This window comes from Desmodus rotundus, chromosome 11, assembly GCF_022682495.2.
Source record: "Desmodus rotundus isolate HL8 chromosome 11, HLdesRot8A.1, whole genome shotgun sequence".
NCBI classification, from domain to species: Eukaryota; Metazoa; Chordata; class Mammalia; order Chiroptera; family Phyllostomidae; genus Desmodus; species Desmodus rotundus.
This window is the reverse complement of record NC_071397.1, coordinates 18002167-18074255: the sequence shown is the minus strand read 5'-3', so window position 1 is coordinate 18074255 and position 72089 is coordinate 18002167. Positions and strand designations below refer to the sequence as shown.

Here is a 72089-nt window from a genome sequence, read left to right as displayed (position 1 = left end):
ATCGCATCTCAAGCTGACATTTTTATAAGGAGAAGAAAGGGAAGGCAAGGGGTTTGGAAAAAAGGTTAATTGGGTAAGAGTTACAGTTTGAGGGCAATTTTCATAGTACTTCTTTATCAGTTGATCAATAACTCAGATACCATCTCCATCACTTGCAGACCCCCTGGGACACAAGGTTGAACCGCTTGTTGATCTTCTAGAGTCACGTAGGCCATGCATTTTAGTTCCTGGAATAACAGCTTTCCACATGCATTAAGCCTATCAATACGGCTAAAATATTTAACTCTTGAATTCCCCTATCAGGATGAGGGACAAGAGAGAAAAAGGAGGAGAGAAATCCCAGGAAATGATAGGAGTAAGAAAGAAACAGTTAATGACACATTTTCATGGTGACCAAGACCAATGGGCATGCCAAATTAAATAAAAACATCTTGATAATACATTAATGCTGAAGGTTTGAATGGAAGTGGAACAGCAATTGTGTGAGTTCCTCTGGATGATGGGTGGAGAATGAGGATATGGCTGTGGTCCTCAATCTTAAGGGCACCATAGAATCTCCTGAAGAGTTTTGTAAAATACCTATATCCAGACCCCATTCCTAATCAATTAAAATCATTGCAATGTCAGTGCAAGAAATGCCCAAACTTGTAAGAATTTTTATAAGTTTATTTGAGTGAGAGTGATAATTGCCAGGAAGCAAAATATCAACAGATTGAGAAAATGCTTCAGAGAATGGCAATTTTGCACCTTACCTTACACATTATAATCAATGAAGGAGGCCTAAGGGGATTACATGAAATTCGTTGGTAATAGATTAGGGAGGTGGGAGTAAGCAAAGTGGGGAGGAGGAGAAATCTCTAGGATTGGATAAAACGTAAAACAAATAGACACAAACTTCTTTTACATAGGTGGGTATAGGATAGTTAACAGTTAACAATTAACATGATAATAATAACAATGAGGGGGATTTGTGGTCTTCCCTCTGGTGTGGTGGTTGTGCTTTCAGGAATCTAGAAAAAAGAAAATTACTTTGATATTCCAAAGTTACTGTTATCAGGTACGTTATTGTAGATGGGGGAAAAAAGACGACAGGCTCAGTCAAGGTAAAGATTGACCTTTGTTAGGTAAATTTACCAACCTAGGACATCACTACCCACCATGAACTTCTTTTAGTTAGGAAGTTTTAATTTCCGTTCACCCTATGTGGTTACTTTCGGTCTCTTGAGTTTGTAAGTCCACTAGGCCTGCCTCCCCTGAACTTGTCAGGTTTACCATGTGGCCCTTCTGCTAGTTTTTAGCAATGGTATTCTTTTTAAGGTACATCCAGGATTGAGAACCATTGGTATATGGCAGCAGTTCTTAAAGTTTGTCCTGGACTATCAGTGTCACTTGGGAACTTACTAGAAATGCAAATTCTCAGGCATTTCCCCCAGACTTACTGGGTCAGAAATCTGGGGGGATGTGGCCCAGCGATCCACGTTTTAACAAACCCCTGTGTGACTCTGATGCCTGCTGAAGCTTTAGGACCACCTGTGTATGGGATGTGCCAGGGGTGGGGCTCATCTGCTACACAGAGGCTGCTAGAGCTGTGCCTATAAGTCTCCATGGTCAGCAGAGTTATGTTTCCATCAGTATTTTAAGAGAATCCTTACTGCCAAACTCTTTTTACGTGTAATTTTTGGCAGCTTGATAAGCAAGAAAAAAAATTGTTTGTCTTAAGACTGAACGTTCTTCATATGTTTATAACTAACATAAATCTAGCATGTTACAGTTCAAACTAATTTTTTTATTTTAGTCTAAAATAAAAATAGACCCCAACCAGTCACTATTGAGTGGAGGGACAAACAGTTGCAAGGGGCTCAAAAACACTCCATCTAGTCTGCTTTATGGAGAGTCGTCGGATAAAGCTGGTGGTTTAGTTACCAACTAAATTATGAATATACAATAACATTCACTCATGGTCTTTATTTTTACAAAAAGAAAAAGGGAACCACTCTCAAAAAAATTGAGAGAATTCCTCAAACAAAACAAGAGTAAATATCCGTGGTATATGGAATAAAACACACATAGAAATGTGACATGTATTTCCTGAAAATATTAGCTGTAAATGGAAGGGATCGTGTTTCTCTATTTTCTTAAATAGCACTTGGAGTATTCAGGGTGGTCCGTAAGTTTTAAATAATAGCAATTTGCTCTCCAATTTGGCCTCATTCAGCTTCCTTTTTCACATCTCTACCTTCTGCCAGTGCTGAGTTTGTAATTCGCTCAAAAAAAAAATTAAGAGTAAATATATAGAAAAAAATAGAAAGTAAAACAGCAGCTTCTTCAAGGTTGGGCTCAACTAACAAATCATTGATACAGAAATAAAAATCTTCCCACTTCAACATACAAACTATTACTTCAGATCTTCATTACTGCCCGCCTAGACTAGTAAGTGTGTTTCCTCCCTCCTTTTATCGTACTCTGCTGCAAAATTAATTCTCACAGCATAACCCAAAGGCTCTCGGTAACCTATCCGCCCCTGCTACCCCATGCAGTACAGACAAGATGTTTACCAGGCCCAGGCCCCAGGGAATCAGCTCTGAGGAAACTAGAAGGAGGAATGCATTTATCTTAACAACTGAGCAATTCCTGAAAAGACTGAAGGTCATCATAAACTCTGGGTGGAGAGACATGCAGAGGTGGAATAACAGGTAAAGAGAGCGTTGTTAGGTTCTGCTCTGCTTCTCATTCAGATTTCCTTTGGATCATTGCCTGCTCCATAACCACTGTGAGTCAGAAGGCAGCAACGACAGCCCACAGAATGTGGGGGAGGTTGACCAGTTGCCCTGACCACTCACCTCCTCGATCTTTCTCACCAACCCTAGAGAGAGGATGGTGCATCACATGTGAGATGACTATCTTCACCTTCTAAAATTTTAGAGGAGAGCCCTTATCAGAGAAATGTCTAGTGGAGGGGCAACAGATGGGTTGACTGAGTTCTGTTGTATAGGACTGTCTGCGCCGGGTTCATCTTCTAACCTCTTCTTAAAATTACAAGGAAGCCATAAACTAGGGCCTGAGCCTTGGTATCTCATCCTGGTATCTAAGGGGTATCTCTAAGGGAACATTAGTTTACAGCTTAAAGTACCCGAGGTTTGAACTGCTATAGAAGGAAAACCACAAACTGAACAACGTACAACACATCAAGCAGAAATGCTAGAACAAACAGATTAAGAATTTAAAATAAACACAATTTACCATGGCAAAAGATACTGGTAATAGGAAGCAGGTAAAAAATTTAAAAAGACAAATGGAAGATTAAGTATTAAAAAATGCCACTTGAAAGAAAGCAGATAGAATAAACAGCAAGCTGAATATAGCCGAGGAATAAACTGCAGAACTAAAAGGGCAGACTGAGAAAATCCCCCAGAAGCAGAAAAAAAAGGTTAAAGAGATAAATATAGAAATAAAAAGTTAAGTGGCTTGGAGGATAAAAGTGGACATGCTAACATATCAAAAATGGAATCCAAAAGGAAGGAAAATATTTAAGGAAATAATAAAAATAAGTATTCCGGGATTAAAGAAAGATGAAAGAACTTGGGCGGAAAGAATCGTGTCCCAAATAAGAGAAGTGAACTGCTCAGACGGAGCGTCGGGGAGTTTAAGAACATCAAAGAAAAAGAGAAAATCAGAAGAGCGTCCTACAAAAGGACAAGAATTTGACTGGCATCAGATTTCTTAACAGCAGCGCTGCCAAGTATTTGGGGAATGTCCAGATATTATCTTGTTATTGACTTCTGATTTAATTCCATGTGGCCTAAAAATATACTGTGTGACTTGAATCCTTTAAAATTTATTGAGACTTCTCTTATAGCCCAAAATACGGTCTTTCTCGAGCAGATATTTCACCAGAGAAGATACGTGGATGGCAAATAAGCACATGAGAAGATGCTCAACACAATTAGTCATTAGAGAAATGCAAATTAAACCATAACGAAACACCAACCTCCACACACCAACCGTACCCAGCATTGCCAAGGCTGTGGAGGAACTGGAACTCGCATTACTGCTGGTTGGAACGTGAGTGGCTCAATGACTTTGAAAAATAGTTTGGCAGTTTCTTAAAAAGTTAAACATACACTACTATATGTTTAACTTGGTATTCCACTCTAATGCATTATTTAAGGAAAAAGAAAGTATATGGTCATACAAAGGCTTATACAGGAATGTTTATAGCAAATTTATCGGTAATGGCCCCAAATGGCAGCAATCCAAATGTCCATTAACAGAAGACCAGATAAACAAATTGCAGTACATCGTATAATGGAATACTCAAGAGGTCTCAGTGCAGCTCTATTGGACTCCTCTTCCAAATTTATGGATTAATAATTTCAGTCTCTTCTAATATTCTGCAAAACTATTTGGGAAATAGGAACAATACTTACTTAAGAAATAATCAAGAAATTGTCACTACTTTTTAAGCAGTAGCCTTAATGTTATGTTTCCCTTAAAAAGTTCTTATCTTTAAGATTTATACTGAAATATTTACAGAAGAAATAATATGATGTCTGTGATTTGTTTCAAAATACCCTCAGAGGAGGGACCGCGAAGTAGGTGGGGTTATAGATAACGCAAGGTTAGACATAAATTTACAATTATTACAAATGGGTGATGCATACACATTTCATATATAAAGGGTATATTCGAAAGCATGCACATAGTGGTATTTATATGATACCAAAAGGATAAACACCGAGTGCATTAGAAAGGTTGCGATTGGTGAGAGTGGGGATGGAATCAGAAGTGGGAATCCAAGGAAATTAAATTGAATGAATGAATAAATGAATGAAAGACAAGGGTCTATCCAGCACAGGCCAATGGCCAAACTATGCTATGACCTCTGCAAAATTTTCAGGGACGACTGCAGCTAAGAGAACATGGCTGAGAGGCAGGAGATGACTAGATGTAACTAGACCGACAGCTGCTCTCCACGGTGATGCCAACACCAGGAGAGGCGAGGAGCACCAACGCTCCCCGGAAATGCTACAGGAAATAAGGAAGGGGTAGGGAAAGAGGGGTCACTGACCCCGAAGTCCCCAGAGCCAACAGCTGACTTTGCAAGAGAGCCAGTGCCTTTGGACCCAGTGCCTTCGTTCTGCTATGGAGCTGGGGAGGAGCAGATGGCAGAGGGATACTTGGAAAACCAAGGAAGTGAACACCTGCTTTTGAATTGGGATTCTGCCTTTTATTAGATATAACTTCTAAAAATATGCTTAAATCCTCCAAAGGTTGCTTTTTTCCAGCTTCTAAATGGAAATATTATTCCACCTGATATGGCGTTGGGGGAATTGGAAGAGGGATCCCTAAGAGTTTCCGCCCAATGACAGACACACACTCTGGCCTCCGCCAATGGAGCTCAGTCTTCGTAAGTATTTGATCCTGGCCTTGAATGAGATGAACCAGCCTCCTTGATCTTTCCTGTCTTGTGGAATGAATCATTTACCCCATTTCTTCCCAAACAATGAGATAGCATATTTTAAGTATGCAAAAGTATAACTTTTTAAAATTTTACCAGAAGCACTAATCAAAGAGATGCTGTTCTGCTCCTGCTGTGCCCTCACACACTCAGCTGAGTACTGAGACACTCTGCGAGCTTTCTCACAGGGTAAGCGCTGCTCACCCTCACTCTCTGTGCCACGGGCCCTGGGCCCCACTTGGCGGCCCCTTGAAATACCTCGGGTATGGTTTAGAAATAAAATGGTAAATGGGCCTGTGCCTTTTATTAATAGTATCTATAGAGAATTTTCTTCTGTAAAGAATTTTTTCAAAGCACTTTCATATATGTTCTGTTGTTCAACCCTCACAATCACTGTGAGACAGGGCTGGTATTATTATCATTTCCAGGTTTTTTTTCTTACTTTTTTTCTTAATCTATTCCCCAACCCCAGAACTCAGGCTAAGAGATTAATTTGTTGGCCCAAAGTCCTCTCGGTAGCACACTAATATCTGAAGGAATGAATGAGTTAATTTATGAGCTAGTAAGTGGGGAATCGAAGACACTAATCCACGCTATCACCGTTTTCTTTCCTTCCTTTCCCTTTTCTCCCTTCCTTCTGTTATTTGTCTCTCTGTTCTTTCTTTCTCTCTGCCTCCTTCTGGTAATTTCCCATAATTTACACTGGTTTTTATGTGCTTCCTCTGGGACTCTGGAATGCAATAGTAATGCGATTACTAAACTACAAGCCTCAGAGAAAACAAAACATAACAGCCATTGTTTTTTATTATTGCAACAGTGTTCTTTCTAAGTGCAGTTAAAAGAAACCCAGCTTTCATTAATCATGCAACAACATGTTACCTGAATTGAGCTGTAAATGTTGAAGTAAATATTTTCAGGCTTACGTTGGCATTGCTTTTGCCTTTTAAATAAACTACCACATAATGAGTGATGTGACTATAAAACAGGCCTAAAACTGTATAAACTAGACAAAACTTGAAACTGAAACTTGGAAACCTCTAAGCATATTACTTTAGTTAAAGTGTGATGACCCTGAATCTCCTTTCACAGCTAGAAAACACAAAAACGGGTAAAAGAGATAAAAGTCTTGTTGAGAATTCCATCTTCAAGCAGAATTTGTTGCTTTCTTTTAAAGGGAAGGAAATGGGCTTTATAAGCACCCTTGGGTGTAATATAATTAAAATGGGTTAAGTTATTTATTTATGTCAAAGTTGACATTATCAAATGCACCAAATTTCTGAAAAACAAAACTATTTGTACTTCTTCTCTCTTGTTTTACATTCTAGATGCCTTCCACCACCTTATGCTAAGAACTTTATAACAATATTGTCTGCCACCTGAATATTCTGGTGTAATATTCATAAAGGCATGCCATTAATCATTGTTTTCATCCCAAGTAAATTGTGAAAAAAATAAAAATCTTAACCATGTAACAACATAAGTCAATTTCATCAACAAATTTAAAATGTGAAATCAAATATTTGACTTTTTGACACAGTTTGGCTCTCTGAATAAACCCTACTCTAAATCTCTCATAAAATCTTCAGGCTTTAGAAATTGTTTAAATATTATGTTTCTAAAGATCTATAGATTTATAACAGAAACTAGGGGTGCTCAAAGGTAACTAAAACATCTGTTTTTCAATAACTTTCATAATAATTATCTCATTTTGAAGGAACTGAAGAAGGAAGCTATGTGCCCTACCTGAAGAAAAAGGGGGGCAATTTTTTCTCTCTACTTTAACAGACAGGTTATACCCCCAGCTGGAGCACAGGAAAGTTTTCTGGAGCTGGCAGCGTGTTCAGCCTGCAAAACCCCAGCCCTGGCAGCTAAGTCATTAGCAAAACTAACCAGAAGACCCTCTGGCACACGTAAATCACCACGATAACAATACTTTCTTCAAAATGACATCTAAAATGGTGGAGTTTATTTCCTTGTTTATTGTCTGCCTTCTCGCTCTAGAAGGAAAGCTCCATGGGAACGGCAGTGTTGCCCTTCCTACTTAGCATCCCCAGCACCGAGAACTAGTCCTGCAGAGACTGGGTACCTAGTACGTGTTTGTTCAATAATCAGAAATGTAATCCAACTGGCAGAGAATCACCTTAGTTACGTAATCATGGACACTTCTATAGTGTCCAAACTTGCAGTTATTTTGTAGCCCAGATCAACATTGATACTAATTTCGTAACTAACTTATTGACATATTTAATCTATGTTATTAAATGTTAAAAGTCATCTGTAAAAGATCTCTTAGTTATTTGTTTTGCACAGTGAAAACAAAAAGATAGTTCCTAAATCTAACCTCAAAATAATCTTACTTCCAAGGACAATTCTCATATTCAAGGTTTTAGCATTTGCCCTTATTATTGCAATCTAATCAGAAAACCTACTGACTTTCCCCAGAACACTTGCCAGCAACCACAGGACTGTGCCCCTGACCCGAATGAGGGCTGTGTGAACAGTGGTTGGGTCCCTGTATGTGAAAATGATTGTATTTGGTTTTGTGACCAACTTTTGGTCACAAAAGTTGTATTTGGTTTTGCTGAGCAGGAAAAAGGGTTTTGCTGTGTACTCAAGAGACATCTCTGGACAGAGAATTCTCTCTCTCTCTTTTTTCTTTTAGTGAATGATATTAATGATATTACTAAATGTCAGCAGCTGCCTTTTTCAGTAAAAAAGGAGTGGCTTGTTTTAATCCATGGATTTACTTTACGAATCATACTTAATGAAGGGTTTCCTTTAAAAAGAATCATCTCTTAAGGGTCTTCTACCTATACTAGGGCTCACAGTAAGTCCTCTCACCTCTCGAGCCTGTTCTTCATGTGGTTGATGATTTAACATCTGATCTGCCTTTCTTCTTTCTCTATATCTTCCTCTCTTGGCACATGACATAGGTATTATTCTAAAAATCCTGAAATTATGGGCGTAGAAATCAAAGGGTATAGAGAGAAAATTAGAAATGTATACAAATTTTAAACATCATCATGTTTAAGAGTTTCCTTTGTATAGTCTTTACCCGGTAAAGATGGCTATCATATTTTGAAAGTTTCTACTGAATGAAATTGCGCCATCACTGACGGGGCAAGGAGGGTCCTGAATTGGAATTCAAAAGTCCTGGGTTTCAGCACAAGTTCTACCATTCAAATCATCTCTAACTCAGTTTTCTCACCCCTAAAATGAAATTGTTTTAAAATTCTATGAGATTACATAATCCAGTGTGAAAATAGAGCATTACAAAACAGGGCATACATGTGAGGTCTGTCCAGAAAAAGTTCAGCCATTGTTAATGTAAGGAGAACGGTTTGCGTGACATCGATGTACCTGGCAGCCAAGGAGAGTGGACGGAATGTGTGTGTGTGAACAATGTCAACCAGACTTCACAGTACTAGTCAGTGGGGGCAGTAGATGCCACTGAGTGAGCATGTGTACTGTACGGCCATTGCATTCAAAATGACCGAGCGAGTAGAGCAACGGATCTGCATCGAATTTTGCGTTAAGCTTGAACATTCCTCTGGAAACTATTCAGATGGTTCAGAAGGCTTTTGGAGATGATGCAATGAGTCCAGTGCAAATAAAGGCGCAGCACAAATGCTTCAAAGATGGTTGAGAATCTGTTGAAAGTGATCCATGTTCTGGAACGCCTGCAACAAGCAGAACACCTGAGAATGGTGAATGTGTATGGGCTGCAATCAACAAAGATCAGTGACCCAGGTGACTCAGCCTCCCTACAGCCCGGATTTGGTGCCCTGAGACTTCTGGCCTTTCCCAAAACTAAAATCACCTTTGAAAGGGGAGAGATTTCAATGAGATTCAGGAAAATAGGATGGGGCAGCTGATGGCGATTGGGAGAACTGTGTGAGATCCCAAGGTCCTACGTTGAGGGAGACTGAGGCATCGTTGTCCAATGTATAATGTTTCTTGGATCTTCTTCAATAACGATTTCTATTTTGCATAGTACATGGTGGGATACTTTCTGGACAGACCTTGTATTAAAGCTTAGAAAGGCTGAGGTATAGAGAGGAAATTATGAAAGGGCATATTAAATTTGTAAAACATATGAAAGCTATCTACTACAAAATTATACATAAGAAATTGAAACTGTTAGAAAATTAAATAAAACTGTTGATATAAAGCACAGCTATAGCATAGGTATTTGAAAAACGCTCATTCCCTCATTCTTTAATTCCCTCTTCTGTCAAAACCCTCATGGGTCAGAAAGGCCTATTCGAAACTTAGGTATCACTGTTTATATGGTTTTGTTTTGTTTTTAGCAACGTGAGGGAAGTGGAATGAACTTGGACTTTGAAGGCCAATAGACCTGGAATCAAATCCTAGTTCTGCTATTTACTTGCCTTTTATAAGTGTGGCTTTGAGTGCGCTTCCTCCTCTGTGAGCCTCAGCTTCCTCTTCCGTAAAATGGGTACACACCTCATTAGTAGTAATCTTTCCCAACCTTTTTCATAACACTGCACTCCTTGAAAATGAGGATGTTGCTGTCCACAGTGAGATGCGGCCAGACCAGAGGGCTCTGGTCACCAAATCAGGTCTGGCTTTGCCATCGCAAGGGCTGGGGGAACGAGCATTTTGGCACTCCGCGACTACTCCGGGCATGTTAGTATGTGGGCCTGCTCTTTGGGAAGTTTGGCAGTAGTTGGTTTGTGGAGAGGGAGAAATGTAAACCTTCCTGATCATAGTAGATGTTAAATGATTCCTTCGTTCCTTTCCTTCCCTAGATTAAGGACAAGCAGAGCAACTCGCTTAGCTCATGCCAGTCTCGTTGGCTGAACACTCCTCTGAAGGCTGAAGGTTGGACTGTGCTAGAGCAGAGATGCCCACGCCAAGTGATGCTTCATGGCGACTATCTCTCTGGTGAACTCACTGGCCCACCCTGCCATCTGCCCACCTTGAAGCAAGGTGCTATCACACCCCTGCCAAGGCTGTGGAGGCAGCTGCTGAATAGCAACTTCTCTACTTTGTTCAGTGTGCTCCTTGGGGAGGAAGAAGATAGAGGAGCCAGGGAAGGTTTGCCTGAATGACATATGCAGAAAAAAATAGGCAATAGTCACAAAACCTCAAAACTTAAAGTGCCAGAGAGACAGCTTTTAGCGGTCAGCAGAGAGCTTAGAACCCTGCATTTCACAGGTGCTGGGCTTTTGAGTAACAGGAGAGTGTCTTTTCCAGGAAAGTCCGAACTTTTGCCATTGCAGCCGCAGAAGCAGCCAGGGCTGGAAGGTGTTCTCTGAGCTTACTGATACTAGAGCATAACAGCATTGCTCCTCCTGAAAGTCCTGCCTTGCCTTGACTGATGCAAAAGACGTACCGTTTGATGAGTTCCCAATATGTGCCAGTTGCTCTAATGTTATTTTCAATCTTTCCAACCACTCAGCAAAGTGTTACTCGCCTCCCCCACCCGCCACCCATTATACAGATGATAAAACTGAAGCAGAGTAGCTTGCCCAGGGTTACAGAGCTAGAAGTGGGCAGAGCTGGGATTCCAGCTCAGTTCTAACACTCAGGCTGAGGTTTTTTCCAGGGCCCATATTCCCTGGGTAGTAGTAACAGAGCTTCTAAGAGATCTAATGAGTTTTCACTCTTTCCAATTGAATTGTTAAGAATGTTCTTAAGGGGGACTAAGAACTCTGCAGTTGATATTAATATTGGTACAAGCATATAACTAGTCTCACATGGACAGAAAATAAGACACTATGGAGAACAGACAAGTAAGTGTCTACGAGGAAAAAAGAAACCGGATAAAGAAGGGGTGCTAACCCCTCCTAATGGGCTCCATCAGCACACTGGGGCCTGGTAGGATATTAGATAGCTGTATATATCTCTGCTCATAACTACACAGAAAGCGATTCTAACCACTGTATATATTCACTTCTCAACTAATCATTTTGATGACCTTAGAAACTCTTGCAAATATTTAAGGAAAGGGACTCATGTAATACTTAGAATTAAACCTGATGCACACAGACCACGGTGTCTCAACGTTGGTGCTGTTGACATTTTGAGATACAGGATTCTTTGTGTGGGGCTGTCCTGTACACTGTAGGACACCTTGTCTCTAGAGGAACTGATTCCTCCCCCCCACCCCGCCAAAGACACCGGCTACATTTTAGCCTAAGTACTGAAATAGGTGGCAGGGGGGATTGCGTGTGGAAAAATACAGTACTTTCAGAAAGTACAATTATTCTTTGTACAGTTATTATTTTTTTTAATCTGTGAGGAACTGGTCTTATTGAAGTGAAATTGCTCAATATCCAGTACAATTGCCTTTCTGCATAGATGTGATTATGGTTGGCCACTTTTCCACATTGCATCATCCGCAAATGATGGGTTTCTATGTGCCAAACATTAATTATTTGGTGTTATCTAACCTAGAATAAAATTTACATACTTTTATGTGAACCAAAGTGAGTGAAATAGGAGGAAAAGGGTGGTAACTAAGATTAGGAATCTTTAAAAGGGCAAATGCTGCCTTAAAGACTTCACTCACCTTTTGACAATGGGCCTACTTTGATCATAATAACCATGCATGCCAGCCATTGTGAAATAGTTTATGCTACATGTGACAAGCATGATTTTTTAGTTTTAAGTACAACATACCATAATTTAGAACCACAATAGCTAGACAAGTTGGAATAAAAACAAGTGGTTAACATCAATAGTCTCCAATTTCAGAATGAAGGAAATTGGTTTCCAGTAAGGGATTAGCCTATTGCTCATTCTTTTCCATCTTCCTGGATGGTTGTCCCTCATACCAGTTGCTCAAACTGTCTTTCATGTCCCTCTTTCTTTCTTCAGCCCTCACTTCAAGCTGACTACCTGAGATCATAACCCAGGGAGATTTGCTTTACACTAACAAAAGAGGGTGAATATCCAAAAAAGGATTAGCCGTGTGATAATTCTGAAGATGGGTAACAGGTACATTACACTGTTCTCTCTGTTCTTGTGCTTATTTGGAAAAGTCCATTATAAAAAGTTGTGTTTCTTTAGCCATACTCCAGTGAAAAGATTGATTCTACTGACCCAGCTATCACCTTTCCCATCCCAACACACTGTTCTTGGCATCCTTAATTTCTTCTCTAGCATTGTCAGGAAAACAATGATACTGTTACAGAACAAAGCTCACCACTTCATGCGTGTTCTGGGTCCCATCAAGTTATGTCTCCCGAGACACTTGCTCTAAACGTATTCTTTCTCACTCCTGCGTCTTTAATCTTACCCCTCCCCCACTCCTACCCATCTTCTCTATTCACTCAAGCTTCCCTATCTTAATGAAGGCCTTCATTTGACAGAGCAAACCTTTCGTTAACTCTACAAGAAAATGACCATATTTATATTTTTAAAAACCCACAGAAGCTAAAAATTGGCTTTAAAAAACAAATTAGCCCTGGCTAGTGTGGCTCAATGGATTGAGTGCTGACCTGTGAACCAAAAGGTCGCCGGTTCGATTCCCAGTCAGGGTACATGCCTGGTCCCCAGTTGGGGGCATGTGAGAGGTAACTGATCAATGTATCTCTCACACATTGATGTTTCTTTTCCTCTTTCTCCCTCCCTTACCCTCTCTTTAAAAGTAAATAAATAACATGTTTTTAAAAAATCAAAAGATGGTATTTATTTATTTACTTAAAATGGCAGTAGTGCATCTCGGAAGCATATGTCAAAAATAATACACAATACAAAAATATTTGTGCTTTCCCTGGCTAATTTAGTAGTATTGACATCAGGGAACGTTTAGATTGGATGGGAATAATCATTTCATCTAGACTCTCACTTGAAGAGGTGAAAAGGGAGGGGTCCCTGAGGATAAACAGAAGTTTGCTTAAATAGACCCAGCAGGTTATCCTGTGAGCTAGGGTGAAGACTCTGATGTCTTTTGGCTCCTGCCCTTCTATCATAAGCTCCTGGAGGCCTTGTTCAGTATAATTAAATCAAATTCCAAGAATAATGCAATTGTAGGGAGAAATCCTTTCCACATCTTTTGCACTTTGTACCATCTACACTGAAGTCAAGAAATAACTGTGTGTTTATTCCTACCAATTAATTAAATTCAAAGTAAGTCTTAAGCACCTCACTGGCAGACCAGAGGTCTTCTGGAGAACGGGTGTGTCAAAGGCAGAAGGACGGCTCTGTAGAAGTGGTATCAACACTCAGGAGGAGTCCCACGGACTCCTCAGCTTTACCCAGGCTGCCAGGTGTAGTAGAAAAGGCACAGGCTTTGAAATTAGTCCGGAGCTCAAATCCCTGCATAGCCACTACCTGTTATTTACAATGACAGTAGTTCCTCCCCGCCCCCCCCTTATTCAGGGTTTCGATTTTCCTTTTACAGTTTCAGTTACCAGTGCCCACTGCAGCCTGAAAATATTAAATGGAAAATTGCAAAACTAATTTATAGGTTTTAAATTGTGTGTGCCATTCTGAGTAGTATGGTGATCCACCATCCCCCCCTCCAGATGAGAATCATCCCTTTGTCTCAGGTATTCATTTACCTTGTGTATCTTACCTGCCCTAGCCATTTAGTCGCCATCTCGATTATTAGTTAACTATCTCGCTTGCTTATGTTCAAATAAACTTTAGTTAATAATGGCTCCAAACACAAGAGTAATTTAAACTTTACTGTAAATATGTATATATAGCAAAAAGTACTAAATATAGGGGCCGGTACTATCTGTGCTTTCAGGCATCCACTGTGGGTCTTGGAATGTACCCCCTCCGATAACTGGGGACTACTGTGCTGGATTCAGTTGCCTCATTTACAAAAAGCGGCGACGAGGACTGTTTTTTGGATACCAGACTAGAGTGCTTGGCATAAACCAGGTGCTCCATAAAGAGCAAGTTATTGAGACCTCCAGAGACCATCTAGGGGGATGCTCAGACCCAAGAGAGCAGTATGGCCTGGGGCGAGAGACAAGTGACTTGAACCTACAGGTTCCTCCCTCAAGTGTGCCTTGGCACACTCCCTGTGCTTTCCTTACTTAACCTCTGCTCAGCCAGCTCCACGCTCTCCACGGAAGCGCTGACTCAAGGGAAACTGGGAACGGCGTGACTACAGGGAAATGATGGGGTTTTTTCCTTCCTTGTCTGGAGTCCCGAAACAGAGGAGTCTGAAATGGCTGCTGCAACACCAGCATTCGCAGCAGCCCGGGGCAGGATTGACCAACTGTGACTTTGCCCCCAAGGAGCCCCCTGGGATTGACCTCTAGCACCGCGCCGGTACAAAGTGCTGAGTCACGGGGAGGCGGTGCCGCGCTGCTTCGGGAGGCGGGCCCGGTGCAGTCACATGGCAGGGGCTGTACCACAACAACAGCGCGGCGTGCAGCCCGCGCCTCTTCCTCCCGCGACAGACCAGCTCTCTGAGCATGCTCAGCTCGACTGCGCGGTTGCGCGGAGTACCCAGCCCCGGTACTCCAGGGTCCGGGTTTTCCCGGCAGCTGCCCTGGGTACTTGGAGCCCAGGAGGAGCTTTCTGAACTACCACTATCAGGGTGTGGTTCCGGCCGAAGGAGTCTAGGTTTTTTCTGCAGAAGAAATGACCGAGAACCTGCCTTTGGGCAAGCCTGGGGAAGAGCTAATTACACAAGATATAAGCTCCTTCTTTTCTCTTTAATGATCGTTAAAGTCCTGAATGATCAGTGCGAGGTTGTCTGCTGAAAACTCACTCCCGGTAGTCGAAACCCAGTTCTGGTTGCAATCTACAGAATGAAATCGAGAAGAAATAAACCTAAAGATCCAAAAGACTGTCAAATAGAGGGGTATTACCGTTGTTCAATATAACTTGCGTTGATCTGTAGTAAGTTTCTTTACCCCTTGTAACAGTAATTGGCAAAGGCATTGCAGAGGTCATGGTTTAAATGTGACATAACTGCCAGATGGTGCTACCACGCTGTAGCCAATTTGGGATTGTCCAGAGCCCAGGAGTACCTTCTTGAGATGCCGGTTTGGAATTTGGGCATAGGGTGGGAGAGGCATCCTTCTGTATCAACCGGAATCTGAGCCTGAGTCACTCAAATTACAGCTTTAACTCACTATATTAAGTATCACGTAGACCTTTGACTAGACTAGAATTGTCTCTTCCTGACTCCCCTGTCTCTGTTTCCTTATTAAAGCGAAACTGACATTTTCCCAGGAGACCAGCCTCACAGTATTATGAGGAAATGAAGCAGGTGTAGGGGGGAAGTTTGTGCTTTGCAAAGTGTAAACGTCTACACCTCCGCTGTTCTAATTAAGTGGACTGTCAGCCACATATGTAATCTAAAATTTTCCATTAGCCACCTTTAAACGCTAAAAAGAAACAGGTGAATTCATTTATCTTAACATTTAAAATACTAGTATAACAACCTAATCACTATAAAATTATTACTGAAATATTTATATTCTTCTTTTTGTACTAAGTCTTTGAATTGGGTGTATTGCACCCACAGCACATCTCCCAGGCCACTAGATTTCCATTGGAAATACTTGATCTGTGTTTAGATTGCATAAAATTAACAGATGAAAAAGTGGATTCACATTCCCAATCTTCCAAATTTAGTTATAAGTTTTCCAGCAACCAAATGGGATACCAATTTTGAAATTTATATTTAAGTGGATTTAAATAAAACTAAAATTCAGTTTTTCAGTCAAATTAGCCACGTTTCAAACACTCTGTAGTCACCTGTGTCGGGTGGCTATTGTGTTGAACAATGCAGGTCCATGCAAATATGTGGTGAGATTATGAGAATAACAAAATGATCCTTTGGATGACCCCCCTGTATTTCAAACAATGACCAACACTGTCCCCACCCCTGCCCCCACACTTACCCCCATTCATAGGAAGCAAACATTTATGCAAAGCACTTTTCTAGAGTTACAGATACAAAGGCATAAATCATGTCTATTCCAGAGGAAGTCACTCTCTAGTGTGGAGATATTTTTTAAATGATTCTATCATAATGTAGAAACAGAGGCATGTACAAATGTAACCAAAACACAGGAAGGAGTAACTGCAACTCAAATGATGAACAGGAATGTGTAAGGTAGAGAATTCCAAGCAGAAACAAACAACAGAAAGCCAGGACCATACAGGTCTGGAGAAGTTGGTGGGGAGGGTACAAGGAAGAGTAGGGGCAGTAGCTGAGGATGTTGAGTCAGCAGTGGGCAAATTAAGTGAGGCCTGGTTTTATCCTGGCTCTGCTCTGGGGAGTGAAACATCATCCCTGAGCTTCAAACACCACCACACTCAATCCCCCACACGTGCACACACCCTGCTGCGGAAATTGCAGCCAGACTTTGGGAACCCATGTCCCCAGGCCCTGAGATAGGCACATCCGATATGTGAAGGGTGTGGAAGAAGAGATTCCTACTATCGTATGTCCATTCAGCAGTTAATAAGTGCTAATTAAATTTTAACTTTGTAGTGTGAAGGAAGTGAGCACAAATTAGTACACATTCTCCGGCCTCAGTACATGTAATGCTCTAGTTCATGTCACATTGCTCTTTCCACACATATCTACTGAACAATTACTTTGGGGCAAGACGCCTCATATCTTCCCTTTCCTGCCAGGATGGGGCCAACCCCAGTTATTTCTTACATCTTCTACCCCCGTGGTTAAGCTCCCAGGAACATCATTTTAATTACTTCATGGATGACTCTTAAGCTTGGACTGAGTACATACTCTTGGAGGTGTTTCCTTCAAATGACCCATCTGGAGATATTAACAAAGCTCCTTTTGTTGTAATCAATCATGTCTGTGTCATCCAAAAAATGTATATCATTAGAGAAAACACAAATGCTTGTAATATATACACGTGTCCAAAAACTTGCAGACAAACTGACTCCTCTTAATAACCAGGTCATGTATTGACCATTCACTCTATGCACCTCTTTACCACGCAATTTTTACAACATATATAAAAGATAGAATGTAATTTTGTACAGGTGTGGAAATAACTTGTCCAATGTCTCATCGTCAGTAAATGGTGGAGACTAGAACTGAACGTGTTTCATCTGATCCCCAAGTTAGTATTTTTTCTTGCCATACCCTGCAGTTATCACTCTGCTTTTATAAGTGTGAAGGCCCTCTAACCTAAAAAAATCTAGAGTGCTCTCCATTAATTCAAGTAATCAACTTTCTTCCCCAAACCAGAGTTGATTTCTTTGGATAAGAGAAAACGGACTTTTACACATCGCGTTTGCCTCCAGCGAGGACTACCCGCACTCGCCCCGCTCGTAGAGCTCCTTCCCTTTGACTCCGCCCCAACCACTCCCGCGCACGCCTCCTCTGCAGTTCCCGCTGGTCGCTGGAGGAGCTCAGCCACGCCCTCCCTCTCGCACCGCCCCCTTTTCGCGGCCCCGTAGTTTATAAGATCCGGAGCAGCGGATCGCGCTCTGGAAGGGCGAGCGAGCGGACAGGACTGGGCATGCTCCGCGGCGGCGCAGGTTTTGGTCACAAGTAGGAAGAAGCCAGTGCACGACACCGGCAAAGAGAAGCGGGATCCGCAGCGGCGCCGCGGCTGTGGGGTCTGTCGCTGCCTCCTCAGAGCAAGAGCCGGGCGGGAGCTGGAGCAGGCGAGGGACGAGGCTGCCGGGCCGAGAGCCGCCCAGCCTGCCCTCCTGTCCTCTGCTTCTGAGCCCGCGAGTTGTGCCGGACCCCTGGGTCGGTCACCTGGGCGGTAAGGACCCCGCCGCCGGAGGGCCGGACCGGACCCTCCCGCTACCCACTGCGGCCCGAGGGCGCGCCCCCGGCGTGGAGCAGCTGCCACCGCCTCCGGTGGGCTGCTGAGTGTCCAGCTCGCGCCCCGCGCCCGGAGCGTGCGGCCCCTTCAGCCCGGAGAAGGAGGAGGGGGCGGCCATGGGGCTGCTGTCCCAAGGCTCGCCGCTGAGCTGGGAGGAGACCAAGCGCCACGCGGACCACGTGCGGCGGCACGGGATTCTCCAGTTCCTGCACATCTATCACGCCGTCAAGGACCGGCACAAGGACGTGCTTAAGTGGGGCGACGAGGTGAGCGCCCGCGACCCCGTCTCCACTGGGCTCCCCTGTCAGGCCACCCCACGCCGCCTTTGTTCGGCAAGGCCCCACCTGCCACCCTGGCCCTGGTTCCTGGGCCACACGGCTGTCTGTGTCCCACACTGCGCCCTGAGGGTCCCGGGGCGCCTCCGCGCCGTCTTCTGCTGGGCGTCCAAAACTGTCCAGGGCGTGGGGCCCGGCTCTGAGCCTTCGAGCCAGGCTTGTCTCTCCCATTCATTCAGGGCATCTGGAGGGCGCAGCCGAGAAAAAGTGTGACATTTGGTGCTTGGGGGAGTTTACAGTCTCTTTTCCGCTATCCACCGTCCCATCTCGAAATGCGCTTCTATTAATATGAAAGGAAAGTTGTCCTAGGAAGGCCCGTCGCTATTAGGAATTAGGTCCAAAGGATGTTGTTTACTGCCGCCCGCCACCCCCCTCTTTCCAGCTATCTTTTAAACGGCCAACTCCGCATCAGTCCCCCTCCCCAAACACTCACACGCTTATAGGGATAAATTGAAACAAACTACGAATCGGTTGTCCTAAAGGGGAGGAATCTTTCTGGCCCTGTTTAATTCTACCGGGAACTCTTAGCTCTTCATAATTGGGATTTGTTAGTACCTTTTTCCATGGCCTAAATCCAGCATCTCAACTTCACAAGTCAGTGCTTCATCGACATATGTTTTACCTAGAGGTGAAATGTGTCTAAATTCGCGATATGCTGAACCATTGTCTAACTGGAATGATCTGGAAAGCATCGCCTCCTGTTAGAGTTAAATTATTTTCTGCCAGAGCATTTTGTGCTCTCTCTTCTCATTTTTAAAAAATCGTGTGTATATACAGTTCAGATAATTGACTTTTTGAAAAGTCCACTTAAATCTTTTTGTCCTTTTATCATTTGCCTTTTGTAGCCTTGGTCAGGTGTTAATGATTCATCTTGTAGTCATTTTTGTCACTTTTGACCTAAGTGTGAATGAAGGTGCTGCTTCACCAATACAGAATCTACCCCTGCAAGAAGTTTTTCTGTTCCCCAAGACCGGAACATAATTCTGCCTCTGCAGTGGCAGGAATTGTGCGGCTGCAAGTTAGAAAAAATATAATGACCAGTAATTCACATTGCTCCTGTCAGTGGTGGTGTACGGTCCGTGTCTGGTGGTCAGTGTTCCGTTTTAGTCTAAAGTTCATTGTTTCTTTACAGCATCTGGCAATTTATACACTCGTTTGTGTATTGTGTGTATTTCATGATCTATCCTCTATCCTCCTAGGTTTTTGTCCTCTCTCCCACCTCCCTTTGCTTCCCCCCCCCCCCCATTAATAAACCAGTGTCCTTTGGAGTCTGGAGTTTACTGTTTAATAGAAACAATGAAGGAGGAGAGTTATCTTAGATTTAAAAAGTAGCCTGCTGCTTGTTTGTTAAGTTCTGGTTCCGTCGTGTCTGGGTAGAGTGTAGGATTTTCAGGAGGAATACAATTTCTGTTGGTGCATATTGACAGTCCAGTGGGAAACAGGCAGCCTGACCCAAGAGATAGAATTGAGAGAGTGAAGAATTCCCAGATAGTTAAGGGGGGGAAAAAAACCCACTTCCTACTCCAGAAACAGCACTGCAGTGACACCTCAGTCTCCCCCCAAGTTGGTTCTCTGCCATCCTTCACCTTCAGTGTGATTCTCATTCTCCATTGTAGTATCTCTGTCTCTGCATCCTTTGGGGCAGACACAAGGTGTGACATTTCCTAGGGATAAAGAGGGTCTCACACCTGAGTATTTGCTGATGCCTCTATTTCTCTAGCATCTGGTCAAAGTAATCACTTTTATGTTACAGAGCATTATTTTTCAAACTACATCATGATCCGTTAGTGGGTAGAGAAGTACATTTAAAAGATTTTAGAAGTCTAAAGTTCATTGTTTTACATTTGACATTTTATATAAATATTTGTGTATTTTGTGTATTTTATGATCTAGGTTCTCTATCCCCTAGGTTTTTTTCTATCCAGGACTTTAGGATGAAGAATATTGATTTATCATACATAGAATATCCCATCACACTTTCGAGTTATTTATTTGAGGTGTGTATTGGGTCTCATGTAAATTACTTCTTTCCATGGTTGCAGTTAAGAGTTTGAAAGTCAGAGTCTCGGGTTTATCACGGAAGGATTCCTTGATGAGTTGAGCCTCTGAAAAAAGAGCCATAGAGTAGTCGTAACTTCTCCAGTGTTAACACTAATCCTTACACACAGTAGGCATTGACTATCACAGCTGTCGAATAGTGGTGTTTCGGCAGAGAGCAAGCAAGCTTTGTTTTGACGCAGAAGCCTTGGGCAATAACTGAGGACCAGGCTGGGCAGATAAGAGTAGAGAAGGGTGTGGTGGGTGGTGTGGGCCCTGAGTTGAAGAATGGCCGTGCCTGACAGAAAGCAGTGTTTGGGATGCGATTATGTGGGATGTTGTCAGCGTGATACCAAAACACTGCTCCTCATGGGAAGTTTTGGTTGACTTTCAGGGGCATGGACGTGGATGTAAAAAAAAAAAGAAAGAAAGAAAAAGTGCCGTGAGACCGTGGAAGGACAGACTGCCACTTTAGAAATGCTCAGCCCTCGTTCCTAGGACAGTTATTTATCTGATAGTGTTTGTTCAGAAAGAACCCTGGATCTGGAGTTTCCCTGGGGTTGTATTCCAAGACCTGCCAAAAACTGCCGGTGTGATCCTGAGCCTTGGCTTCCTCATTTGGCAAGTGAGAGGGTTGGACCCTCTTTCCCTTCCAGCTTTTACAATTTTAGTAAGGACAGTTGGAATAAATTTGTAAATATATACAACTTTCAAACTAGAATGTTCCTCTTTCAAATTCACCTGGAGATAATCTTTAGGCTGCCGAGTAAAGAGACAGCTGTCATCGACTGCCGTGGTGAAAACGGGTCGTATGATGAAGGGGGGGCTGTGCTGGCCTATTGGAACTCCAAAGGTGAGAACCTTGTCAATAGGTAGATCCCCAGATCAGCTTAGAGATGCGTGTTCAACCTTTAGTGTGGCATGTCCTAAGCTTTGCCACCGTTTATGATGCTGTTTCTGTTTCTGTGGGGAACAGAAATTGTAATTCCTTGGTGCCAGGAACTCGTCTGTTCTTTTTGCCCCAGGATGGGGGATACGGTAAAGGGGAGAAGTAAGATGAATGTTCCTGGGTGCTCTGTTGCCTGCTAAGCATTGTGTGTATGTCAGAAGTAAGCACTTTTCTCTTCACAGCTCACGCACAACTGTTGAGTTACAGATTTTGTTTATAACTTGGAGTCGGCACATTAGAAGACAAACCTAGGAAATCTATGCTGCAAATGTGGCAGTAAATACAGCTCTTGAATTTTTCTTAATAATCACTCTACTGTTAGCTACCTGCCAGGCGGTCTCAGCTATTTAGTGGCAGAGGCATTATCAGAATTGAAATCTGTCTGACTCCAGGTCCATTTCTTAAACACATTATACCAGGTTTTGGATTATTTACAATGTATGAGATTTCATCAAATCTCCATTTACAGAGTTCAAACCCTGCAGGCTGCAGAGGTGCCAGAACACAGCATTTAAAAGCAAACATGATTTTTCTAATTTTTTTCAACCCAATGTACTGTGGCCCCTAAAGGCAAGAAGGTAAATTGTTCTCTACTAGAAAAGTACATGTGAACTTTGAGAGGAAAATATAATGTCTTTAATATTTATTGGTATGTTCTTAACATGCATAAAACTAATAAAACTGAGGTGGGATTTAAGGGCTGGGATATCTTCCATTGATTTTTGAACTACATATTTGCCTGTGTGGGTTAGGAGTGCTTGAGTGACTATTTAGAAAATGCATACCGTGGCTCAGTGGATTGAGTATTTACCTGTGAACCACAGGGTCGCTGGTTCGATTCCTAGTCAGGGCACAGGCCTGGGTTGCAGGCCAGGTCCTCAGTAGGGGGTGTATGAGAGGCAACCACACATTGATGTTTCTCTCCCTCTCTTTCTTCCCTTCTGTCTAAAAATAAATAAAATCTTTTTAAAAAGGAAAAAAATGTGTAGCTTGTCAGTGATTAAGGTTATGATCCTGTAACAAAAATACATAATCCTAAACTGTAAATCTAGAGTAGGCAAAAACATAGTCATTTTAGTCTAAGGGAAAGTTTTGTGTAGCTTTGGACCAATTACTTAATCCCTCTTAACCTTATTTTTGTCATCTATAAAATGGGGACATTAATAATACCTTCCTTATAGGGTTAAAATTGAATGAAATAATGTTGATGAAATAGTTTACAAAAGACTCAAATAGTAGCTTAAAATGTTTACTTGAAAAGTTTTTAATATCCGGTGTGTCTCATTTAAATAGAATGGTCATTGGGGAATGAGGAATGTCATGTATGTGGGTTTTCTAAACTAATTAACTGAAAGTTGCCTCCTTAGATACAATTTTAATCCATTGGTTTAGTAATTTTTGATGGTACTTCTAAGCTGCATTTCAAAATCTAAATTGTATTTTTAAAATGCATTATTTGACATTTACATCAATAATAAGATATTCAGCACAAATTAATTATTTTTTGATAGTCGTTACGGAGAGAGTTTGAGTTTGTGGCACAAAAACAAAATTGTTGAATCTCTTTCTTAGCTGTCACTGCGGGTATTAGTTTAACAGCATTTATTGACATGTGCCTAAAGCACAGTGGTGAATGGAAGGGAAGGAGTGAAAGGAGATCGGGCCTTCTGGTGATTTTTCGCCCTGTAATTACCGTTTGTACCAAGAGGTTCGTTTTTGAAGGTTAGGAAACCAGATAACTGACCCTATGTTTACTTTAGGTATTGAGGCATAGAATTTAAAGCTTAAATGTGAGCTTGACTGGGTAAATGTCAGATTTTTGCTGTTCATTTTGAGTTAGTTTTGCATGGGCTTGCTTTTTAAACCAATTTCATGGAATTATGATTTACATACAATAATATGCACTCATTTTAAATGTATAGTTCAGTGACTTTTAACAAGTATATATAACCAGATGTCTGCCAACACTGTCAAACTTAAAAATACAACATTTGTATCTGTAATGCTTCCATCACCGTCCAGAAGCTCCTGTGTTCCTTTGCGGATGTTTGTGAGAGAGGGACAAACAGAAACACCGCCCTCCAGGTGGTTCCGAGTCTTCAGACACCACCTTTGGGAAGCTGCCCTAAGAATGTGTGGCTCTTAATTAGATGAAGAAGGCCTTCTAGGCAAAAAAAAACCATGTGATAGAGGAAGAAAGGTGAGAAATGACACTGGCACGTGAGGGTTATGCGCACTTAGATACTGCACGTGCTGTGAACGGGTGTGATCAGTCTGTACAGGTCTTCATACAGTTCCGGATAAGCAGCGGTTTTGCTGGTTTTTAAAAGCATGAGGAAAGTTGAGTGGAAGAAAAGGTTTAATGCTTCTGTACATCTGGCTCCTCTAGAAAAATGTTTCAGGGCTTCTGAACCAGTTACTACATCCGACCATACCACTGTTGCACACCTCTGTGAAGAGGAATGTCTAAAATATTACTTCTGATACCACTTACAGCAATGTCGAGAAGCGGTGTTAGCAAATGTAATTGCTAGTATCCTGTGTGTAGCTTCATTTTGAGGTATGAACTTAGGTAAAGCTCATTAAGACCCCACAGCTTAATAAAAGATGTCAGAATATTAACTGAACCTTTAACTTCAGAATTTGTGTTTCTGAACATTTTTAGATACTCAAGTCGTCTCACTGTATTTTTAATTTAGAAAACTGTGTATGGGGCATTACTGATGTTGGCGTATTAGATGTATCATCCTAATGAGCTTGCTAATTAATACTCTGTGTTTATACAATCATGATTTAACCAAGTTTTTAAAATTTTTTTCATTTTGGGGAACGGGAGTGGGAGAAACATCAGTCTGTTGGTCCCCTCATTGATGCACTCATTGCTTGCTTCTTGTGTGTGCCCTGACCTGGTATCAAATCCACAACCTGGTGTGTGGGGATGACATTCCAACCAGCTGAGCCACCTGGCCAGGGACCAAGGTTTTCTTTTTGTTTTGTCTTTTTAACATTGTAACAGCTTTGTTTAGATATAACTGACTTAAAATAAACTGCACATATATAAAATGTACAGTTTGATAAGTTTTAATATATGTATCCACCTGTGAAACCATCACACAATTCAAATGATGAACATATCCGTCATCTCCAAACACGTCCTTGTGCCCCTTATACTCCCCTTCCCCCACTTCCCCAGGGGATTTTCTTTGTTTCACGGTAGCTCACTGTTTGGATTGTATCCAGTTTTTAGGTATTGCAAACAAAACGTTCATGAACAGAAACATACAAGTTTTTGTTTGGACTTACGCTTTCAATCCTGATTATTATCTAGGAGTGATGTGTTTTATCTTAAAACTACCGAATGTTTCCAAAGCGGTTGTGTCACATTTTACATTTCCACCAGCAGTATATACCAGTTCCAGTTTGTCGGAATTCTTGCTAACACTTGGTATACTCGATCTCATTAGTTTTAGCCATTCAAGTAAGTGTGTGGTGGTATTTCATTGAATTTTAATTGTATTTCCCTAAAGAGCAGTGATGTTGAGTATCTTTTCATGTGCGTATTTGCCATGTCTGTATCTTTTTTGTGAGTGTGTTAACATCGTTTGCCCATTTGAGCTGTTTTCTTATTAGTGAGTTTTGAGAGTTCTCGATGTATTCTGGTTGTAAGTAGTATGCTTTAGCACCTATGTTCTCCTAGTCTATTTTCATTCTCTTAAACTGTGTCTTTTGAAGAACAGAAATTGTTCATATTCATGAAGCCCAATTTGTTTATCTGTTTTTTTTTTTATGGATCATGCTTTTGGTGTGGTATCTAAGAAATCTTTCTTAACTCCTAGGCCACAAAGATTTTCTACTATGTTTTCTTCTAGAAGTTGTATAATCTTATGTTTTCACAATTATGTCTGTGATCCATTTGAGCTAATTTTTGTGAATGGTGCAAAGTGTGGGTTTTGGTTTTGGTGTTTTTTTTGCATACTGCCCCATCACCATTTGTTGAAAAGACTCTCTTTTCCCCTCTGTCAAAGGTGCATGGCCTTTGCACTTTGTCTAATATCAGTCGTCAGTGTATGTGTCGTTTTGTTTCTGGGTTTTTTGTACTGTTCCATTGATTTTTTTGTCTTTATGGCAAAAACCACACTTCGTATTGCTATAGCTTTATAATAAGTCGTGAGATCAGGTAGTGTTAGCTCTACAACTTTTTCTGTTTGAACTTGTTTTGACTCTTCTGGTTCTTTGAATTTTCACATGAATTTTAGAACCAGCTGCAGTTTCTACCAAAAACAAACAAAACAAACCCTGCTGGGATTTCCACTGGGATTGCATTGAATCTATGGGTCAATTTGGGGAAAATTGACACCTTAACCATAATGAGGCTTCTGACCCATGAACAAATACGCCTCTTCATTATTCATGGTTTCTTTAATTTCTCTCCTCCGTGTTTGTAGTTTTCAGTGTACAAGTCTTTCACATCTTTGTCAGATTTATCACTGTTTCATGTTTTTTATTCTATTGTAAATGGTATTATTACTTTCACATTTTAATTTTTGATTGCTCATTGCTCATACAGGGTGGGACAAATGTAGGTTTACAGCTCTTGACTTGTGGGGCTCAGTCAGTGGGGCATCGTCCTGCAAAGCAAAAGGTTGTCGGTTTGATTCCCAGTCAGGGCACACGTCTGGGTTTCAGGTTGGTCCCCAGTTAGGACACGTGCAAGAGGCGATCTGATTGATGTTTGTCTCTCTTCCCCCTCTAAAAATAAAATTTTTTTTAAAGTAGGTTTACAGTTGTGAATATGTGAAACAGCTTATTCTTACATTATTTATATTGTATTATTTTCCATATGAACAACTGTAAACCTACTTTTGCCTTATCCTGTGTATTGACATAAAATTGATTTCTGTAAATTTGCCTTATATCCTGCAACCTTACTAAACTCACTTTTGAACATGTGGAGTACAGTTCTGATCACTGTTTTATTTTATTTTTTTAATAATAATTTTATTTATTTTTAGATTGAGGAGAAGGGAGAGGGAGAGAAACATCAGTAGGTTACCTCTTGCGTGCCACCATCTGGGGACCTGGCCTATAACCCAGACATGTGCTGACCAGGAATTGAACCAGTGACCTTTTGCTTTGTGGGATGATGGCCAATCCACTGAGCCATACGAGTCAGGGCTCTAATCACTGTTGTAATAATATCTTTGTCATTTAAGGTCAGGTTCAATTGATTTTCTTTTCCTCTTCATTTTGAATGTTTTCCTGCTTCTTTGCATGTCTGGTAATCTTCGATTGGATCCTAGACATTCTGAATTTTACCTTGTTGGGTACTTGATATTTGTGTGTTCCTAAAAGTATTCTTTAGTATTCAAAAATATTATTTGTTCTGGAATATAGTTATTTGGAGATAGTTTAATCCTCTCTCAGGTCTTGTTTTTATAATTTATTAGACAGACCCAGAGAAAACTCAGTTTAGGGCTATTATTCCCTTCTACTGAGACAAGTCCTTCATGAGTGCTCTCCCCAATGGCCCTAAATTAGGAGTTATTCCGTTATGATTTGTGGGAACACACTCTGTCCCAGTTTTGAGTGCTTGCTTCTCATGCATGGGTTGGTTTACTACTGAAGCCTCAAGGGGTGCCCTTTGCAGCTCTCTGGGGTTTTATGTGTAGCTCTCTTCTCTTTGGTACTTACTTGGTCCTGTGAAATCCAGCTGACGTGGTTTCCTCAGACCTTCAGCTCCATCTCTTCAGTTCAGGGAGTCCTCCAAGCTTCGGTTCATCTTTCTGCCATAGTCTAGAGCCTCTCCTCAGTCAGCTGGGGCAGCTGTAGGGCTCATTTAATCTCCCCCTCCCCATGTCTTAGGGATCTCTGCCCTTGATTATCTGATGTCCCGTGTCTTGAAAAAAAACTATCTTTTATATTGTCATTCATATTTATTCGTGCGCGCTTGCGTGCGTGCGCGCACTCTTCCCCTTCTCCGCCCCCCCTTTCAGATGGGAGGGTGAAATTGGTTGCTGTTACACCATCTTGATCAGAAGTGGAAGTCCTGTCCTCTCAGCTCTGCTCTCCTTTGTCTGTAAACTTTGTCCAAAGTCTGGCTCCCCTTGCGGTTGTATCTCCAGCAACCAAGAAGTAGACAGATTTTTAAAGTCAGGATTTTCTTTGCTCTTATAATGTAATGGTCACCGTTGGGTGGAAACACAATGATTTTGAAAGTTTGCGTACATTTTCGGAATGGACTCTAAATTGAAGATGAGTCCAAGCCCTGAGTCTTCTCTCAAATGGTTGTGTGATCTTAGGTATGGAACTGAAATTTTTAGGACCGCAGTTTCCTCATCTGTAAGACAAATTGAAAAAGTCCTGTCATTTGTTTTTGAATTGCACACTTTCATATATAGATACATATATTTATATCTATTTCTAATTGTGTCTTTTAACAATTTGACAGAATGCTTTAAACTCAATACAACTAGTAAAATTCAGGAAATGCATATTGTACAGAAATGGTAGAATCCAGTTCCTTGCCCTATCACCTTTTGGGTTTTAGCATTTTTCTAAGATAACATGTTTTACTGGCTGCTGAGAAACTAATCTAATCATAAAGCCATAGATATTAGATTTCTAGAAATTTTTTTTCTTTGGCATTCTCATTTCTATTTGAGCCTTACAACTTTTTTATAAAAAGCAAGATGGTATCACAAAATGTTTCTCTTACAAAAGCTAAGACTTAACCTTTACTTATATGTGGTAAAACACTAAAGCCTTTGTTTCCATGGTAGACGCCTTTTAAATTGAAAAGTGCTTGTCGAATGCCTCCTACAGATTGAATACTTCCTGTGCTAGGTCATGGGGCTGAAGGCAGAAACCAAGAGGAGAGAGAAACTCTCTGCCCTTGAAGAATTCCAGTGATTGGTGGGGCAGGTTTGCTCTGTACATGGAGGTGCTGGGAGTATAGATGGGGATCTTTGGGGAGGCTCTCAAAGGGCATGTGCAAATGTGAATTTATGAAGGTGCCTAAAGTTGAGAGAGTACTGCTAAAACATAGGACTAAAGCAGGGACTAGGGAACGGCAGGAAATTAGGGTTAGAAAAGTGGGCAGAGTTCAGGCTGTAGAAGGCCCTTTATAATAGCTCATGAGGTCATTTTTAAGTCCAGGAAGGGTATAAGGAGATTTTTTTCTAGATAGATCCCTTTGGTAATAGTGTGAAAAAGAGTTTGAAAGGGTCCCTAGGGACCAGGGGCCCACACTGCACAGGACATCTCTACAGAGAGAGAAGAGTCCAGCCTGAGGCACTCAAAATAGAGTTGTGCATGTTTGAGGGAGAGTCTGAGTCCCTGGCACCTGGTTATATCTCTCATCCAGGTCCTAGCTTAGATGATCAACTGAGTAAGAATCCCTGTGGAGGTAGTTCTGAGGGAACCGGTTTGGGTAGTGTTTGGAACCCTTAATTTAAGGAGCCCAGTGCTACCTGTCCCAGGTGGACAGTGGGGAGACAGCTGGAGCATCATCTGAGCTGGCTGTGTGTGCGCCCACGCAGCCACGACCTAGGATGGGGAGCAGGTAGCCCAGAGAGAGCAAGGAGGCATTGCTGCTGGTGCTCTGACCCCTGGTGAATATGTAGGTAAGGGACAGGGACTTGGCGTGGGGTCCTGACAAGTGCAGTAGGACTGCCCTGTGTGGAAGGATGGGAACTGAAGTGAAGCCATTGGATTTCCCAATTAGACAGAAATGGAGGCTTTGGCAACAACCTATTTCAAACATATTAGGAACTTGGGAAAAAGAGCAAAAATTGGTTTTGAGGCCAAAATTAATAGCACAGAGCCCATGCATGTTGAAATCAGGATGATAATTTTCAGAAAGAAACAGGATAGAACTGAGAAAGCATACGAGCTTGGGTCACTTAAGCAGTATCTATGTGACTGCTAAGTTGTCTCTGTTGTATATTGAAACTGATTGTAATGGATTGAGTGTGCTGGGATGGTGACCCTGAATCTCCACTTAAAGGTCGGCTTTCTCAGATATTGTTTAAGAAGATAGGGAAACATGGATAAGCCTCAAACTTCTAGCCAAAGAGCTCATTTTGGTTACATCTTTTTAAGTATCTGGAAAACTTGGCCTAGATCACTATATCCTTGGAGAATTCATATGGCAAAGGTTCCACTCTGTTGGACACTCTTTGGAGAGCTTTCTGTATCCTTAGATACTTGTGTCTGTTATGGTCCGGATTTGGAAGTTGAACTTATTTCCACAACAAGATTACAAAAGAACCCCCAAACCAGATGTTCCTGGTTACATAAGTAGTCACAAAGATGCACTGTCTTCTCTGTCTCCCTCCCCCCAGCTCCTTTTTCAGTCCTTTGGAGTCAGTTAACTTCTTTTCGAACTGGATGCTGATTTAGCAGCTCTAAAACAAAACCCTAAAGCAAGAGACATTCCATGACCCTTTTCCTGGAAGTTAGTAAGACTCAGCTGAGCTGCGACCATGCCACTTTTAGATCACCCACGGGGGTCATGGGCTGGGGCGCACAGAACTTCACGTATTCTGATGTTCCGATGAGGTGGTGAAGATCTCAAAGTACCTGTGAAAGCTGGCTGGCACTTCTTGGAAGCTTTTTAAAGAGTTAGGGGTTGTAGCAGTTGACCTTAAACACTACAAAGTTAAGGGATGTTTTTGTATGTTTTTTTTTAAATCTGGTTTGTAAAGTACATGCTCTGAGAGAACTGTAAGTTTCAGATGACCTAAAGAGGCTCTTTAAGGGTGCTTCCTTCATTTGTCTCTCTAAATATTTACACAGATCGGGTACTTGGAAGGTATGTTGTTATCTAGCACAATGGTCCGCAGCCTTTTCGGCATCAGGAACCAGTTTCGTGGAAGACAATTTTTCCACAGATGGCGGCCAGAGGTGGGGGTGGTTTCCAGATAATTCAAGTGCATTGCATTCAAGCCCACCTCCTCCTTTGCGGCCCAACAGGCACAGAGGTTGGGGACCCCGATCTAGCACTTTCGACAGGCCTCCCTGTGCTAAGCATGGTAGTCCTCTCCTCTGTGCCCCTAGGGTCACACTTGGGCTTCACTTTGGTCAGGTGAAGTTGGCCATCTAGGGGTCACAATCTGCTGACTTCGTAAAGTAACCCAAAGTCCTGTAAGTACACCCTTCGTGCACTTGACTCCTGGAAGCGTCTCCAGTCCTTCCTTACCCAGAGGTCACTGACTTCATACACAATTCCTGCAAGCTCTTTCATCTCCTTTCCCAGCTCGGGATGAACTACAAAAAGACCACGTGAGGCAGAAGTGAGAGACCAGTTCACAGAGAGCAGCTGTGAAAAGCAGATCTACATGCAGCCCTGTGGGCCTCCAGGGTGTGGCTCGGTTAGGACTCAGGTTAGAAATGAAGTTGCTGGTGAATCCTGAAGCCTTAATGGAAAGTGAAGATGTCTTTATTGTCTTCCTATTGATAGTGGAAGAGCATGTAATCGATTTTAGACAGATTTCTACCTATAACACACTTACAGTTTTTTAAGAGATCATATGCTTAAAAGAGGGGATAAACTATAAGCAACGAGAAAATGCATTTGAATGAAATTACGTTCCTGGCAATGCAGAGTGAGTAATGTATTTGAGAGTGAAATAAAAAATTGATGGTTATATACTAAGAGGATTTCTGGAAGAGTTTAATTACAGAAATAGTAGGACTGAGCTGGAAAGGACATTTTTTTCTTCTTATGCAGATGATGAAACTAAGGCCCAGAGATCAGAACACATTCCAAATGCCTGTAATTGTAATATTTGTGAAAATAGAGGCTAGATTAATATTGCCCTGGGCAGGGTAACCACCTTGCACAAGTCCAAGAGGCACTAGTGTGGTTGGGGCTCCTTGAGGGCGGGGACAAAAAGAGGGTCACACTGTTGGGGGGTGTCAGAAAAGGTTTCTTTGAAGAGGTGGCACTGGACTTGAGACCCACAGGAGCCAACCATTTGAAGGGCTGAAGTAAAACCTTCCCAACGGAAGGAACGAAAATGTGTCAAAGGCCCTGAAGTGGTTGTTAGAGAAGCAGAAAGCTGGCCAGTGTGGCTGCGTGGCAGTGGTGGCGGGTGGCGGTGGCAGTGGTTGAAATGGAGGAGGCGGAGGCCAAGAGATGGGTTGAACGCTCTTGGTAAGGGGCTTTGGATTTTTTCCTGTGAACCACTTGTAAGCTTCAAGGAGGGGAGTGACTTGATCCACCTGGTGAAGGAGCCCAGCCAGCTCTGCCTTCTTGCGGAGTTAGATGGTATTCTACTCTAGCAGCTTTCACCTGTGACTGAGACCAATAGCACCTGAACAAATGCTGTTTGAAACTGTTTGAAACAGTTTTGGTAAAACAGTACTTCCCCTTCCCATAAGTGACATATTCTGATATTTTATTCTGTTTTATTTCCAAGTTTTTTAATAATGTTGATTGCAACCTAACATGGCCCACTAAAGGGTTGTAACCAGAATTCAGAAAACATTTATAAGACACTGTTCTGTCTCAGTAAGTGTATCCCTGCCCTAGACCTAGAAAGTAATAACCGCTGACGTTTGAGTGGCCTGTGTACTTGCTACTGTTGAGGGCACTTGATGAGCAGTATTTGCTGTAATCCTCCCCAGTGGCTCTGGGGTAGCCGTTATCTCCTATCCCCATTTTACAAAAGAAAAAACTGACGCTCACGAGTTACTAGGATTCAAATGGGTTGACTCCAAAGCCCCACTCCTGGCTGCTCCCCCAGGGAGCGCATCCCCGATACCCAGGGGGAAAGGAGCTCCGTGACAGTGGTCGCAGCTCCAGCCCGAGATGAGCTTGAAGGTGAAAGGAAAAGAAGGAAGAATAGAAGAAGGGGTGGTGTCTACAAAGAAAATAGGGGGTTTGGGGGTGGGGGCAGGGGGTTGTTTCTGAATGAAAATATAAATGTTTTAGAGCCACAAATGAGGCTCAAGTGTTTTTCACTACTAGACAGCCAGTGATTCCCTTCTGATGAAATACCAGCATTCTTTCTTTTTTTCCCTTTACTATATATTACTGGAATCTTTTTAATAAAACCAAGTACTTGTTTAACACAAAGTGAAGAGAGAAAGCCAAATGATATTTAAGCTCCCCTAAATTTCAAGGCAGTTTTTTCTCCAGTAAGTTGACAGCTGCTCACACTGGCTAATGCAGGAAGTTCCTAGGATCTGCCCAGCACCAGATCGAGGGCATACTTCATGTCAGCAGAATCCTCCGTCACTTGGTTGGTTGAGAGTTGTCCCTCAAAGTGAAAGGTCAGCGGTTGACTCACGGTCAGGGCAGTCAGGGCACATGCCTGGGTGCGGGCCAGGTCCCTGGTTGGGGCACCATAGTAGTCCGAGAGGAGGACTAGGCTGCTCTTGTTAGAGCCTGAAGTGGCAGGAACCACTACCCTGGGATGGCTGGAGTCACCTTAGGCTTTCAGTCACCAGTTCAGTGGTGACTCTGGGAGGGGGAACTGCCCCTGGAGCTCCTGCTTTCTTCAAGGATGACATACTGGTCTACGGTCTACGTGTAAATCGCCCCACCGCCCTGCCACCTGCCTGCGAGAATCAGTGGCCCCACAGGCAGCTGTGCAGGGATGGCCGGGTTGCTGGGGACCGCCACCATCCCCTCCTTAGGGAGCAGGTAGCGCAGCAGCTGCCAAGCACACTGCAGGAGATGTACACTCACGGCCGAGCCAGCATTCTTTCAAAACTATAATGTTGAATGTGCTTGGTAAATTTCTTGGTCTGCAGGACAGATGCTAACAGGGTTAGTAATGTGGCCACGGCCTTCTCAGCTAATCTGCTGGCAGTGGAGCACTATGAAAAGACAGCTATGGACATGCCCTTTGTATGAAGATCAAGCTGACCTCACTCAATAGTTATGCAGCCTGTGGCCGCCTCATCCATGGCAGCAGGTAGTGGGCCAGAATCAGAGGCCCAAGGCAGGAGCTTGGACTTAACCTCTGATTTTTGCTCCTTTAACATGCATTTCAAATACAGCAGTGCAGGAATTTATGTAGCAAGGGTCTCCAGCTTCCAAATCCCACCTGAAGCAGGTTTGCTGGTGAGATTTGCCATCCAGGAGTAATTCCCAAAGGGGAGACCTGGTGCTGCCTTTATGAGATGTGACTGTGCAGGAGTGACTGTGCTCAGGTTCTTGTGAGGGTGGACTAGCATTAAACTCGGAGGCCTTGAATCACTGTCACTGGGGACATGGTGGGCCCCCTCTGAGCACAGCAGTCACTTCGGAGTTAGAATCCCTATATTGTAGCATTCGTTCTCACAGTCTCTTTAGAAAGCACTCTTTCCCTTCTTTGTACCAGTTCCTGAGAACTAAATCCCTGATTTTCACATAGGCAGTCCCTGAAGTTAGGCCACCCTAATTTATAAACACATGTCACAAGGGAATGTGCTTGCTTTCTTGCTTGCTCAGTTCTAGTAAGTGCATCAGGCCCTGAGCTGGGCTCCACCATGGTGGAGGGTGTTCTCTCTAGCAATAGTCGTGCCTCTGCTAAAGTCCTAAGCTCTCCTCCACCTGGTAGGAGCCACCGCAGAGGTTCCTGATGTGGCCTCACTCCCTCACACTCTCCCTACCCCACAGACAGCTGAGTGCTGCAGAGCAGTTGGTCCAGAGCAGCCTCTCTGGGAACCAGGACACCCCCTTTCTTGTCAGCCACGTGGTAAGTGGGACTCGGGCAGGGGAATATGTTCCCAGGAATTCACTTGTCCTTGGAACCCAGAAACTATAGTCTAAAGTACAGGTGGTTTGAGGTCAATAAAAACGACTTACATTTACAGTATTGTTTCTTAGGAGGAAAAGTCTTCTGGTTTAAGTTCAGGTTTCTCAGTTGCCAACTGTCTCCATTAACTTGGCATCCATAGCAAACATCGCCATTGATAACTTTACCTGATGTGCTACTTTTTTGGAGTTTCATTTGTGTGAGAAGACTGGTTGGGATCTGTCGGATTTGGTTCCGAAATAATAGGAGTCACATAGCATGGTCTTTATGACCATTGGAAAATTACTACTGACAAAGGCCTGAAGTGTAGTGGTATGTTTAAAAAAAAAAAAAAAAAAGCCAGCCAATGTAAGTTCTCAGGGCCAGAAATGAAATGTCTCATTCCATCTGTAGGCCATGAAAGAGCAGATCTACATTCAGGGACTTCCTGTGTAAGGAATCCATGTGTCCAGGTACATGTGTCTCTTGGGTTTAGTCTAGTGCTGTCCAGTACACAGTACAACTTACTGCCCTGATAGAAATGTTTGCACCAGCCAGCAGGGTAGCCACTAGCTGTAGTTGGCTAGTGGGGTTTGGGAGCGGAATTTTAATTAATTTTAACTCTAAATAGCCACACATGCCTGGTAATTGACAGCATGATTTTTTTTTTTTTTACTTTAGTGAAAGGTGTCATTGTCCCCCTTACGAGAGTCACCACAATTTTTCTAGCAGCTCCCAGTTTCTTCTCTTTCAAAGTCCTAAAACTTTTTACTGAGGCTTCATATCACTAATCTTAGCATGTGAAGAATTTGTTTTCTCAGTGTGGGCCAAGATAATGATTCAAGGAAGTTACTTCACCTAATCATAAAGGAAATTAATTGTTCTTATGCTGCTCTGTAAGCTGAAGTCCTGTTCTAGGGGACCAGCAAAGACAAGGTCAGGGTGAGGCCACATTGATTTTGGTTTCTAAAAGTGTAAACTTCTTTAGAGCTCACCTGTGCAATTCTGTGGTATAAAATGACATTTCATGGTGGCGGGTGGGGGGAGAGTTGGAAATACATCACATTGTAAGAACTTGATTTAACTTTAGACTACACTACTAAAACATTTATTTGGAAGACATAGGACGGTTTAATTTGATACATCAACAACTACCAGTTTGAAGTATATATACAACAACACAAAAAGCATGTTACAATTTCTGCTTTGTACTTGCTTCCCCAAAGTGCTCAAATGTTACCACATGAAACAGTGGTTTCGAGAGCAGTAGCAATGTCATCCTTAGACATATCTAACCTGGGAGTCTGCCTGAAGCTGAATTCCGAGCCATATAAAATTTTATTACATCTGTGTTAGAATTTCTTGCTGATGCGTATCCATTGTTTTAAGCCCAGTGGCTCTTTTGGTCTTGTCATTCAAGTCTTCCCTAAGTATAGGGGATTTTTTTAAAAAGTGTGTCTGTGGCTAGCACCTTTTTGGGCCCTCCAAGTTTCCATATCGTGCTAGATATGGGAGTGGATGCCATCCAATGCTCAAAAATAGTGGTCATTAATATTTTGCCATATGAGGAACTAGTGTTCTGGACAGAAAGCATAGCTTTGAAACAAAGTATAATCCAGAGAAGGACTGTTGTGGCCTGACCTCTGAGGGTTGGGACCAGTTCATCTGCATCTCTGACCAGCCAGGCAGGTGACTGCTGCAGCAGTCAGAATGGTGGTCAGGGAAAGCAGGGGGGCCCTGTGGGAGGCCGTGTTTATACTCAAGCAGCAGCAGACCCTCTCCTTTGTCTGGGCAGTCGCTCTCCTCCCGGAAGCCTTCTGATCTCCCAGAACTGATCCGACTCTCCTGTTAATGGGCACATCTCAAGCACTCCCACAGGCCAGTCTGGCTCTATTGTGTTAATACTGTGGCCCCAGCCCCAGTGCAAGCTTGAGAACAGGAACTACACCTGCCTGGCTCTCCACAGTACTCCCAGCACAGGGCTTTCTTGAGGGGGTTGAAGGGACAGAGCAGGTGCGGGAGGAAGGGAGGTGGGCACAGCAGACGGAGGCAGCAAGATGCTCTTGTGGGCACTGATTTGGTCATCAACTCTCACTAGAGCCTTAACCCTCGAAGTGGCAGTGGGCTTTTTTTAGAGTTAGTGTAAGGAGAAAACTGGGTCTCTGAGAAGCAGCAGGTGGTTCCAGCAGGAGTCAGGACTGCAGGCTTGGGCCAGTGGGAGAGAGCCAGCAGTGAATGAAGGAGCTGGCCCTGCACCCGGAATTCGGGTTTCAGTAGGGTGGGGAGAGAGAAAGTATGACATACCTAAGTAGGCAACTGCCTATAACTGCTCTGGGTCTTACAGAACTAGATTGTTTCCCTCGTGAAGCACTGTTTTCACCTCCAAAGAGCAGAAATTTTAAAATTTGTATTTCATAAAATTTCTAGCCATTCCTTAAATTCTAAGCTACCTGAAACCCTTACCTTAATGGTAGAGTATCAAAAATGTTTTTGTTGTTTTAAAAAGGAAAACTCTGATTTTAAACTATGAGTAAATGCCATTTAAAGATAACATAAATACTAAGTTTTAATATTGTGATATTAACAGTTAATATTTTAACTGTTATCTTGGACTTGAATGCCCTGAGTATTTCACAGTTTGTATTCAGCAATGTACTGGGTACTTACATCACCCTCAATTAAGATTATATTTATTGGCCTAATTTCAGATGTTCGTAACGCACCTTGTGCTTGTCCAAACCTGTATTAAATGACTGGAGAGTCACTCTGTCCAGGCCATTCCTACCAATGGTATGTAACTGTGAACTGTGTAATAGCCTTCTGAATGTGCCTCTGTCTTTGATTCAGCAGCTCATTAGTGATTATCACTGTTATTCTAGGGGAATAAAATTTAGTCCTTTAGCAGTGAAATGTAAAGGATTTTAATTTTCATTCTAGGTTATTTGTATAGGGCTTATTCTCCCCCATTAAAGAGATACCGATGGGCACCGAATAGCAGTGTCCCTCAGGTACATCTAGGGCATTGCAGTCTGTGTGCTGAGAATAGTACTGTTTTTGCCTCTTCCAAAGGATGTGTTAGGCGTGTGAATTGGCATTAGCCACTCTGCAGTCCATGGATAGCGCGCCTTGGGCACACACTCCTCGAGTTGCACGTGTGCCGCACATGACCTTGCTCTGCCTCTGGGGGAACAGCCCGCGTGAGGTTCGAAGTCCGGAAGCTGGTACCAGTTAATCCTAGAATCCGTGTTGTGTACAGAAGGGCCTCTATATCCTGTTTTGTTATTTTCTCTTTAATTTTGTCTTTTCCTCTCATACTGTGAATGCAAAAAGAAAATTTAGCTTGGGGACAAAAATCCAGAAATAGGAAAATAAATTACTGTGGCTTTAGGTATTTTGTGCTGGGAAAGGATTGTCTTATTATATCGCTTTTTATTATCTCTTAACAACTAGGTTACTGAACCAAAATCCAGTTCAGCTCTAGTTCAACTCTTAAAGATTGAGTTAATTATTTGAGTGTATGAACTGGGATTGGAATTAAACAGAAATGCACTGAAGTTGGTGGGGGAAGGATTAAACAAAGTAACAGAAAGCCAGGAGGTTGAAGAACCATTTTGAACACTGGTGCAGAAAGGGGACAATTACTTCAGAACACCTTAAATTTGAGTTTGAAAAATCTTCAGGGAGTTCTTAAGGCTACTAAAAGTAAGTTTGTTTTTCTTTCCCACTTGATAAATATTTGATGTTTTTCTGTTTCATTTACTTAATGAGATCATGAATGATTGTTTTTAATTAAGGAGAGTTTGGTTTGTTAGCATTTTAAATGTCATCCATTTGGCTGATATTTAAAACTCAGACTGAGTTTAAGCATTTTGTTCTTTTTGCCCTTCCCGTGCTCTAAATTGTAGGCTAAGAGTGTTTTTGAAAACTAAGGACTTCAACTATTTCAGAACTAGGGAACTAACAAAAGTTATTATTGCAACTGAGGTTATACAGTTTGTACAAAAGTTCTTGCTCCTTGTGATAGTGAAAGATGGGAACGCAGGAGTCTGGGAAGTTTCCCTTCATCTTCAGGAAGCAGGTTATCTGGTGAAGAAGATAACTTAATCCTGATGGCAGATGTATTGGAACCGGTGATGGGAGGAGGAAGTACTGAAGGAAGAAGATTCTTTCTAACTGGGAGAGTTAGGAATGCTGCCTAGTGTGCTCTGTCCTCTGCCTAAGAGCTGGGACGGCCCATCTATTTAAATCTATAACCACGAACTGTTACATCTCAGCTACTATGATACAATGTCAAGCCCACTTCATAAAATTGAAGCATAATCAATTTGAGAGATTTTTCAGCCAGTATTATAACCTTTCCCTTCTTCATATAACTTACAGCAATTTTTGAAAAGCTTGTCACTAACCAAGACTGGCATCCTCTATAGTCCTAGCAGCAAGGTGTGCTGGGTCTTGAGTCTAGAGAGATCTGGGTTCAAATCCCTGCCCTAACACTTGTGGCCCTGGGGAACTTAGCATCTCTGAGCCCTTTTGCCCATCTGTAAAAAGGGTGCTCATGCTTACTTTGCATGACGGGTTTGAAGGTTAGGATCCATGAATGAAAAGTTCATGTTAGACCTTTTCTTGTGCTCATTTAAAAGTAAATTTGTTTCTCATACCTGTATTTCTATATACCCATTCTGAGACTTTAACAGAGTTTCCTGTTCCATCGTGTTTTAGCTCTTTAGGAATCCTGGATCTGTAGATGTTATCTGAAAACCTGTACTTAGAACTGGGAGCACTTCCAGATCTGCAGCCTGCAGGTTTCAGGCATTTGACATTGAGTGATTGTGCAGGTACAGATTTCACATTTCCGGTTCATGTACTGAAGTCAAGTAGTCTTCCCTCCCCCACTCCCCCAACCCAAAATTTCTAATCGAGGAGCATGAATAGGAACTTAAACTCATTTTTTTGTCAGTTCAGGCTGCTGTAAAAAATACCATAGACTAAATTAAAAAAAAAAAAAAAACATAGACTGAGTGGTTCAACAGAGGTTTATTTTTCACAATTCAGGAGGTTGGGAGGTCCAAGGTCAAAGTGTTGGCAGATTCAGTTCCAAGTAGGGGCCCTCATCCTGGCTTAAAAATGGCTGCGTTTGTGGTGTGTCCTCACAGGGTGAAAAGAGAGATCATTTTTCATCTTCTGGCTTTTTTTATTGATTTATTTTTAGAGAGAGAGGGTGGTTTGATTTGTTGTCCCACTTATTTATGCATTCGTTGGTTGATTCTTGTATGTGTCTTGACCAAGGATCGAACCCACAACCTTGGCCCATCAGGAGATGCTCTGACCAACTGAGCTGCCCACCAGGGCCTTATCCATTTTTATAAGAGCACTAATCCCATCATGAGGACTCCACCCTCCTGACCTAATTACCCTAAAGGCCTCACCTCAAATGTCCTTACATTAGAGAGTAAGGTTGTGGGGGGTGGAGGGCACAAACATTCAGTCCATAGCAACAACTAATAAAAGTTAATTGAAAGTTTACTTTTCCGTTGTTGTTTAAACCTGCCAGGCTATTTCCTATCATTACCAACTTTTTTCCCCGTCATAATTATATTTCTTAGCTAAAGGGCAAAACAGTTTTCTGATCATTACCACCTCTGTGATAGGGATGGCTGGGTAAATGCCTTCCAGGACGGGGCGGGCGCACATAAATGAGGGAATAGGCCCCTGCAGACCGTGGTGCACCCCCTCAAAGGAGAGCAGCCCGGCCCCAGCCCTGCGGGACTCCAGAATCTGGATTCACATGTGAACTGTCAGGCAGGTAGTAGATACGTTGTTGCTTGCCTTTTTTTAAAATTTTTATTTAAATATCAGGATACACCAAACGAAACCTGTCTGTGTACTGGTCTGCCTTGGGCATCGTTTTGCCTCCTCCTCTTTGTCTTGTGCAAAAGGCACTCGCAGCTGTTTGCCTGAGTGATCCAGTTCATACCTTTCCTTACATACGGATCATGTGTGTTTTATTTCAGTCATAGTGATCCATAATCTTCACTGTTTCTGTCAGTAATGACGATCGAAAGCATGTGACTTCAGGGAAAAGAAAAGCAAGTTCTGTTTGTGCTCTGCTGAGAAAAGTCTCACTTCGGTATTGAACTTTAGATTTTTATCCGAGTTCCCTCAGGTATTGTAGATGCACTAGTGCACCTTGCATTGTCAACTTAATCTGGTTTCAGAGCCAGAAAGTTGTCCTACATTATTATTGAAAAGCCCCAACTAAATGGTTGAAACTCCTAAAATAACTGTTCCATATTGGTGTGTTGAACTCTCCAATAGGAGGGCTTGCTTTGGGATTATTAAATTACCTGCCTGTGAGAAAGGATAATGCACCGTGATCAGAATGCCCAGATAACCACCTCCGTAAACTTTGAGTAAGCCAGCTGAGCAGGGACCACAGTGTGGTGGTTGCTGGGGGAGGAGGGGATAAAGGGACTAAATGGTAACGGGAAAAATACAATAAAGACGAAATAAAAATAAAGAAAGAAATAAAATTGAAAAAAAATTGACTTCTTGCAGCTGTAAAGAATCTCAGCTTTGAAATACTTCTCTCTCAAAGTACAATTTGTCAAAATGGGCATCTTGACCTTTCCGTAGAGGACATCAAGTAGAACACGGGAGAGAGGAAATCGAGATACAGGAGTTCTTGTCCTCACACAGTTTTTCACTTTCTGCAAACACTTCTTATTTGCTGTAGCATAAGGCAATGTCACAGTCTCAAGTTACTGTCGGTCCTTTCTGAACTTCACGTTTTCCTGCCTTCTTCTCCGGAAGGTCACACGGAGGTCACCAGTCTGAGAGCGTGTTCATTTTTCTCTGCTTCTCTTCAACAGGTGGAGTACATGTTGGTGTCTTTTGATCATGAACATGAAAAGGTCCAGTTGATCCTGTCTGGAGAGGAACTTCTTGAAATTCTCCAAGAAAAGGGGGAAAGGACAAACCCAAAGTAAGCCGAAGACTTGTTTTAGTGTTTTTGAAATTGTTGGAACTACTAGAACAGACTCTTTCCTCAAATGTAAAGGAGACAGGAGAGCATAGCAGTTTCGAGCCCAGGCTCTGATTCCTATACTTAATAGCTGGGTTACCTTAGGCAGGTCACTTCTCTGCGGCTCAGTTTCCTTATCCGCACGGTAGGAATAATAATAATCTCTACCATGTATGGTGTTGATATTTTAACTCCTTTAATATATTAAAGCACTTAGAATAGTAAACTCAATGTAAAGCCTGTCTACTAGCATTAAGCTTTAAAAATTGCCACGGTGTTCCTGAAATCACGAACTATGGTACCAGGTAAAACTTGCAGATGGGGTTTGTTCGGCTAACGGGATGTTTACTAAATGTTTAAGTAGACAGAGGCGGAGGGGCCTGTCCTCTGCTCACCAGATTCGAGTAGGCTGCGCCTGAGTTTGGGCCTCAGCAGAGAACTGAAGGAGCCCTACAGCCTGATCTCCTTCCTGCCAAGTGGACGCACCTGTCTTGGACAGTGAGCGCCCTGTTGTGTGTTCGGTTATTTATAAATATTTTGGACCCAGTACTTTCAACCTTTGCATAGTTGAAGAACTATGAAACATGAGTGGCCTTTGGGAATTATAAATAAGTTTTTTGCTTCATTTATACCTAATAGCTTCTAAAATTGTTGAGGCAGCTTTAAAAAAAATTTTTTTTTCTAAAAATTGAGTAGACTATAGCCAAAGAATAAGACGGGGCGAATTTTTTTCTCCTCTGTAGCCACCCTACGCTTTGGAGACCAGAGTATGGGAGTTACATGATTGAAGGGACACCCGGACAGCCGTATGGAGGAACCATGTCCGAGTTCAACACAGTTGAAGACAACATGAGAAAACGCCGGCAGGAGGCGACTTCTTTATTAAAAGAAGATCAAGCTCTTTGCACAATAACTTCATTTCCCAGGTTGGTTCCTCCTTGAACCTGTCCCAGCAGACATACAGGTTATAAAGAGAGCAACTCATGACCAGGCCTTAGGCCCTGCAGCTCTCATATGTCACAGACAGGTCGTTCTCCACAGTCCTGCCTTGGGCGGACTCTGATGTCAGAGCTACAGGCAACAAGTGCACACTGGCTTCAGTGGGCGGTGGTGGCCCAGAGCACTGTGGTGAGAGCCGTCCTTTGGGCCTGGTGGGGAAGACACAAGGACCACAGTGACCGGTGGACTGGTTAGCATGTGACAGCAGCCACCCAGGCAGGGTGGCGGGAGCAGCACATTCCTAGTGCCGTGCAGCTCTGACCCTGTGAAGGGGTCGCTGTGTCCCCTGACGACTACCCACGGCTCCTCTCACTCATTTACCTGCCAGCAAATGATGATGTTGGCAGCGGATCAAAGGGTCATCTGATCAAAGGGGCACCCGTTGGAGGGCTGGCATCAGTGCCCCCAGGGTACTGTTGACACAAATTAACCATAGACTGGGTGAGGGGAGGCGGTCATCCATGGGGATTGGTGTCCATGTCCTGGAACAATTTGAACATATTTTCATATCTTCTTTGTTTTCCTGATGAGCGTTCGTAATGAACACAGTCTTACCGTTGGTCTCGGAAGGACACTTGAATGAGAATTTTTTGGAGTTCCCATTGTGACAGCTGAATAGTTGAAATCTATGTTAAGCAACTCACCAAACATTTAGAAAACTATCTCTTACTTTCTGTGATTCCTTCGTTCCATTTGTGCAGGCCACACCCCTCTCCCTGCCAGAAATAAAACCCCCCAGCTGGGTGAGGGTGGACAGGTTTCTTGGAAGAGAATGGGTGTGTTCCTTTGCCCCGATGCTGAAGGAGGAGGTAAAGAAATCTTGACTGCCACTCACTCGGACATCAGAGCGCCTCTGCACACCAGAGCCCACGCAGTGAGGCTGCGATGGCAAGTGGAGTAGCGAAGGGGTGTGAGCATGAGGAGTGTGGCAGCGCTGTCTGGCAGCCTCTGCGCCGTGGGGGACGGCCCTCCCAGGGAGGGTGACTGGGGTGATGCCCAAGTTCTGGTGGGAGTTTAATAGTAGAGTGGGAAGGGATGTCCTGGGGAGAGGGAGCAGCACGGATGGGCACGAGTCCTAGGATGAGCCAGGGAGCACGAGCCGCCGGAGAACTGGAAGGCTGGTGTGACAAGGCGTTGAGAGTGAAGTAGAAGTATGGGGTAAGGTGAAGCTGGGAGATGGTTAGTGGGCCAAACTGTGTTGACGAAGAATTTTGGTTGCTATCCTAAAAGCAGTAGGAGACCTTGGCAAGGTCAGGTTGGGCAGATAGCATCACAGTTCAGTTCGGCAGCACTCACTTGAGCTGTGGCATCAGTGTGGTTGTGGGATGGGCGCCGGGGCCCACTGGGAGGGGTGAGTAAGGGGGTGCACTTGGGGGAGATAGTCGCAGCCCACGTGAGCTGGGTGGTGGAGATGGGTCAGGTGGGTAGACCAAGAGACGGCAAAATCAGGAAACCTAGGGCGGAGAGAAGAGATGTCAAGGCTGTTGGTTAAGTAATTATTACGAAATTTAGAATAATAAAGGCCAAGAAGTGTGTTACAGATACCATTTGGCAAGTTTCAGGGAACTGGAAAAGTCAATATCTTAGGTTTTCCTTTTTCCCCTTAACATTAGAGTTCTGCCTTTTACTTGGCAAATTTTAAAATGACATTCGTGATGCAAACCAGAATTGCTTCAGCTTATACTTTAAAATTCAGAGTGTGCAGTATTGTGGCAGTGGGCCGCAACGGGAAACTTCTGATCAAACCTAATGTGTCTCTACCTGTGAGAATAGCTCCGTATAGAATAGTTGCCACTCCCCCCTTTTTTTCTTTTTAAGATATAGCTTCTTTTTCTTAAGTTATTATGAGGGAGAGTTGAGACAAAGAAATTAAAAGTTTTATTCTAAAAATCCTTATTTTAAAAGCTATTTACACTTTTTTGAGTGTAAACGGATGATTTTTCTTTCTGTAAAGGCAAAACTATAGTGTGGAATTACAGTCTGTGACAATGTAAATGTAATCAAATGCACAAAAACTGAAGAATTCAAGTCCTCGTTCACCTGCGGCATTTCCGTGCCCGGTCGCCGCCAGTGACCCCTGCGCGGGCATTGGACCCCAAGGTTCTCACACTGCCAGCGCTGCAGGAGGCTGCCTTGGCCGACCCTGGTTGGGCTGGGGGAGAAGCAGCGATCGGTGCTCTGACTCCGACTCCACAAATGCTGGCCGGCTGCGAATCCACCAGGTGTGCGATTGTCACTCCCTGAAGGCCTTTCCCCAAGGGTGCGGGCTCACGGTACACAATGGGCAGAGCTGCAGGAGTTCCCCGCAACCCTGGGAACTATTTTCTAGATAAGATCAGCGAATTCAATTGTTCACAGGCAGAAGTTCAGCCAACCGGCACTTCATTTCATAAAAGGTAGGGGTTGGAAATGAGGCAAAGACTAATCTTGGCTCTCAACCAAAAGTTTCTTATCACTGATCCAAAGCCCTGACAAGAGCCTTCCCTGTTTTGCTTCCAGTAACTTGTGGGTCTTTGTCTTCCCTCACAGCACACTTAACAAAAACCTTAAAATTCTTAATTCTGAAGAGCTGGTGGTATCACTGCATTTAGGATTACACCCAGCGCTTCCTTTTTCTGGGCTGGAATTAAAACTCTTCTGTAGGGCAGGCTGCAGGGTAGATGAGGACACCTGTAGAGACAGTACTTAATCCTGAGGGACACGTGAGGTGACCTGCAAAGACAAGAAGCAGCAGAGGTTGGGGGCAGTGACTGTGCAGGGGTCAAAAGATAAGTTGAGAGTTTACAGCTAGTAAAAGAGGAAGCCTCAGAAACTGTGTGTGTTTGGGGCAGGGGTGGGGGGGTGGTCCTGTAACTCCTAACAATTGACAAGACCAAGGGAAGGGACTTCCGGGCTGTGGGTGTTGCAGTTAAATGAAGAGATGGGTAGGGTGTGCTGTGGACAATGTATGAATGGAAGTTCTCTGACAAGGTCAGTAAAAGGCTGGAATCACAAAAGGAGATCTTGGTGAATAAGACAAAGTGCAAAGGGGTGGTTGTAATGGGGCCCAGTATTTACAAAACGTTTGTGTGCTTGACCCTCTGAAAAGGGGCATAATTATTATACACAAGTTATTTTACCAGGTGCACAGGTGCAGTGATGGCCAGGCGTAATTAACCCTTGAAAAAAATTCCTATCTATTTAGTTCCTAAATTTGTTGTAGATTAGGCTGCCCCGGGTTCACGCTGCCTGAGTTCAAACCCAATCCAGTCGAAGGTGGAGCTTCCAAGTCCCTCTTCTTTCCTGATGAAGCAATAAACAAGCACCCCCGCTTCAGGTGAGTATGGCTTTGTCTTCAAATACAGGTGCCCCTCACTCAGATCCCTGCCTTCTCATAGGGTCGATGGTCCTGCACAGGAGTCCTCTTTGAGCATTTGCTGATTTCTGGCTCCTTTGTAATCGACCGGAGAAGACAGCAGATAACTGCACACACACACCCCACCCCTTTGCGGGCTCTGTCCCGCCAAGGCGGCTTAATTGTTGCTCTGGTGCCAGGCTTGACTTGCCCGTGTCCGGCTCATCTTATAGTCATCAACTTAGCCACTGTCCTCTCCTTTTGTAATCAGATTCTTTTCTAGGGAGATCCTCGCTCTTTAAACACCTGCTTTAGGAAGCTTTCTCTTAATTATTTCTACCTCTTTCTCCCTCTGTAAGTTACACCAGTATATGTGATCTACTCTTCCCACTCTACCTTGATAATACGGTAAAATATGTACATGTGCATATAACAGGTACTCTCTACCTTCTGTTCTCGCCTAGCTCCACTAGTTTGTAGTTTAATTCTTGGGTTTTAAGTGACTTCAGGGCCCACACCAGTCTGATCTTGGTTTTGTGCCTTGAGGCTCACCCATCATCCTGAACCCAGGAGCCTGACCTAGAGTTAGGGATGTTAGGACTGCTCAGTATTCATTTTTAAAGAGGCCTGAACACTTGCCATATGCAAAGTCTTGTAGCGGACACAAAGATTTATAGACACAGTTCCTGACTTCAAATGTTGAGAGTGTGCCAAGGGAAAAACAGATAGATATTCAGCTGTAAAAAAAGATAGATTCTCACTGTGTTAGAAAGTGGTAGCACCAGGGTACTCCGTGGAGAAAGGAGGGTGCTTCTGACCGAGGGGGCCAAAGCAGCGTCGCGGAAGAGGTGGCACGTAAGCTGGGTCTCCGGCGGCACTGTCCAGTAGGAGCATAACGTAAGCCACAGTTGTTCAGTGTTCTAGGAGCCACATTTAAAAAGTAAATAATGGAGACTGACTTTTATAATGTTTTGTTTAACCCTATGTATCCAAACTATCATTTCAACTTGTAATCTCAATATTTCAAAAAGTATAAGAAATTTTTCTGTACTAAATTGTCAAAATCTGGTGTGTTTTATTTAACCACACAGCATATTTTGATTAGGACTAGCCACATTTCATGTGTTCAGTAGCCACATTTGCCTGGTAGCTTCTGGATTCAACATTGCAGAGCCAGGGATAAGTATTAATGCCTGAGGTTGGGGAGGCAGTAATGAGGTATTGGGGCTCCAGAAGCGCCTGGGAGAGCAAGTACTAAAGTTTGGTTCATGTGGGAGGTGTTAGAAAGGCAGGGTGAGACCTGACCAGGGCAGACTCAAAACACTTGGTCTGGCGGGTTACGAGGAGCTGGGAAAGTGGGGATTGAGCCAGCGAGAGAGTGGCGCCCTTGAGTAAGCACCCAAGGAAGCAGCATTAAGGTAAAGCCTTCATTCAGAGTATCTTGATACATATAAATTACCTGTACAGTGGCCTCAGAAGTAGTTGGAAGGTAGAGGATTTCACTCACTAGTATGTGATCAAATTCTTCTTTTACATAATGGGTCTTTGGTGACTGATATTACGACATTTGGTGTCTCTTTCAGCACCCTGACAAGAAACATCCGACACAGGAGGGGAGAAAAGGTTGTCATCAACGTACCAAGTAGGTCCCCCGGGAGGTGGCAGCGGGAGAGGTCCCTGTTGCATTGCTGTTGAATCCCTGGGTCTCACCATTTCCTTTTTTATCTTACTGTTTTAAATGCAGTATTTAAGGATACGAACACACCGTCTCCGTTTATAGAAACATTTCCTGAGGATGATGAGGCGGCCAAGGCTTCAAAGCCGGATCACATCTACATGGACGCCATGGGGTTTGGGATGGGCAATTGCTGTCTTCAGGTATTGTTCCACGTGCGCTCGAGGCGGAGCGCCCTCGCCCACTTCTGTTTGACTTCTCTTTATGCATTTGTGCTTCCTTCCTAAAATCCCATTTAATCAAGTGGAAATGGTAGCTACTATGCCTTTCTGAAAACCAGTAAAATTATTTTAGTAAATTCATTGAAAGCTATCTCTGTACAGAGAATTTACAGAATCTACCATTCACTCCAAAGATATGTAGTTTTTAATTAACTTAAATGTGAAATACTCGCAGGTCATTCACTCTGTTCTTTCTTAATGCCTGATTTTTGCTGCCATCTAGTGGCGTAGTGGTAGTGCAGCTTCGAGCTTCTAAACATTGCTCGAATCTCTTATTTCTGAAAATGAACTCTGATGGGTGTAATCCAAGGGCTCTTTGGACTTTAAGTTTTTATATTCATGCAAGGAACAGGAGTTGAAAATTTGAAAATAAAAATTTTCAAGTTGAAAAATCAAATAAAATAGAGGCCTCCCGTTATTTTCCAAGGAGATCTGATTAGTTTGGCTGATTAGAAAGGGTGTCCTTGGAGCAGTGCAGAGCCTGGCCCCAGGCAAAGCCCCCGAGCCTCGTGCCTCAGCGCTCTCCACAGCAGCCGGGAAGCCCAGCATCCCCTCATCTCAAACGGCTGCAACGTAGACACCTTCTCGCACATATCTCTGATGTGTTTATTTTTATAGCTGTGTGTAATCAAAATTGAATGCCAGAGTCAGGCTTTTCCATGCGGAATGTGCTTTGGTAACCAAGGCCAAGGATAAAATTTTTTCCTGACTTACATAGGTAGTATAAAATATGTGGCTTACAAACATAGGCCAGAAAGTTTCCTTACAAATGTTCATACTTCGTAAAAAAGAGACCTTTTGACTGTTAACTGAATATCTGCTTTCCTATCCTGATTATAAATATTTCCAAAGGGAACCATTAAGCTCTAGAACTTTCAGTGAGCGGCTTTAAAAGCATATCGGTGCCACGGGAGTACCGTTTGCCTTTTCTCAGTTTAATATTAAACCAGGGTGTGTTGCCGCGGACATCACAGTTTTTCTGTTCCAAAGGGCTGTTCTTTCCTTTGAAATCCTGTATTTAATAAAGAAATGTGTTCTAGTGGTAGGAGTTACCATTGTTATTGCTAGTTTTCCATCCAATTTAAGCTCCGACATGGGTTTAAGATTAAGGTTTTTTTCTCAGTGGCACATTTGGCACCCCAGTTTCAGAACTCAACAACGTCAGCACAGGTGATGTGACGTGTGTGGCAAACAAGACAACTTCCACAAAGCAGCTCAGAAACCCTGCTTTGAGTCTCTTAAGTGGAACTCAAGAAACTGCTTATTACAGTAAAGCAGAAATAATAGTTTTAAAGTAATTTAAGATTAATGGAAACCTTACTTTACAAAACAAAAAATCATCTTAACCACATTCAGAGTCCAGACTCTTGGGGAGCTGTTGAGAAGTCATTTCACGAGCTCCTGTCACTAAGTCCACGCCTGTTATAAGAAGCCTCCTACCCTCCAGAAAATCATGTGGCTTCAAACTGGGTTCTACATAATTTAGGTTTCTAACACCTATTTTCCATACTTCTTCTTGCCCCCCATCATCAGTTTCCTAGTGGCATTGCTTCTCCTCTGTATATACTTTAAAAGGTACCAGAAGCCAACTGTTCGTATATTCACACCTTTTTAAGGTACTAGAGCATGTTTTCCTCCCCCCACTAAAGCTGTCGCCCACAGTGATGTTGCACTCGGTTTGGTAAGGGCTGTGTCACCTCTGGAATAAAGAAGGAGCCTGGTAGTAAATAGATGTCAGTAAATAGATTTAGAATGAGCTCCTTCGCTGTTGTGACTCCACTAGGAATTCCAGGTGCTGATTTTCTAAGCCATACTTTTCTAGAGGTGACTTTTCCTGGGTTTGTCTGTGGATCATCTGATACGCACTAGGCCAGCTCAGAGAAGCCAGTCAAAAAACTGAAAAGATGCTTATTATAGTATCTTCTTAAAAACAGTAAAACACACACTAAAATACTCAAAAGTGCTGAAGGAGGACCTAAATAAACTAGAGATGCATGTTCAAAAGAATTCAGCAGTCAAAACACTTGGGGAACATTTAGGTACTTGTAATAAATTTGGCCTGTAGGGTCATAGTTTTTCAGTATCTCAGCCATTATACAAAAATACAACTGATCTTTGTCCCTGTGTTCTCCTCTTTAGCTTCCTCTGTCCTTCAAGATAATGTACTACTCATTTAATAAATATCTATTAAGTGCTAAGTAGGTGTCAGACTCTGTTCTGCACACTTGCGGTGGAGAACTCAAGGCAGACAGATCTCTGCTCTGCTGGAGCTTTTCGTGGTGGGTCACAGCAGATGAGTGTGTAAATACTCACCTCCCCCATCTCCTCACTTCCCATTTAACCCTTGCCCAGGCACAGGCTGATTTCTGAGTTCCCGCCTCTTTGCAGAAACTGTCCTTCTTCCCCTTATCAGGGACCTAATTGCCAGTCCTTTTCAATCTTTACCTGTTTGAACCACGCATACTCTTATTCGTTGATGGCTATGACGCAGCTCTTCTCTATATTGAATTAATTGGTAATGGCTGGTTCATTATGATACAAGAACTCCTCTAAGTGATTGTCTTCTGTAGTTACCACGGGGACATGAAATGCCACTGTGATTGAGCTGGCGCACCCGTGGCTCCAACAGTAGTTCTCAGCGTTTAAAAAATGCAAAGCTGAGACCTGGCTAAAACTATGGGAACTAGCATGCTGGGATTGTCACAGTAAACATGTTCACTCAGCTGTTACTTCAAGTATAAGCACTGAAATCATTTCCTGCATCAACACTGAATTCAAAATGTTATCATTAAATAACGACAGGAAATCGGAACTATTCCCGTTGTGCAGTCACTACAGATGGGCTAATCACACAGCCGTGATTTGTTGCCCTGCTCCCTCCACTGTGCCCAGTGCTCCCACCCCACAGAGGTGGGACATTTTTTAGTTCCTTTTTGGTAATTGTTTATGGAGTATTTCTACTAATTGTTAAGTGATCTTTTTCTTTGCCTAACTCTTTAACGGACTACTTACCCACCTTGCACAGACCCTCTGCTGACCTGCCTGCCTTCAGGACCCCATCTGAGTCTACTCCCCAAGTATTTCTCCAGCTCAGGTTTTTCTTCTAGGCACCAGCCCTGGGGCCCAGCCACTTCCAGGGCCTCTTTGTCTGATTGTTCTTTGACTTGTAACCCCATATGTCATGGTGCCTCTTCCTCTGTCTCTCCTGGGAACACCCAAGCCAAGTCCCAAGTCACACCCTCACTGTCTGTACCCAGTGGTAGAGCCTGCTGCCGTAATTCTGGTGTGCTCCACGTTTTCGTAGCCGGCGGCCGTGTTTGAACTGCTCTGCCACCCTCCAGTCCTGCCCTTCTAAGCTATTCCTCATACGCCAGTGAACTTGAAACCCATCCTTTAGCATCTCCAAATCCCTTTGTACCACAAAACCTATATAACCCGTCAGCCAACTAAAGTGAATGGGAAGCTCTTGAAAGAAAGCTGCTGAATTCCTCTTTAATAGAAGAGGAAATGCCTTACTGAACTTCGTCATTTATCTAGTGTCTTGTTTTTCTTTCTTCACCTTCTAAAATCTTACTTAGCTTAGGAACATGGTCATTGATACTAGTTGTGAACATGATTAAATACCATTTTCTAGCAAAATTCATCTAAGACCACTTTTAAACAGAAATCCTGTATTAAATGTTTCATTAGTGGAATGACCACTACATACCAGGTCCCCTCCCTTCTCAAGCCGTCTGCTCAGACTTTCACTCCTTGGGGGAGGAGGTTAATCATTCTTTGTTGTTAATAACTTGCAATTCTTAAACAGGTAACCTTCCAAGCTTGCAGCATATCTGAGGCTAGATACCTATATGATCAGTTGGCCACTATCTGCCCAATTGTCGTAAGTAGAAATCACATCTTATTTTAAATACTTCTTTGTATAAAATAAAGACCGCATGTGCAAAATTTGCTGAATGTGCTACTCAAGTCCTGTTAAGACTTTATTCAGAAATGAACTAACACAGATGATAGATGAAGAGCCAACGGACTAAGAGTCTAAACCGTAGGCATTTACTGTTACTAGTAAGACATTTATGTGTGGAAGTGTCAAGTTCAAGTGTAGCCATCTTCCCTCTCCCATCCTTCATGTCCTCACATTATAGAGGATGATTTAAATGGATCCGATCCAGGGGTTTGGGTCCCTTCTCGTGTGTTTATTTCATTGTGAGAAACAGCCACAGATAATGTAGTAGAGCTCTGTACAGGCTGCATAACCGATTCTTCTTCGTCAGGGATAACTGCATGGAGCTTTTCTCAGCATGGAAGTGACACTTTGAACCTGCAGGTGCTGACTTCTGTTTGTTTTTAGATGGCTTTGAGTGCTGCGTCTCCTTTTTACCGAGGCTATGTGTCAGACATTGATTGTCGCTGGGGCGTGATTTCTGCATCTGTAGATGATAGAACTCGGGAGGAGAGAGGCCTGGAGGTGGGAATGATTTTCCTTAATAGCCTTTGTATATCAAATGGTAAAATGAAGTTATTGTAACTACTTGCGATTTTGAAGTTTCCCTTAACTTTTTGTCTTGAATAGGTTAGTCACATATGGGGTGAAATTCATGGGTTATAAACCTCTTTTTGTTTGTAGTCTTGTCTTTATAGTGTTTGTTTCGGGGTGAATATGTGGGAAATGTGATTTGGTTTGAGTGGGAAATTAATTTTCATCATTTGTTTCAAATTAATAAGTGCAGTTTTGTTTTTGTTTTTGTTTCTTTTTTTAACATCTTGGAAGTCATTGCTGATGGCTGTTTTTACCAAAAGGCTTTATGGCGCTACAGGAGTGCTTTGTTTTTGATGCTTTCTGCTGTGGAAAGTGTACTGTGTCATCAAATTTTTTTTTTTTTTATCCTACAAAGGGTTAGGTTTTGCCTGATAATGGTTGGTTAGTGCTCTTGTTTGCATGTTGAACTGTGACCTTGCATTTCTCCAGCCAAGAGTGCCCATCAGAACCACCTCTGGAGATCTTTAAAAAACACACCCCCAGGCCCATCTTAGACCTAATAAGTATCTCCAGGACTAGAGCTTTTCACAGGTGTTTTTAAAGGAGCCCTCACAAATAATTCTGATTTTCTCAACCAGGGCCGGGCACCTGCTGCTCCGGTCTTCATGTAATTGTTCATAAGTTGTTGAACATGCTTTCTAAAAATAAAGGAACTTTTTAAAAATTTATCTTGGCCCTGGCTGGTGTGGCTCAGTGGGATTATCAGCCTGCAAACCAAAAGGTCAACAGTTTGATTCCCAGTCAGGGCACTTGCCTGGGTTTGCGGGCAAGGTCCCCAGTAGAGGGCGCATGAGAGGAACCACATTGATGCTTCTCTCCCTCTTTCTCCTTTCCTTCCCCCCTCTCTGAAAATAAATAAAATCTTTTAAAAAATTATTTTGTATTTATTGTTTTAAAGATGTATTTATTTTTAGAGAGAGGGGAAGGGAGGGAGAATGAGAGAGAAAGATCGATGTATGAGAGATACATCGATTGGTTGCCTCTTGTAAATGCCAGGGACTGGACCGGGAATTGAACTGGCAACTTCTTGCTTTGTGAAATGATGCCCAACCAACTGAGCCACACCAGTCAGGGCAAAATTAAAGAACTTTAAAGGAAAAATCATTTTGATAGCTGTGTTTTACATTATAAACTGTTTTCAGGAGGGTTTTGCTTCAATTTGGCACTTATTTTCCAAGTTTAATAAGAATGAAGGTGATCTGCTTTAAAAAAGAAAAAAATTAAAGTATATTTAAATTATATCACAGAAAATGGCTACTTACTTTGTCTCCAGGCTTTTTAAATATAATTCTCCCTAGTAAAACTTTTCAGTGTTAACTTTTCTTTAAGGGTCTTGTTAAGTTTGGACACTTTTATATAATTATTATATATAAAAACATAAGGCATTTTAATATAATTAATTGGGGCATTAGTTTGTTTCCAGATGATTTTATGTGACATTCACTCAGATGTTCTTAATTTTAGCCACTGAAGAACAATAACTATCGGATTAGTAAATCCCGATATGATTCAATAGACAGTTATTTATCTGAGTGTGGCGAGAAATACAATGACATCGACTTGACAATAGATAAAGAAATCTACAAACAGCTGTTGCAGGAAGGTGAGCATCCATGCCTTTTTTTTCTAGATTTTTATTGTACGCCTTCAGTTCTTCAAAGCTTTTTAAAACATTTTTTGCTGACTCCTGGTCTGGTTTCTGTTTTTAGTGTGAAGTCTCTAGCTTTTCTTAGGAGGCTGCTTGTTCCTAAAGTTTCAAGTTCCAAATGCTTGTGAGATCTTCTTGACTTTTAGCAAAAGGAACTTACTTTGGAGGTCTGTATCTAGGTCCACCTCAGTGCCCCCACAGGCATTGTGTAAGTAGTGAGTAAAAGTCTGGCACTTCCCCAGGCCCGTAGGATAAATAAAGTCATCCACAATACGAGAACACTGAATAAACCAGCCATTGCCTAAGCTTCTAGACGCCTTCTCTTAAAACGTCCCGAGCTGTCCTGTCTTCTTCCGGAACTTAGAGAGCAGTGGAGTCCGGAGCTCTGAGGTGAGCCCAGTGTGACTTCTCTCTGCAGGCATCGATCATCTCCTGGCCCAGCATGTCGCTCATCTCTTCATTAGAGACCCACTGACTCTGTTTGAAGAGAAAATACACCTGGATGATGCCAATGAGTCAGACCATTTTGAGGTATTTCCTGTTTTAAATGCAGTTTTATTTCATTAACCAGGATGGAGGCAGTTTTCTATACCTTAGTGACAGTAGAAATCTCATATGCCTTACATTACCCAGTGTAGTAAAGAACTAAGAAAAATTTTAAACCGGTTTAAAATGCTTTTATTATGATTCTTACAGGCTATATCTCTGAGTCTAAATTTCTTGTTCAGTATTTTCTCTTGTTTGCATAATGGTGAAAAATTCAAACACGCTGCGTAAAAATAACCTGGTTGTTCACCTCAGTGCTACTGACGTACCACCCAACTTCCGTTAAAAACTTGCTGTGTGTTTTCCTAGCAGGCCACGCTCTGAGAAAATCTTAAATTGTACCTTTTTATAACTGTAAAGTGGAGAGTATTAGGTATGGACAGTGAACAATCTTCCCTCATTAAATATCAAATCATCTTAATTTTTTTGGACCTATGGAAAGGTGGTTTTATTCTCTTTTTTATTATAGAATATTCAGTCCACAAATTGGCAGACGATGAGATTTAAGCCTCCTCCTCCAAACTCAGATATTGGATGGAGAGTAGAATTCCGACCCATGGAGGTAAGACACGCGACAGCAGAACTGACTCACGTGCACCTGTCTTCTGACTGCCCATCACCCTTCCGCTGCTCTTATCAGAGGCCCTAAAGTTAATCGGAAGGCCACACAAATCAAGTGTGTGCGTGCTGTCAGCAAGTCCAAAAGCGGAGGAGGATGGATTTCTGCGGATTGTGGGCAGATGGGGGTTCGGGAGTGACGGGATGCAAGGAGGGCTTTGTTGGGGACTAGCATGTTTGTGTGGTTGGTCTGTGACCTTCTGGGCTCCCGCTTGTCTAGGTTCAGTTAACAGACTTCGAGAACTCTGCGTATGTGGTGTTCGTGGTGCTGCTTACGAGAGTGATCCTTTCGTACAAATTGGATTTTCTCATTCCACTGTCAAAGGTAAGATACAGTGATGGTTCTAGATATGTGTAGATTATTCTTTTGTTTATATGTATATTTATTTTAAATCTGACCTCATGTAGAATTGTTCACTCTTTAGAATAAAATGTTTCTTCCTCCATCCTATCTTTTTTTTTTTTTCCTTGAAACCTAATTTTATGCTATAGATTTTGGTACTACAATACATTGGTGGAGACTCCTGAAAAAAAAAAGTGCTAATAGTAGTTCTTACTCAGCCTATTTGAAAGATGATGGCTGGCGTGAGTCTCACAAACTGATTGCATTCTCCCCCGAATCTCATTTTGAAAAGAATGGTCAACATAAAAGAAATGTGAGTACAATAGTCAAAGATACAAGACAGTTATTTTCCCTGTAATATAGTCCATTAAGATTGAGACAGAAATATTTAAAGAAGAATCCAAATCTAGGACTTTCTGAATCTCAAAGGAAGAAATTCAGCTGTCTGGATAGGAGAGAAAATTAGGGTAGCTGTCAAGAAGGGGGAAAAATCAGTTGATATCACTGCTCATCTAAAACAAATGCTAAAAGAGATTGAGAAAAGTCTTCAGAATCCTGAGGGATTAAGAATTGCAACCATCAGATTTTCTTCCAAGACTAATTATTCTCTAAATCTCAGGTTATTCTAACACAACTTAATAGACTATTAGGGCTAAAAGTATGCCAGAAGTCTTCTCTGGTGAAGGGGTAGCAAAGGAGAGGGATAGTAGATACTCTTAAATGCTTGGCATTTAGAAAGAATTTTAAAACTACTTGTTTAAAAGTATAAGAAAAACTATAAATAGTACAGAAGTAGGATTTACTACTTCTAACCTGCTAGCTAAAAGGGGCGGGCAAGGAACCAAGAACCCTCCCAGTCCATAGAGGTTGTGTGGGGTCAGGGACGTGGTAAGACAGCGTAGCCCTGAGAACACAAAATGCCCGAAAAAAGAAAGAAGACAACAAATCTGAACGCTCTATTAAAAAGCTAAAAGACATGATATAAAATAGCCACATAACGGCATGTGTTGTTTGCATGCGATAGACAGAAAATAAGGATACATGTGAAAATAGAGAGAATACACGGTGACTTTTAAAAAGATAGCCAGAATGACAAACCAGTAACAGAAAATAAAATGTGAGATCAAAAGTATTAAATGAGATAGAGACAGCGATTTTCTGTGCTTTTCCACGATTATGTTAGACTTGTGATTCTTTTTACACTGTAAAGTGTACACACTTCTGAGAAGCAGAAGAAGTGTCTAAAAGCACTGCAGTATGGTAAGTAAGACACAGCTTTGGCGTGAGCAGTAAACTCATAAACCACTGTACTCCTTACTAGCTTCTTACCTGGGCAGCTTCCTTACCCTGTCAGTGCCTCGGTTTGCAAGCGCAGGGTCGGGTAGGTGGGGCTGTAAGCCAGGCGGGAGTCAGGGAGGTCCCCACTCGGCAGAGTAGTACCTTGAGTGTTGCTCAGCAGCTGACAGGTCCCATACAGAAGGGGAAAGGCTGCAGGGAAATGGGATGGCGTAGTTAATAAGCTACACAACCTCCATCGCAGGTCTCATACCATGGTGCATCGTTTATTCAGATGCCCTGAGGAAGGTTTACAAAAATTAATCAAGGAAAATCTTTACTTCTGCAAAGTAGATACCATGCAGGATGCGTTCCCACCCAAATTCAACAAGATGTTGAGAAATTTAACGGTTGGAAATTCTAAATGTTTTTCCTAATAGGTTTCACATTAAGTAAAAACTAGAATTACGGATTGTGTAGGAAAAGTGAATGGCAGGGAGGTGCCGGCAAAGCTAATCTGAGAGGAAGATTATACTATTCTATGCTTTAAAGAAAGATGGAAGAGTAAACAAACCTAAGCAGTCAAAGTGAGGAGCTAAGGAGCAATGGGAAAATATACTTTGAAAAAGGAATTCGCAAAAGCAGAAATTAAAATAAAAACAGTGACCTTAAGAACTTTTGTTAGAACTAAAATAAAAATTTTAGAAATGAAAACATTCATAACCATGGTGGAATTTTAGACTATTTGAATATGCACCTCGAACTACCTAGATTATTCAGGTCATGTGTGTCTTAAAAAAAAAAGAAAGAAAGAAAAAAGACAACAATAGCCCTGGCCCTGTGGCTCAGTAGGTTGGAGCATCGTCCTTTGGTGCTTTGGTTGGAGCACCAAAGGTTGTGGGTTTGATTCCCAGTGAGGGTATATACCCAGGTTGCAGGTTCAAACCCCAGTCAGGGTGCCTATGGGAAGCAACTGATCATGTTTCTCTCTCTCTCTCTCCCTACACTCTCCTCTCTCTCTAAGATCAACAGGCAAATCCTCGCGTGAGGATTTAAACACACACACACACACACACACACACCAATAGGAGTTAATGAGTATGGTAAAGAAGCTAAGTAAGCAAAGACTTTGTACTGCCCATGCTAGTTTGCTGTGACCTTCTACCTTGTGTCTTTTATATATTGTGCTTCCGTAAGATTTCATTACAGGAAATAAGGGACTCTAAGAAGTTCTAAAAGCTCTACTTTGTGGGTCTTAATAAGTCATTGGAGAAATAGAGAATTCACAAATGAACAGTTTTTGGCCTCATGAATTAGTTGACGTGGCAAGTGCCACCAGGTGGGCAAGCAGCATTAGTGACTCTGTGCCCCCACGGGGCTAACCTTGTTCCAGACCCGACAGCAGAGTGAGACAGCAAAACTGCAGGGGAAGGGAGGGCGAGCATGGAACTGAAGCCAGGAGGACCGGCTTCTCCTACTTTCCTTACCGGTTGTATAAAGGGAACCAGCCACCGGCCCTCAAGACAGGTTCTTGTAAGCTTCCTCACAAAGGTATTTTGAAATGCAGGCAGCCTAGTGATTGCAAGTTTTTCATTTCCTTTTTTAAGGTAAGCTTCTCTTAGAACTTCCCATTGTTATTGAAAAGCACATACCACTTGTGGTTGAGTGACACAGGCCCCACGTAGAAGTAAAAAGTCTGTTCTGCCCCCAGAGAGCGCTGGCAGGACAGTGAATTCTGAAGGGGGGCGAGTCCTGCTAGCGGAAGTGAGGAAGGCGCTACCTCTGCTGGGTCAGGGAGGTCCTGACTTAGCCGGGACTGGTCTTCTCCCTCAGGTTGATGAAAACATGAAGGTAGCGCAGAGACGAGATGCGGTTCGGCAGGGAATGTTCTATTTCAGGAAAGATATTTGCAAAGGTACGTTCTCTGGGATTCCTCGGGTCACTTTAGGCTACACCAAGCCCCTAAAACTCCCCTCTCCGCCACCCCCCCGGCCCTCGCAGGCGGCAACGCTGTGGTGGATGGCTGTGGCAGGGCCCAGAACAGCCCGGAGCTGGCCACAGAGGAGTACACCCTGATGAGCATCGACACCATCATCAACGGGAAGGTAGGCGTCCTGTGAGCGCCCTTGGCCCTGACACCCAGGGCAAGGGGCTGACGGCACGTCCCGCTTCTTGTAGGAAGGCGTGTTTCCTGGGCTGATCCCGATTCTGAACTCCTACCTTGAAAACATGGAAGTGGACGTGGACACCAGATGCAGTATTCTGAACTACCTAAAGCTGATTAAGAAGAGAGCATCTGGTATGGTATCCTTTGCTTTCTCTTCTTTCTTAAAAAATAAAATTATCTCCCGACGTAGGCAGAACCTCACAGTCTTACAACACTGGTTCTTAAAGTGGCCTTTCAGAAGACGCGCCCGTCAGTGCGCACCTTTTCACATCGTGACACCTCCGCAACGGATATACTTTATCGTCCTTCACAGACACGGCTTACTCAGCAGTGCTTTCTCTTTTCAGTACTGGTTCATGAAACAGTGGTCCGTCTTTCAGTGGTGGCATTGGAGACGATGCCACACAGTACGCAGAGGGCCTGTTTGTCATTGAAGTCCGGCTGTGTGCGCTCTGCACATTATGGGCTCAGTGACTGCAGGGGAAACGAGCAACACAGTGAGGGTGTCAGCCTGCGCACACACGGGGAGCACCCCAGCGACTCCCCTTGTTAGCTGTGAGGGGCTCCCAGTGACCGGGCTTAGGGGAGCGGTCAGCTGTGAGTAAGAGCGACAGTGTTGGTGGTTATGGCATCTGATTTCACCTGAGCCTCCTCTAAACCTTCTGCAGTCACAAAGGACCTACCCCCCAAATGGCATGCCTGCCAGTTTCTCTCTTCATCCACTCTACCTACTGGTTATTCGCTCCTCATCTTTGACCAGAGGTCACTCTGGGAAACCCAACCTCCAGTCCTGAGATAGTCTCGTGGCACCAACCAGCATATGTGGTCCTAGCCCTCTGGCCAGATGGGAGGACCCGAGTTGTCGCACACGTTGGCTCCTGTTTCTCACCAGTGGGCGGGGTCGGTCGCTGGGCAGCATCTAACAGGTAGCAGCGGGGTGGATGTGTTCTGGTGCCTGCCTGGCCCCTGAAATTCTTCCCCAGCCCCTGCCTTCTGGCTACACCAAAAGGTCAAACCGATTTTTCTTCAGGATTGTGTTTTTCCTGGCCACTAAATAAATGTCAACTTATTTTTAAAATGCTCTACTATTAACTTAAAGCATCTTAAATTTTTTTTTTCAGGAGAACTAATGACAGTTGCCAGATGGATGAGGGAGTTTATCGCAAACCATCCTGACTACAAGCAAGACAGTGTCATAACTGATAAAATGAACTACAGCCTTATCTTAAAGTGCAACCAAATTGCAAATGAATTATGTGAGTGCCCAGAGTTACTTGGACCAGCATTTCGGAAAGTGAGATACAGCGGAAGTAAAACTGACTCTTCCAACTAGACGTTTTGCAGAAGGGAAAACGCGTGGCTGTTTCTTTGAAGAGCTGACGCAGTCCTCTGGGCCAGCGTGTGGTGTGAAAACCGAGGCACAGGCCTGTGCTGTTTCTGGGCCCGTCGGCCGCAAGTGGGTTTAGAGGCTTCCGTCAGTAGGTAAATCTAGAGTTTATACAGTGAACATGTACATAGCAAAGTATTTTTATGATTAACAGTGTATTTTATTAACATATCTAAGGTCATTGTGAACTGGCTTGTACATTTTTGAATTCTTACTCTGGAGCAACAACTGTCTAAGCAGTTTCGTGAATGTGATGTACTAGTAACTGTACTCTACCTGCATTCCAGAGTTCACAATGTTTACTGTAAATTTTTTTTAAAAGACTTTACCTGGGACCTGATTCACTGAAATTTATTATTTCACTTTAAAAACAGTTCGTCTTGTTCATTTTCTTCCCGCCTTTGTATGCAAAATCACTCTGAATCCATTGAAGGACTTCAGGGGTAACCCTGGATTTCCGGCACCTTATCCGTTTCTGCTGAAATTGCAATAGCTAACCACTTCCCCACCCTGCTCCAAGCGCTCCCCACCATTGAACTGACGCCTGTTAGGAAAGATACTATACTTCCGTCTTTATTTGATACATTTGATTCAGGCATTAAGTGTGCAGAGAACTCTGTAGGAAGGCAGGAGCCTGTTACCCTGAGTTCACATGTAGTGATTACTGGGGTGATTCTGTTGCTCTTAAGGGGTGGGGGGATTCCTCCTGTGCATAATCCCCCGAGTATTGTCAGAACCGGCACCAGGTCTTCTGCTGTGGCCCGTGTTTATTCTGGTTGCTACTGTGTATTTCAATTTGCAAATCAAGGGCAGTTGCTGAAGTGTCTGTTTTGTTACTTTCTTTAGTTTCCAGTAAGCATATTGACAATCTAGACATCACCTGGCGGATATTCTACATGCTGCTTCTTACTTTGTCTATGAAACTCATAAATGAATCATGATGTGCACTAAGTTTGTGAATCAGGGCCCTAAATGTTTAATTGTAAATAATTTTAAGTTTCACATAATTGTTGTTAGAGCGTTTCGTTGAAGTTTTTTTTTTCCCCAATTAGTTAAAAGTCTTATCTGCTTCAGAAATAACTATGTATAATAGATTATGCAAACCTTAGCAGGCATCAATATTTAAACCATAATGCAAACTTCAAAGATTGTGTTAAAGCTGTTTCCACTAAACCTATTTATGTATAAATACTAGGGTCTGTGCTGTATTTCTTACTTGCATTTTGGAGGATTAAAGAATGCCTGTTTTTCTTTTCAATTTGCTTGTAAATCAGGTTGTAAAGAGGAAGATGAACTGAAGTGCTTGTGGTATGAGGAAATAAAAGAATGGAATTAGCAGTCTGAAAACTTTCAAGTGTGTGTGGTGGGATTTTTTAATTAGCTCAGATGTTCTGTGAAATTATCTTTTTCATTGCGATCCTCACATGTTTTTAGAAAGAATAGTGACAAAAACAGATGCCTCATCTCCTCTACTAGCTGTCAGCCCCTGCAGGGAGGGAGGGACTTGATGCTCTGCGGAAATGACCGCTGGGACACTGGAAGTGATATTTTTTTTTTCCGCTCCAAACTGCTGCTTAGCAGAGCCAGTGGTCACCTGGGGAACGCTGAGCGACCTGGGTGCTCTTGCACACTCCCATCCAAGCTGGAGGCACTCAGTTGAGAATCAGCAAGTCCCACAAGAGAGCTGTTTTCAACCCCTGGCTTTGCATCCACATCCTTTTCTCACACCTGTGTTCTGTACTAATGTTCCTCCTGGGGCCAGTCTACCTTTCTCAGAGCTGGAACTTTACCTGAATGATCCTGGGGCCCTGCTTGTCAGGCTAATCTGCGTGCAAATTTTTCGGGAGTCTTAATTCAAGTTCACATTCTGGCTTGGTGGGCCTGGTGTGGCACCCACATCTCTGCATTTCTAATAAGCTCCCAGGTAATGCTGCTGCTGGTGTGTGGTCCATACCCAGCAACAGGGATTTGATCACTTCTGTGCCCAAGTTTTAGACACATCAGCTGTACATCTCAGATGATACTTGCTTTTCTTTTAATGGGGTGTATCTAGGTTTTTCTGCTAGAAACCAGGGAATAAATGGCACTCTGTCTCCAAGACTAGAAAGTGAATTCCGCCTTTCATGAGCTTTATCACCTGAACACAGCTGAGGCCTCAGTTTTAGGAACAGAGCTGGAAACACTAAGATAAGTTAAAGGGCTCCCTCCTTGGTGGCCCAGCCGGGACTCTTAGACCCTCAGAATAAACTGAACCCACTGCACTTCTAACCCAAAGCCTACTTTCATGCCTGTCAGTTTCTCCTGAATTAATAAGAGGTTTCTTCCTGGCCCCAGGATGCCTGTGCCCTTCCCTTTTGGCTCATCCCTGAAGCTGTTTGTGAGCCTTTCCCTTCAGAAATGGAGGGAGCTTGCCTTGGCCACTCCCACCTAAATGGCCACCTGACAAAAAATGAACCAAGCGAGATGTGGAAATCTAGGATGTGGTGCCGGTTAGGCTATACTAGAGGAGCTGAAGGTAGATATCTGGGGACCGGAAACCTTGCAGCTCCTTCAGACAGCTGGTAGTGCTTGGCTTGGGGGAAGGAACCACAGGAAGGGAGCCTTTTGATGCCAGGCCTCTCCAAGTTCTCCATAGATAAGGGGCCCTTTTCAGAACTGTAAATAGGCTGCTTAATTGCAGGGTTGTTAGAGGTGCTGCTAATACGCTTTTTATTTAGGTTGTCTCTCCACTTTCCCTGAAGATAAGCCACTGAGTTCTACCAGCTGCTCTCTCCTCTCCATTATGCTTTTGTGTAAATATTTCACATTCTGTGAACATACATGCCAAGTGATATTTAGACAAGTGTAAAGTAGAAGGGCGCTGATGAGGTCTGGACTAGAAGTGAAACCTGGGTGGGCGGCCTTGGCTGGCAAAGATACACTCTTTAGCCCATTCACAGTGTCTTGTTAAGTGGAGCTGAAATAGGCTGGATAATCCCTAAAGCCCCCTTCCCTCTTAACATTCTATGACATGAAGCATTACAAAGCTAAGTATGGAAGATGCCCTAAGAACAATGGTGCCACCAACTTCGTTCTTATTTCAAACTAATTTCAAAGCTATAATAATCAAAATAGTGTGGTATTGGCATAAAAATAGACACACAGCTCTAAAAACCAGAACAGAGAGCTGGGAAATAAATCCATCATATGTGGTCAATTTATGGCAAAGCAGCCAAGAATACAGTCCCTTCAATAAATGCTGTCGGGGAAACTGGACCACTGTCTTATAGCATCCACAAAAACTAGTATGAATTAAAGCCTTGAAAATCAAGACCCAAGACCATAAAAATTCTAGAAGAAAACAGGTGGTAAGCTCTTGGATGTTGGTCTGGTGATGATTTATTTTAAACCTGACACCGAAAGTGAAACAGATGGGACTACATTAAACTAAAAAGTGTTCTGCACAGCTAAAGAAACCATCCACAAAATGAAAAGGCAACCTACTGAATAGGAGAAAATATTTACAAGTCATATATCTGATAAGGGGTTAGTATCCAAAATACATAAATAGCTCATACAACTCAATAGCAAAAAAACAAAACAAAAAACCTCCCAAGCAATCCTATTTAAAAACAGGCAGATCTGCAAAAAGAAAACTCATAGACACAGACAACAGTGTGGTCATGGTGGGGGCACAGGTGGATGGAGGTGGGAGAGGGTGTAAGAGGGGATAGTGATAATGGAAAAAATGCAATAAAAATCATTTAAAAAATAAGGGGCAGATCTGAATGGACATTTTTCCAAAGAAGACATACAGGTGGCCAATATGTATCCAAAAAGATGCTCAACATCACCAAATACTAGAGATGCAAATCAAAATCACAATGAGATGTCACCTACTTCACACCTGTTAGAATGGGCATTTGATAGAGACTAGAAACAAAAGTGTTGGCGAGGATGTGGAAGAAAGGGAAGCCTTGTGCACTGTTGCTGGGAATGTAAATTGGTGCAGTCACATAGAAAGCAGTGTGGAGGCTCATAAAAAACTTAAAAATAGAACTGCCATACGATCCAGCAATTCTGAAGAAAATGAAGACAGTACCTTGAAAATGTATCTGCACCCTCATGTCTACTGCAGCATTTTCAGCAGCCAAGATAATTATGGAATCAACCAAAATGTCCATCAATGGATGAATTGATAAATATGTAGTATTTATCCAATGGAATATTACTTGGCTGTAAAAAATGAAATCTAGCCATTTGCAACAACATTACACTGAGTGAAATAAGTCAGACAAATGCTATATTATCTTACTTGCATGTGGAATCAAAACCAAAACAAAAAAACTCAAGCTCATGAATGCAGAGAATAAATTGGTGGTTGCCAGAGGTGGTGAATGAGTGAAGGGGGTCAAAAGGTACAAACTTTCAGTTATAAATATGTTACAGGTTGATAATGTACAGCACGGAGACTATAGTTTATAATACTGTGTTGCTTATTTGGAAGTTGCTGTGAGATCTTAAGTTTTCCACAAGAAAAAACACCACCTTTTTGTGACTGGTGTTGGATGCTAACTACACTTGTTGTGATAATTTCACAATGTGTACAAATATCAAGTCATGTACACCTGAAACTCATAATGTTATACATCAACTATACCTCTACAAAAAAAAGGAACAATAAACTATAACATAATAACAGAAAAGAACTGTTACACATAACATGGATGAGTCTTAGAAATGTTACATTAAGAAGTCAGACCCCCCAAAAAAGAATATGATTCAATTTCTAAGCTCAAGAACAGACAAAAAACTAAGTGACGATTAGCTCAGTCCCACTAGTGGTTACCTCTGGGTGAGAGTGAGCTGGTACCAGTCTGCATAACTGAAACACACAAGGAGTCACTAGTTTCAAGCTCAGCTTATTGGGGCTCAAATGCCCCATCCCTGCTCCATCCCTGGCCTGTGCTTGCCCCTCCCATGGTTTCATGCTCAGGCAGGCTTTCTCCACAGAGTATGTGCTCCCTCCCTCTTTACCCACCTCTCCCCACAGCCAGCGCACCAACTCCAGGCAGACGGCTCAGTAGCTGGACTGAGCTCATGGCCATAAGCCTTATAGGAAAGGCTGGGTCTGTCTCTGCTTTCATGAGAAATCAGGAGACTGGGTCTTAGTTCTAACACGATTGCTAATATTTGTGTGCTGTTTGGTAACTAAGTTGCTCCCTGTGGACTCAACTGTCTTACTCTCAAAAATAAAGGGATACAAACCTCAGTGCTATCTCAGGTCTGTTGCAGAGCTAATACTCAAGTTTTACATGGTGAAAACTTTTTCCTGTGTGTTAGATAATAGTGCCCTCTAGTGTTCTATTCTGTAGTTGCCTTTTTATTTAGTTTCACTGGTTTACAAATATTTCCCAATTCAGAGACACATTCTGAACAAAGATGCTATAAAATGAAATTCCATGTTGAAATCTGTTTTATTTCTATTCTCATTTTAAAATGGAAATAAGTTTGTGTTCTAGCATGGTCAGTTAAAGCTATGGGTTTTACTTTTATTACTGTTTTAGCTGTAACATATTTTCTTACATTGTATTTTCATTGTTGTTCAGTTACACACGTTTTCTAATCCCTTGTGATTTTTTTCTTTGATTCATGGGTTGTTTAGCGGTGTGCTACTTTATTTAAAAATCTCAGGGATTTTCTGGATTTGTCTTTTATTATTGATGTCTAACATAGTTTCATTGTGGCCATAGAATATTCTGTATTCAAATTTTTTAATTTTAGACTTGTTTTATATAGCTCAACATATGGTCTTTCTTAATGAATATTCCACGGGCACTTGAAAATGTGTAATGTTTACTGGGCTGCATCACTGTGCAGAGCCTCCGTAACCTCTCTACCTCCTTTTGTCTGCTTTCCTATCAACTACTCAGAGTAGACAGGAAATCTCATATTGGAGATTGTGGCTCAGACGTATGACTGGCTTTGTCTGTTTCTCCAATTAGTTCTGTCAGGTTTTGCCTCCCGTGCTTTGAAGCTCCGTTAGTAGGCACCTTCGCCCTTAGAACTGCTATGTCCCCTGGGCAACTCACCCTGATGTCATAATAAAGGACCCCTTTTCGGCTCTGCTATTAGTGCCCTTGTTTTGAAGTTCACTATGTCTGATGTTAACATACTCACACCAAATTTCTTATGATTAGGGTTTGCATAATAATTATTTTCTATCATTTTTACGTACCACTTATCTATGATTTTATGTTTAAAGTGTATCTCTTGTAAATAGCTCAATTACTGGTCTTACTTTTTAAGTCCGTTTTCACTGAAGTACATATCCATTAACACTTACTGTAATAGGGCAATAGGGTTAGGTTTAAGTCCACCTTTCTGTCATCTGCTTCCTATTTGTATTTGCTGTTTTCTGTTCCTTTAATTCCCCTTTCTTCTTTTGGCTAGTCCATTTTATTTCTTCTACTGACTTAATTCTATGTCTGGTTTTGTTTTGTTTTTTTAATGTTTCCCCATTCTGAATTTTTTTAAATGGCTACAATATGCGTCTTTAACTTATCACAGTCTAGTATGAATTAACACTATGTCAGTTCACATATGATGCTAAGAACCACACAACAGTATATGTCATTTACCCCCTCCCGTCCTAGTGCTATGGACATATATTTTACTACTACACGTGTTATGCTACTCATAATCCAACAGGATTCTTGTACCTTAAAAGCAAAATGTCTTAAGGCCTCATATCTAAGATACATAAAGAACCTGCAAACTCAAGTACAAAGCACATAATCCAATTTTAAGATCGGCAAAATACATGAAGAGATACTTCATCAGAGAGAGGCGGATGGCAAAGAAGCACCTGAAAAGACGTACAGCATCATTAGCCAACAGAGAGATGCAAATTAAAGCCACAATATTACTACACACCTAGTCAAGAAGTTAAAATAAAAAATAGTGATAATACTAAATACCGGCAAGGGTGCCAAAAAATAGATCACTTATACATTGCTGGTGGGTGTAGAGTGGTTCAGTCACTCGGGAAAAAAGTTTCCCAGTTTCTTAAAACGCTAACTATGTGCAAAATGAAAAGACAAGCTACTGAATGGGAAAGGATATTTGTGAATAATACACCCAATAAGGGGTTAACATCCAAAATAAATATGTAAGGGACTCGTACAACTCAACACCAAAAACACCAAACAATCCAATTAAAATAAGGGCAAAGGACCTGAATAAACACTTCTCTAAAGCAGACATAGAGATGGCCAAGAGACATATGAAAAGATGCCCAACATCAGTGATCATCAGGGAAATGCAAATGAAGCCACAGTGAGATACACCTCACACCTTCCGAAGGGCTGTCGTCAGTAAGTCGACAAATCACAAGCGTTGGCAAGGGTGTGGAGAAAAGGGAATCCTTGTACACTGTTGCTGGGATTGTAAATTGGTGCAGCCACTGTGGAAAATAGTGTGGAGATTTTTTAAGAAATTAAAAATAGAGCTGCCATCTGATCTAGCAATTCCACTTCTGGGTGTTCATCCAAAGAAAACCGAACACTAATTCAAAAAGATGTATAAACCCTGTGCTCACGGCAGCATTACCAGTAACAGCCAAGCTCTGGAAGCAACCTAGATGTCCATCAGTACATGAGGGGTAGAGATGTGGCACATATACAGTGGAATATTATTCCGCCATAAAAAGAATGAAATCTTGCCATTGTGACACCTTGGAGGGACCTAGAGGTTATTATGCTAAAGAAATAAGTCAGAGAAAGCCAAATACTGTGTGGTCTCACTTTAATGCGGAACTTAAAAAACAGAACAAATTAATTATTAAAAAAAACAAAAAGCAAAAAAACAGGCCCATAGATATAGAGAACAAGCCCATGGTTGCCAAAGGGGGATGGGTGGCAGGAGCAGGGGCTGGGGAATAAATAAATAAAATAAAAGTGTAATTACTTTTGACCCAGCAGTTGCACTCTAAAATTGGGCATTTATTCCAGAGAAATAAGAACTTACATTTTTACATAAAAACCTGTACACAAACTTCCATCGCAGCTTTATTCCTAGTAGCCGAGCACAGGAAAAAAACCCAAATGTCATTGAAGGAGTGAATGGTTAAACAGCGGTACATCTTTATCACCAAATACTCATCAGCAACAAAAAGGAACAAACTACAGACACGAGCAGCAATCTGGATGACTTCCCCATGGGTTTATGTTGAGTGAAAAGGGCCCAATACTCGTTAGTGGCCCCCAGAGTTTAGGGACGGGCAGGGGAGAGTGCAGCAGAGAAGTGGGTGTGGTCAAAAAAGAACAGCACCAGGGGCCTTCGCAAATGATCGACTTGCTCTGAGCCCAGACTCCGATGATGAATATATGAACCTGCACGTGTACTAGGACTGGAAACAACCACATACACACGAGCACAATTGAAACAGGGAAAATCTGAATAAGCTCGGTGGATTACATCCACGTCGACACCTTGGTTGTGATACTGTACTGCAACTCTGCAGACTGTCTCCATCGGAGAAAACTGGATAAAAGACACGAGATCTCTCTGTATTATATTCATATGCAGTCTCTTACAACTGCATATGAATATAATTATCTCAAAATAAAAGAGCTTAATTTAAAAAAGGTAGTTGTGCCAGGTGCCAGGGGGTATAAAGAAGTAACTAGCACATGTTCTTGCCATTAGTGTTTTCTAATCACGGAGCCCCACAGTTGGGAGTGAATGGTTCGAAAGGCGGCGAAGGCTGACTGGTCACATCCAGGAGACAGATCAGTTGTCGGGGGTGAACTCCACTGCCAGGGGACCATACTGGTGAGCACTTAATGCACAGTTCAAAATGTTTATATGTAGTATCTCATGTGGCCTGTACTACAACCCTCTGAAGTAGGATATTACTATTATTGCCATTTCGCAGATAAGGAAACCACAAGCTTGCCCAAGGAATTTTTTTTTAATCTAGGGCAGTCCTGATTTAGCCAATCTCTTTTTTTTTAAGTATATTTTATTGATTATGCTATTACAGTTGTCTCGGGGGGGGGTTTTCTTCCCTTTATTCCCCTCTGCCCAGCACCCCCTTTCCCACCAGAATCCCTCCCCCCTTAGTTCATGTCCATGGGTTGTACATATAAGTTCTTTGGCTTCTCCATTTCCTATACTATTCTTAACCTCCCCCTGTCTATTTTGTACCTACCATTGATGCTTATTATTCCCTGTACCTTTTCCCCCATTCTCCCCACCCCTGCTGATAACCCTCCATGTGATCTCCATTTCTGTGATTCTGTTCCTGTTCTAGTTGTTTGCTTAGTTCGTTTTATTTCAGCATTTTATAAAGGGCACCAGATGATTTGTCAAAAGTCTTAGGCTCTAATCTCAGTCTGCTAATGATTGAGCTACATTTTAATTTGAGAAGTGATTCAACCCCTTGCTTGCTCCATTTGAAAAAGAGAAATTGGAGCACATTTCTAGAATCATTACCACAGGAGCATTATATATTTTTATAACTCCCTGACTCTAAATTAATAGTAAAAAAGGAATGTTTTGCCCCCATTTGGACAATTAGAGCCATCTCCAGTGACATCATTCGTCCCCCCAGCCCCCAATATTGCTCACGTGCTCCAGGGCATACATTGAGTTTCTGGTTTTATTTGGGTTTCTGTTGCACCCCCTTTCCACCCTCACCCCTTCCCCTGTCGCCTTTCTTTTTCTTCCTGTGGAAGGGGCAGCATGGCCATTTCAGACAACAGCAGCCACTTGCTAAGAGCTTTCCAAGGGCTAAAGACTGGCGCAGGCAAGGCCATTCCATCAGTACAGAACCCGGTGAAATGGATAGTATCAGTGCTTTGTGACACCTGAGGCCTAGGAAACCCAAGCAGCTGGTCTAAGGACACTCACCAACAGTCGTAGGTGAGGCAGGTCTCAAACTCTTTCCTACCTAACTTGGCCACACCTGGAAAGATTATCTACCCCTTTAAGACTTTCAGAAGGTGACTTTTTAGAAGGTGGAATGTTCTTTTCTTTTTAAGATTTTATTTATTTACTTTTTAGAGAAAGGGGAAGGGAGGGAGAAAGAGAGGGAGAGAAATATCAATGTGTGAGAGGTATGGTTGCTTCTCATACACCCTCACTGGGGACCCCGCCTGCAACCCAGGCATGTGACCTGACTGGGAATCAAACCAGCGACCTTTCAGTTCCCAGGCCAGCGCTCAATCCACTGAACCACACCAGTCAGGGCGGGTTGTTCTATTATGATTTTTTTTTTTACTTGCTCGTTTTTCTTTCTGAAGCTTTACATTTGATAATAAATCATTGTAACCCAGAGTGCCTTGGAATTCCAGCAGCTCCCTCACGGTGGCAGTATAAAGCTAATCCACGGGCTTGCAGCCTTTGGCGTCAAGGAGCAACCAGCCAGCCCTTGCAATTGCTTTGGGGCAGCTCAGGGCTTATGTAAAATTCAGAATTAGGGCACTCTGAAGGGAAAACAGAGATTCGGGCGTTCAGGATATTTACCCCAGACACAACAGAAATTCAACCAACTTGCAAAACAGAAACTAACTTCCTATGGGGAGGGGACAAAGCACCTACATGTGCTGGCCCCCATTTAACAAGTGGTCTCGGTAGCCTTCCAGCAGCAAGCACAGCAGCCCGGGCCACAGGGCTTCTCCCACTCCCCTTGGAACCAAGCCTTTCAGAGTCAGTAGCCCATTTCCCCTTTCTTGATTTGCCTCAGTGGTTGTGAATAAGGGCACCACTAGCATATAAGAAAACCACATCTTTTTCTTAAACACACAGGAACCCAGCTAGCGATGAAATGAAAAACAGAAGAATAATTCAGCCGAGGTTCTCAAAGTGTTTGATCAGGACAAAAAAAAAATGCAGTAAATATGTATTGAGCTACAGCCAAATATAATAGATACCTTTGGGTTGTCTGCCCAGCACAGAAATGGTTTGTTTGTTTGTTTCTTAGAGAACTGTTCCATCTATCCACAAAATCAGCACCCAAAAGCCATGTTTTTGCCTCATGATTCTTGGCCATAGCTGATTGGACTAGAGGTGAACACCTGACACTGAAGGAGACAAGCCATTGGCTAGCCAGGAGCCAGTTAGGTTCTCTCTCAAGGACTCCAACTAAGAAACATTGGTGCAGGTCACTGAGCCCCAAGCCTGGGTGGAGCCTCAGGGAGAAAGCCCAAGGACTCCTGGGGCAGATGACCTACCTGGTTGTCTGCCCTCCGCAGATCCTCGTTGGTACCGAATATCCTTCCCAATAGAGTCACATTTTTGTTTAAGCTTATTTTGAGTGGGTTTCTGTTACATGCATTCCCTATGAAAGGCACCAAGGTACTGTGCAAAGTCCAGTGGGGGCATAAAAAGGCATTTCTGACTTGTTCCCTGCCGCCTTAGGCATGGGTAGACAACTGAGTCTCTGGAGTCCAGCCCAGCTTCCTGACTCTGCAAATGTCCTTTGTTCCTCTCAGAACCTCAGCTTTTTCTCAGTAAACACGTTAAGGATGACATCTGCCTAACAAAGTCATTTCCAGCAGGAAGCGCTCATCTGGCCAGGCATCTGCCTGGCACATAGCAGATGCTTAAGAAATGTCAGCCTCTACGCTGCCTTGCACTTCTCTGGCTGGCCTCAAATGCCAGCCATACAAACACCAAGGGAGTTGTTAATAGAAAATACATCTATCATTCCTGTAAAGAAAAAGAAACACAGCCATAATTCCTGCTCAGCCAGGAATTGATTTTTCTCTGCTGGAGCCTGCAAGGATCAGGTGGGGGTGTCACTGCTCCTTGGAAATAGGCTATGGAAAGAAGGGGTGTGCACTGCTCCTGTGTTTTAGGCCAGTGTTGAAGTTTGAGTAAGAAAGGCTGGAGCCCACATGCTTGGGAATATTGGGGCAGGTGAGTTTAATCCTCCCAACTGGGGCAGCTGCCCGCTCCTGCTAACAGGCTCTCTTTTGAAGAAAGCTTTTCCATGAATGAGAATG

At 42.6% G+C, this 72089-nt stretch overlaps 1 protein-coding gene across 1 annotated transcript; it reads left to right on the top strand.

The window, feature by feature from the left end:
* Positions 1-17875: 17875 nt before the first annotated feature.
* On the top strand, positions 17876-61453 carry GCLC (glutamate-cysteine ligase catalytic subunit). Its single transcript, XM_024558052.3, has 16 exons — positions 17876-18482; positions 41135-41247; positions 42030-42212; positions 45488-45601; positions 47203-47261; positions 47364-47497; positions 51384-51458; positions 51927-52043; positions 53580-53718; positions 54182-54294; positions 54779-54871; positions 55148-55252; positions 58379-58460; positions 58547-58650; positions 58724-58844; positions 59834-61453. Exons 1-16 carry the CDS (start codon positions 18333-18335, stop codon positions 60043-60045), a joined length of 1914 nt encoding a protein of 637 aa, XP_024413820.2. The 5' UTR covers positions 17876-18332; the 3' UTR covers positions 60046-61453.
* The last annotated feature ends 10636 nt before the right edge of the window (positions 61454-72089 follow it).

What these genes read in the sequence shown, in the direction of transcription:
- GCLC (XM_024558052.3), top strand. Translation starts at nt 18,333, where the DNA reads ATGGGGCTGCTGTCCCAAGGCTCGCCGCTGAGCTGGGAGGAGACCAAG. An exon ending in GGTTGTCATCAACGTACCAA is followed by an intron (nt 47,262 to 47,363) that starts GTAGGTCCCCCG and finishes TTTTAAATGCAG; the next exon opens with TATTTAAGGATACGAACACA. An exon ending in CAGGAAAGATATTTGCAAAG is followed by an intron (nt 58,461 to 58,546) that starts GTACGTTCTCTG and finishes CGGCCCTCGCAG; the next exon opens with GCGGCAACGCTGTGGTGGAT.